General features: G+C 32.4%; 3 protein-coding genes across 4 annotated transcripts; 2 read left to right on the top strand and 1 right to left on the bottom strand.

Moving 5' to 3' along the window:
* Positions 1-6724: 6724 nt before the first annotated feature.
* LOC134692507 (uncharacterized) lies at positions 6725-9588 on the top strand. The gene is made up of 3 exons (XM_063552964.1): positions 6725-7132; positions 7879-7956; positions 9113-9588. The coding sequence occupies exons 1-3, from the start codon at positions 6748-6750 to the stop codon at positions 9586-9588; spliced, it is 939 nt and encodes a 312-aa protein (XP_063409034.1). The 5' UTR covers positions 6725-6747.
* A 7377-nt stretch (positions 9589-16965) lies between these two features.
* LOC134692693 (uncharacterized) lies at positions 16966-30310 on the top strand. Of its 2 annotated transcripts, none has more exons than XM_063553170.1 (15): positions 16966-17186; positions 19891-20092; positions 20531-20673; positions 21171-21330; positions 22194-22333; positions 23162-23348; positions 23727-23863; positions 24249-24399; positions 25071-25207; positions 25678-25825; positions 26198-26352; positions 26779-26935; positions 27614-27750; positions 28302-28437; positions 29121-30310. In XM_063553170.1, exons 1-15 carry the CDS (start codon positions 17156-17158, stop codon positions 29434-29436), a joined length of 2337 nt encoding a protein of 778 aa, XP_063409240.1. In that variant the 5' UTR covers positions 16966-17155; the 3' UTR covers positions 29437-30310. The 2 variants fall into 2 exon arrangements, with proteins under 2 accessions (XP_063409240.1, XP_063409239.1); XM_063553169.1 differs by having other exon boundaries at positions 16967-17186; positions 21168-21330.
* A 9511-nt stretch (positions 30311-39821) lies between these two features.
* On the bottom strand, positions 39822-49019 carry LOC134693569 (uncharacterized). Its single transcript, XM_063554408.1, has 3 exons — positions 48846-49019; positions 41794-41924; positions 39822-40266 (listed from the first exon to the last, which is right to left on the bottom strand). Exons 1-3 carry the CDS (start codon positions 48945-48947, stop codon positions 40167-40169), a joined length of 333 nt encoding a protein of 110 aa, XP_063410478.1. The 5' UTR covers positions 48948-49019; the 3' UTR covers positions 39822-40166.
* Positions 49020-58305: the final 9286 nt, after the last annotated feature.

Here is a 58305-nt window from a genome sequence, read left to right as displayed (position 1 = left end):
TTTACCGAGAATTATGATATATTCAGATGCAAGTAATGTAGCTTTAGGTGCATATACTGTTGAATCAAATGAAAAGATTTTTCAGTGTATGTTGAATGAAAATGAGAAAAAATTGAGTTCCACTTGGCGTGAACTCAGGGCTATTCAGTTATCGTTGAATTCGTTTGAACACGATCTGAAATGTAAAATAGTTAAATGGCATACAGACAAACAAAATTGTGTAAATATAATCAATAAAGGCAGTACAAAGTTGCATTTACAACATTTAGCTTATGATATTTTTAGAACATGTACAAGGTCGGGTATCACGTTGTGTCCTACTTGGATACCTCGGTGTGAAAATTTCAAAGCTGACTTCATATCTAAAATGGTTGATATTGATGACTGGCAAACCTCGTTTCAGTTTTTTACTTTCATGAATGAAATTTGGGGTCCTTACACAATCGATAGATTTGCCAATTTTCATAATACAAAACTGAAAAGGTTCAACTCAAAATTTTGGAATCCAGGAAGCACTGCTATTGACGCTTTTGCTCAAAATTGGACAATGGAAAATAATTGGATGGTTCCTCCGATAAGTTTAGTGGCTAAAAGTATTAAACATCTCATTCTCTGTAGAGCTGAGGGAACATTGATCGTTCCAAAATGGCCTTCATCGGCATTTTGGTCTTTGACTTTTAATAGAAGATTGGAATTTCAACCTTACGTTATAGAAGTTCTTGATTTTTCATCAGGTCAGAATATATTTGTTCAAGGACAGAATAAAAACTCCATTTTTGGTACCAAGCATTTTAAGTCTGATATACTGGCAATTAAGATGAAAGCGACTTAATGATGTTCGAGTTTATTTGTACATATTGTTAATTGTTTACAATATGTGAAATTTGCATTGTATTGCAAATTTGGTTCTGACACGGCTATGTATGTTGATATAGCAAGAATACATGTAGTAAGATGTATGACACGGCTATATATGTTGATATAGCAAGGTCTAGTGAATAGTACGATGTATATGAGATATATAAAAAAAAAAAAAAAAAAAGTTTTATAATATTATTATTTGTTTATTTTATTTATACGTTTTGCAGATGTTTTTAGTACTGGTCGTTGGTCTAAGGATAAAATACCACAGAATGAAGCTCTTAGCAATCTTGCAAAATGTCTTCCAGATTATTGTTTAAATTCTAGAGCTGATAATACTAGAAAGAAATACAGGTATGCATTTAATAGCTTTTGTAAATGGTGTAATTTATTTAATATAAAGCCTTTACCGGCATCAGATTACAATGTCTCATTATATTTGATTCACTTACGAAAAAATTATAATTCTTCTGCAAAGATAGATGAAGCATATTATGCCATTCAATGGACACACAAATTAGCTGGATATGTAAATCCTTGTGATTCTTTTCGTTGTACTTCCGTAAAAGAAGGTACACAAAGGTCAATCGGTCATCACATTGTAAACAAGAAGGAACCAATAACTCCTCATATTCTTAATCAACTGGTTTTGAAATACGGCAATACAAATAGTACTTTAAATCATAGAAGAATAGCATGTATGTGTCTCGTTAGCTATGCCGGATTTTTAAGATTTTCAGAATTAGTTAATTTAAAAAGGTCAGATGTTTCATTTCATTCATTATATATGTCTTTATTCATCGAAAAAAGCAAAACGGACCAACAAAGAGCAGGAACTCATGTTTTTATTTCCAAAACATATTCGGTTACCTGTCCAGTCCAAATGTTAGAGACATACTTGAACCAAGCGAACATTAATCACGATTCTGTAGAATTCATATTTAGATCAGTTTTATATCGTAAAAAGACTAACACATACGTGCTAAGGGGTCATGCGCCTTTGTCTTATACAAGAGCCAGAGAAGTACTGTTAGAGGCTTTAGAATCTTTGGGATTAGACAAATCAAAATTTGGTTTGCATAGTTTAAGAGCAGGTGGAGCAACAGCTGCGGCTGCTGCTGGTATTCAAGATAGAATATTTAAGAAACACGGTAGATGGTCTTCAGATACAGCAAAAGACGGATATGTGCGTGAAAATATTTCTGAAAAACTACTCGTTACTAAGAATCTTGGCTTGTAATTTTCATACCAGTTTTTTCTTATTTACTTTGTCATTTCGAAAGTGTGCTACTCACAAGGAGAGCTCATTCCTATTGTATACATGTGTTGAGTTTTATTGACTAAATAATTTATGTTCGGTTAAGCTTGGCGAATTAGAACATAAATATATTTATTAATAGTATCGGAAGCACATGACTTGTTTGTGTTTGTTTATGTTCAACACGTGTTGATGAGCACATGGTTGCATACCTGGTTTGTTATTGTATGATTTGATTGGCTATTGTATGTCGCAATGCAGGTATTCTACCTGTTTGTACGAGGGTAGGATCGTGATTCTCGTGCAGAATCTCATTATAAATATAAGATATTTTTATAACCAGTTATTCGAAGTTCTGCTTTTACAGAGTAGCATATCTTCCGTTTCGTTATACACATCCCCCACCCACCCCACCCATTTTGATAGATCAAGATATATTGTAATAATAATGTATTTATTGTGTTTTGTAGATTGTTGTTGATTTTGATTTTTAGTGGGATGGAGTCCCGATACGGTGTTTTGTTATATTGAGAAAATTGTGTGATTTACTAGGAGTAATTTGATGCAGATGGATGTTTGAATGACAATTGAAATATGAATATATATGAAATGGTTTTGTTGTTTGAAGAAAAATAAAGTATAAGTGTGCTACTCACAAGGAGAGCTCATTCCTATTGTATACATGTGTTGAGTTTTATTGACTAAATAATTTATGTTCGGTTAAGCTTGGCGAATTAGAACATAACTATAATCACAACAGGTAACCATGATAATTTGGTAAATATCAAGCTAAAATAAAAAAAAATAATAACGAAACAATATCCCATTTATATTGTTTGTAAAATTATATAGAACAAAGGTTTAAAAAAAAGCTTTGAATAAATGAATAAGAAAAATATAAATAAATAATAAAAGTAATTAATTAAATAAGAGATTTAATAAAAAAAAATCAATTTTCATTAAATGAATAGATAATTATATAAATAGATAGAGCTGTCATAAATTATGGGGATAGATCTGATCTAAGGAAGAACTACGAAACCCAGTTCTAGCGTAGAACTGTCGATCATGAAGAAATAGCTCTTAGCGGATCTGTTCTGTTGTAAAGTATCGAGAACCGTCTCCAATGAAGAACCGTTGAAAACTGCAGACAGCTATTGACGGATCTGTTCTACAGTAGAACTGCGAAAACAAGATCTAGAATAGAACCGTTGAAAAAGTTGAATATGAAAATTTGAGTAAAACCGGTAATCATGAATTTGACAACTAGTATATATAAAACTAATGATATGGTATGATTGCCAATGAGACAACCGTCCACAAGAGACCAAAATGACAAAGACATTAACAACTATAGGTCACCATACGGCCTTCAACTATGAGCAAAACCCATACCACATAGTCAGCTATAAAAGGACCCGATATGACAATGTAAAACAATCACGAAAAAATAACGGCCTAGTGTTCCTTTAATGCAACAATGACAATTCTAAACAACTTTTGGAAAATCATGTAGCATATGGGTGGAGTAAGTCAACGCCATTAGACCAAAAAATGTCGAATAATAAAGGTATAATATCACCAAATCATAGTATGTCATATCCTGTTGCAGATATAAAAGGGTAGAAAAAATTATTCCCTTGAATTTGAGTTTCAAGGAAATTAATCTTACATATCATTGCAGTAAAACATGTCTTGTCATTGTTATATATCTTGGGTCTTTCAAAGCACCATTAATTTTTTACTTAGTGTTTCTATAGAATATTTTTGAAATCTGAGATTACATGGTAATTAAAGCTTGTACACAGGTTCAAAAAGTGAACATTTGTTGAGGTTAGTTCCTGTGATGGTTATTTTTTTTTTTGTATGCTCTGAAATGTTCTATTTTTTCTATAGTACTGGAAAGGATAAAACTTAACTCATGCCAAGTATTCCTATATTCAAAACAAAGATAAAGCCTGCACAGTTTTTTTTAAAGTTCAAATTTAACAAAGATTCACTTACATACTTACTTTCTTAGGCCATTGGCTCCTCGGGGGAGCATAATCCATTCACGAACTCCTTCCATCTAGCTCGTACAACTTATTCTATCAAAAGTGTTCCAGTTGTATCCTCGTTGATTTATATCAAATATATGTTTTCTTTGTCTTTCAACCTAATTAAAATATAGATCTCCGATTTCGTTATATACTACGTTACTACATATGTAATAACGAAATCGGAGATCTATATTTTAATTAGATTGTTTGTCTTTCTTTCTGTTATTTTTCTTTGAAGTTTCCACTTAAGTGCCTGTCTTAAAATTCTGCTTCTTGTGTTTTTTTGTTTTTTTTTGTGTTGCCTATCAAATACCGATTTTCTTATCTTGATTTTGATTTCAATATGTTATAGGTCAGCTATTTTCCATAGGTATTCTTTTTTAACTTAGTCAAACCATCTGATGTTCATGATGCTCATTATGCAATAGTTGGTGACTCTTGGTAGTTTAGACAACATTGTTTTAGTTGTTCTCCATGTCTCTGGACCATACAAGAGTACCGTTTTACATTGGGTTTAAAATTTTCATTGTTTGTGCAATTCCTCTGTTATAAAATTGAGAATGGAAATGGGGAATGCGTCAAAGAGACAACAACCCGACCAAATAAAAAACAACAGCAGAAGGTCACCAACAGGTCTTCAATGTAGCGAGAAATTCCCGCACCCGGAGGCGTCCTTAAGCTGGCCCCTAAACAAATATATACTAGTTCAGTGATAATGAACGCCATACTAATTTCCAAATTGTACACAAGAAACTAATATAAAAATAATACAAGACTAACAAAGGTCAGAGGCTCCTGACTTGGGACAGGCGTAAAAATGCGGCGGGGTTAAACATGTTTGTGAGATCTCAACCCTCCCCCTATACCTCTAACCAATGTAGAAAAATAAACGCATAACAATACGCACATTAAAATTCTGTTAAAGAGAAGTCCGAGTCTGATGTCAGAAGATGTTTGCATTCTTTAATGTTGCTTTATAGTTGGTAGTTAGATTATATGACATTCGTTCTATTCTTGTTGCATTAATTCTTGTTGCCATATATCATTGCTCTTTCACGTCATCATTACAACTCACTCTGTACGTGGACAACCATCCTCTTGGTGTCCAGAATATAGAATAGTCTCACCAGTAGCAAGCGCTTAATCCCTGGATTTCAATTTTGTACTTTTCAATTCATTTGCTATGATCGCTGCTTTGTCACTTTGGTACATTGTTTTTACATTCCAGGTCCCTAGAATGGAGGTTGACTTATATGTCAGAAGATTAATCTGCTTTGTAGCTTCGATTCCGCTTTCCATGAAATGCGTCACATGTGTTATTGTTGAAGAGACCCTCTCTACTGAGTCGGTAAACGTATTCATATTCGTCAATGTTTCTGCAGCTGTGAATATTTTTACAAGGCGAGATAGTTGGTGGCACTCAACCCCAGACCTGTTTTGTTCTCGAGGTATCCTTCCTCTCGATAAGTTGTCTGCCATGACTAACGAGCCTTATCTAACCTGTTTGATTTGGAGGTATTACTTCTAGATAGCTTATTTAAGTATAATGTTCACCATGTTGGATTTTAACCGGAAGTAGGGTTTCTAAAGACATCTAATCTATTCATTTTATCCAGAAGCAGTAAAAACAAAGGTTTGTACCAATTATTAAGATAGTAGCATGATAACAACACATTTTTACACACTAGCCTTCGATATTGGGCTGATTTAAGTATGAGGTCCGCCATTTTGGATTTTACCGAAAGTGAGACGTTTTTTTCAAATGCCTCCCTATCTGAAATAAAAGAGTAATAGTTGAGGAAGGCCTATGCCAAATTTCATGCTTGCAGCAGGATGTGCACAATTTTTCTCAAAGCCTTCGTACTAGGTTGCCTTTCTTGACTAACGACTCGTGTTATTTTTCCATAGCTTGGACAAGGTTAGTGAGTACAAGACCATGTTCACGCTGCGGTGGGCCAACATACTAACTTACTTTGGCCCTTGCAGCTCGGAAATATATTTTACAATTATTCATAGGTTACCGTGTGCTATCGCGAGGGACATTGCAGAAGTCTTGAATAGTGTAAAGGCTATGTACTGGCAAAAAGTCTTACTACTAACTCGTCTTTCTATTCACCTGCAATGCAGGCTAGCCTATGGCCCTACCAACACTAGATGCATGCACAATCCTGTGGCAGAATCCACCAATACCTAACAAAGGGCGGTATTACACCTAAACAGAAAATAGGCGAAAAAAATCTAAGATTGTATAATTAGAAAAGCTATTTTTCTTGTTCATCGAAAGATTATAATATTTAACATGCAGTCACATCACGATTATTTTATTTTATAAGTGTATAAGACATGCGTTCTTCATACTAGAATAACCTAATGACTTAAACCAAAACTTAAATAGTAGTATATAAATTTAAAATTCAGCTCAACAATGTTAGATCTGCATAGATAGAAATATATCTACAGGTACCATTTACACTTGAAGATTCCTACAGAATAGGTAAACCACATGCTTATAAGCTTCTCTTATCTCATTATACAATATGTGTACGTTAACTTCGTCGTACTTTGAATACGTCGTAAAAGGCACTCCAGATGAAAATCATGTTTGTTTTGACTGTAGTTTGGACCTTTAGTCTTCAGGGAATTATTTCTACAGAAATGTCGGATGGATCTGCACTGGATGTTGGAGAGGTAAAACGTCTACTGCTTCCTAACCCGGATGTTGTAGGAGCAAGGTTAGCTGAACTGGACCGAGCCAGCCAGGAAATGAAGAAACAGATGGCAGAATTGAAAGAGAATATGATATTAACGACAAATACAATGGCCCAAGTAAAAACGCAGCTCTCACAGGAGAAGACAATGAACGACAACTTGATGTCTTCTTTCACCCAACTGCAATCCTCTTTCGATCAAGAAAAGGCAAAGCGTGTCAATTTAGAAGCTGTCACATCCCAGATTTCAGCATCTATACAAAAAGGTAACTATGGTAGCGACTTAAATTTTCTATCTACACGAGAAGTATAAACAATTTATATTTCAACATTTCTTTTCTTTGAAGCTTAACTTATCCAATAAAATTGAGAATGGAAATGGAGAATGTGTCAAAGAGACCCAACCATAGAGCAGACAACAGCCGAACCCCACCAATGGGTCTTTAATGCAGCGAAAACTCCTGCACCCGGAGGAGTCCTTCAGCTGGCTCCTAAACAAATATGTTACTAGTTCAGTGATAATGGACGTCATACATACACGAAAAAAAATAAAAATCATACAAGTCATACAAAGTCCGACTCTAATGTCAGAATAGGTAACAAAAGAAATTTAACAAAATGACAGTAAGACATAAATAACTTTCTCAAAAGATAAATGCAATGAAAGATATACAATTAATTTATATTGGTGTTTTACGTACAGTGGCAAGTATAACAACACGTTAATTTAATATGACCATGCCTTTCGTTACACAAGCTGAACCCTTCCTAGCCAAATTAGTTTACATCATTGCCTACCAGTCTTTGCTTCTATCCTTTGTAATGGTGCTTTCTTTTCGAAAATAAAACAGGAAATTTTTAAGTCTATATTTTATCCCATGGAGTGATTGTACCCACTGCACCCAACACTCGATGCAAGCACGCAACATAAAAGACTATGGATACATGCACAAAGTTTATACAAATACGGTTCAAATACATAAATTGAGTGTTTCTATTTTTCCGATTCTAGTTTCCGATTATGGTTCCACATACACACGTTGGGGACGGAAACAGTGCTCTGGAATAGATACTGATCTTGTATACACAGGTATAGTGTACATATAGTTTTATTTCAAACTCTTCAAAGTATTTTAACAATGTTTGATGTACAAAACGTGTATACCGGTATCTGTAGGAAGTCTTTTTTCTTTTTCTTCTTAGTACACTTACAATATGATCATATACGCAGATGAGTTACAGCGCCAACAAGCTATATAAACCACTTTTGACCTGAAAACAAAATGGTGTTTATTCTTTGTCTTGTAGGAATCTACGTGTTGTATCTTCAGTTTTTATGTATTACTTTTTAGTTCGTAATTTGTAGACAATGAATATAACAAACATTGGCACGAGAATAAAAAAATACCTAGTTATGTCAATACTTTCAAATACTAGTATCGAAAACATTTCCTTTCTGTTTTAATTGAGCCTTCCTTATGCAGATATTCCACTTCTTTATCATATAATTATGAAAATAAATTCTACTCCGTTCGCCTAAAGATCGACCATAGATATTTGCATTCCTGAAATTATATTTTAGAAGATGTTCATATACATGTAAGCTTGGTAATAATGTAGTTGTTTACTCCCGGGTTTGGAATTTTCTCGCTGTGTTGAAGAATAATTTGTGGTCATCGGCCATTGTCTGCTCTTTGGCCGGATAGTTGTCTCTTTGACATATCCCCAATTTTTATTATCAATCTTATTAATGTTTTATGGCTTATAAGTACACATAGTAGCATGCTGGCTGTAATACTCGACTGTCGTGCATTTCATGTCTATCAGAAGTAAGTTTACCGTGACATATAGTAAATATAAGTGACAAAAACATAAACATAAATACAATTTTACATGCACACAAGATATCTTCCTGGAAATAAAACTATTAGCATGTACGCTCTTGACCAAAACAAATATTACCGAAATTGCCGAATCATTCCATGTGCAAGGTCTGTATTTTAATAATCGAACGTTCAGTGTTAAGATCAACTAATAATTATACATGTTTGTCTTTATCTAAAAATAGAACACGTGTTCATAAGATATCATATTCACTCGAGCAATTACATTTGTCCCTGATTTTCCATATATTCTAAGAAGTATAAGCATAAGTTTATGATTTCATAGTTAACTACCTTTAACCTACCAAATAAATGAATCGCTTCCGATTGTTGGCTGCACATAAATCTATGTTGCAATTTTAGGTTTTACTGCGGGACAGAGTCATTTCGATAGCGATTTCGGCACTCGTTTTGGTGGTGCATCAAATTTGCTATGCCTTCCAAATAATCCAGAAATGAGTAACAAATCTGCACCTGGATATAGCTATTTGTATGGTACCGAATATCAGCAAACATTCTTTGGATCGGGAGCTGTTGATGAAGATGTTCCTTGCGCTCTTTGCAGGAGTAAACATACATACTCGTCTGTCATGATCCCTGGTAGGAAGTCGTGCTATTCTGGATGGAAGTTAGAATATTATGGATATATAGCATCTGACTCGTATACTCAGAAAGCGTCATCGTTTATCTGTGTTGATGCGAGCCCAGAATTCGTACAAGGTGGCAAAGCGAATAAAGATGGGAGTCTTTTGTACGGTACTGGTACAAAATGTGGTTCTTTACCGTGTCCACCGTATGATAACAACTTTGCTGTATTATGCGTGGTTTGTTCAAAATAAATTGATTTGAAAGTATTTTTCTGTATTCTGCGTAAGTGATTGTTTGAAAAAAGATTAACAAAAATACCAAACAATTAAAACCATAAAAACTGATAAAATCAAACATTAGACTTTATTAACTGACGGAGAACGAATGGAAACAACTGTCATATTCATGAATGTGTGCCTCCTGTGTATAGAGGCTTGAAACAAAAAGTCTATGAAACTGACATTATCAAGAAACTCAATTTTCGGCTCTCCCTTGACACCATCTGCAAGTATGGTCTTGAGGAAACGATGATAGTCCGTCGGAAGGGGACGATAAATGGCTGACCCGTGTTAAGAGAGAGCCATATCTCTTGCACGTTAAAGACACCCTTGTAGATTTCGAAAAAGAGCAGGCTAATGCCGCTACAAGACAGCACTCGTACCCGCAAAGTGGAAAGGGATTAATATAAGTTGCAAAACTTGTTTCCTAATCCACTAAAAATAAATATGTTTAAACTAAACTAAGACGCTTGATATCTTGATAAACAAAATATTTGTACCGTTTGGAGGACATGTTTTTTTCAACAAACTATCGGCATTCCTATGGGAACCAATTGTGCCCCTATTCTTGCCGACTTGTCCCTTTATTTTTATGAGGCTGACTTCATACAGGACCGTGTTAGGAAGAAACAAATGAAGTAAGCAATATCCTTTATCTTTAATTTCCGCTATATAGTTGATGTTCTCTCGCTAAAAAATCTATCCCATCGAACTAGAGATTAAGGATACAACAGATACAGTTAAGTCTGCATCTTATCTTGACAAACTGCATCTAGAAATTGACAAGAAAGTCGGTTGAAAACAAAACTTAACGACAAAAGAGATGAGTTCAGCTTCTCAATTGTGAACTTTTAATTTTATGTAGCAACGTTCAAACAGCGCCTGTATACGGAGTATATATCTCCCAATTGAAACGATATTACCGGGCTTGTATTTCCAATCATGTTTTCCTTGATACATGGTTGCAAATCACTAGGAAGCTGTTAAACAAAGAGTTCCAAAGGGTGAAGATGCAATCATGCCTTCGTAAATTTTACGGACGCGATCACGAGTTGATTGGTCGTTCTGGAATATCCGTTTCATATACAATATCGGATTGTTCCTTATGTCGTAACTTCAATCCCGTTCTCTTTTAATGAATGTGACCTACCAAATTATACTATTTTGTGTGTTTGTCTTTTTTATTTTAGACATGGCGTTGTCAGTTTATTTTCGATCTATTAGTATGAATGTCCCTCTGGTATCTTTCGACCCTCTTTTCCCCCAAACAATTTTGTATATCTTGTTTCCACTGTATGTATAGATTTTCTTCACTCACAACGAATTAAGATTGTTTTGAGCCTTCATGTCAATCTCGTGTCTATTATTTTTAATAAAAAATAAGACAATTATATAACAATGGTCCATCATATGTTGATTATACCTCTAAATTGTTGAATATTCCTTATGGGCGCCCAGTAAAATCAATAGTATTGTGTGAACTCACTTCAAAGATTACTATAGAGACCAATTGACGCCAACGCTTTCCGAATCGACACCAGCTAAGCATGTCGTAATTTGTGTTATATAGTGATTAACTAAAACTAAACATGCATTCATCCCTCCGTTGATTAAGTACCGAGTCCTATGGCAAAGTTTTTAATAATATTGCATCATAAACGAAAATAAATAGAACAGTTGAGAGTAGTTTTGCCGGATGTTTTACTAGCTTGATTGAAGGTCGATATTTATACAGTCTTGTACAACTTGGAAATAAGTATGGCGTTCATTATCACTGAACTAGTATATATTTGTTTAGGGGGAATTTTGGGGGAATAAGTTGAACTTCGAGCTATTGCTCACTGATGACACCTCGACGCAACTGGATAAGAATAGTGTAAAAATATGTAAGTGTTCGGTAAAAGAAGTTGTTGAGTGTTGAATCTGAAAACTTTCCCCTCTTTTTTTTAAGTGGGGTATAAAAAAAATAGGACAGACCTGAAACAACGACAACCACTGAACTTCAGGCTTCTGATTTTGGGACAGGCACATACAGTTATCCAATACCCATGTCTTTCAATAGGGGTGGATCGGGATGATGGGTTGATAATTGGAATTCCTGGAAAATAAATGTATGTTGGATAGGAGCACAAATGTTTCTTAGGGACAAACCACCTACTGACCTATCAGAGATTGAATGCAAGGGCTCTTAACGCAAAAAAAGCTTGGAATTCATCAATACAAGAGTCATCGCATTTAACAATCACTTTATAACAGAACTTAGCTGTGTATTTACACATTCCACACAGACAGACAGACGTCCTACTTTGTCAACAGTATAACTGTCGGTTGGAAGAAGACCAGGTGATGACCATATGTATTTACCACAGCCAATCCTTGTGGTATTTCGTCACAACTCGGCCGATTCCGTACCGTCAACTAAAGGAGCGGACTCACCCGAGGATTGCCGATTGTCCTTGTTGTAATATTCCGACTCGTGCCTGCATTGTAAAAATGTTCTGTAGACATTCCGTTATTAGGAAGGGAAGTAAAAAGTGTCAATCAAATAGCTATCATTTAACAACAATTAAAATTAATGTTGAACATGACACAATGAAGGGGTTCCTAATTTATCATTTAATTATCTGAAAATCTACAACTTTCACACTTTTTACATTCTGCCTTGGGGCAATTTGATATAATACGATAGTAAACAACAACAAAATATGTATTAAAGTTTTTTTCAAGGTAGACTGAAATCACTCCCTGCTTTTGGTGCGGTCGTGTTGCTTAGTCTTTAATTTTCTGTGCTGTGTCTTGTGTGCTATAGTTTGTCTTTTTTAGCCAGGGCATTGTCAGTTTATTTTCGATCTGTGAGTTTGAATGTCCCTCTTGTATCTTTCGCCCCTCTCCGACTAAAGAATGTTTTAATTTTTAACGAACAGGGAAAAACGTTTACGACACATTTTTTTCACTCAATTAAATGATATTTTTAAGACAACGAACAGACAACGAAAATAAATGTTGTTTACTCTAGGGGATTACATAGGTTATCATACAGTATATGTGGTAGGGATTTTGTTATGGCAAAGGCCGTATGGTGATCTATAATACTTGCTTGTATTAGTAAAATAAAACTGACACGATGCCTGTGCAACATAAAAACTAATCACACAATCGTAAGACAAACCAAAAGTATACACAACACAGTGGTTGTCGTTTGTTTATGTGTTACATATTTGTTTTTCGTTCATTTTTTTACATAAATAAAGCCGTTAGTTTTCTCGCTTGAATTGTTTTACATTGTCTTATCGGGGCCTTTTATAGCTGACTATATGCGGTATGGGCTTTGCTCATTGTTGAAGGCCGTACGGTGACCTATAATTGTTAATGTTTGTGTCATTTTGGTCTTTTGTGGATAGTTGTCTCATTGGCAATCATACCACATCTTCTTTTTTACAACAAAGAAAACCAAAGACAACGCTACACGAACCTAAACAAATAAACCATCAAATTTAATTCACATTTTTGTTAGCGTCTTTGTTAGATAAGTTTATATGTTTGTTTGAATTTTTAGTCAGTTATGTTGTTTGTCTGTAATGTATTTTTATATTGATTTGGCTGCTGGATAAAAATTGTTGTCACATATACAGTCCGCCAAAAGTTAAGCACCACCGAAATATAACTGGAAATATTTCTATAACTACTGCGAAAAAGATATTTATGTTTGGTGTTATGAATTACCTTCAACATACCCTAAGAAAATCCGTTACGACCAAAAAGATTGAACTCCGATAAAGCAGTCAAGCAACCTCTTATCAAAGGTCATCTGCGCGTTTACAAATACACTGTTTCTCCAGGTGGTCGTGTTAGTGTTCGTACATTGGTCAGTCGACTTCTCAGAGGCAACCGAAGAGCACGTCTTGGTGTATAGAGACCTACATGCATAGAACCTTCATAAGTGACTAAAATTACATTTCTGGTTTGTTTATGGTATACATTAGCAAAATTGCTATATGATTGTTTTCTTTTTTTCGTGGAATAATTGAGTTTTTAAATTTGAAAAAAAATCTATGCAATAAAAATAGGTGGTGCTTAACTTTTGGCGGACTGTATATATAATATTTTACATCTGTTTGGGTTGCTAACCCAATGTTGTCAAAACAACGGACCTTTAAACAACTATCATACAAGTGGGAGGTTGACACTAGCTATAAAATCAGGTTTAGCCCACCATTTTCTTCGGAAAATGTCTGTTTCAAGTCAAGAATATGACAGGTAATTGTCACTTGTTCTGTTTGTTGATAGCGATTTAATTTTTCGGTTTTGAGGACACCCCAATTTTTTAATTTTCTTTTTGAGCTTGATTATTTTGTTATGATTTTTAACACGCCATCGTTATTATTGTCAATAACACTACATATCTTCTTATTTCTTAAAAAGCCTTGATGTAGTGCATAAGTTTGATTTTATCTAAAGTTAGTTTTCTGTAATGTTTTTCCTTAACACAAATATTAAGAATATTACATCTAATGTTCAGTAGTTGTCGTATGTTGATGCGGTACATAAGTGCTTCTCGTTTCTTGTTTTTAATATAGATTAAATCGTTGGTTTTCACGTTAGGGCCCTTTATTGCTTGTTGTTTTGTGTGAGACTAAGCTCCGCGTTGAAGACCGTACTTTGACCTATAATGGTATACCTTTTACTAATTGTGAGAGTTGTTTCATTAGCACTCATACCACATCTTCCTTATGTATTTGAATAAAAATAACTGTTTTCAAATTTTACGTATGCCGTGTTTCTCGTTATGTTATTTATAAGGACCAATTGGTTGCCTTTACATTTATCAAGTAGCACTAAATGGTATATTTTAATTCCCAACATTACAACTAACAGTTCTTAAAAGGGGGTTATGATTCAAACTAAGAATAAAAATATATCATAAAGTACGGATCGTTTTAAGAAAATTCATTAGACACATAAAATCATGTCCTTTACTGAATACAAAATTTTAGATTATCATAATACGCAACTTGTTTGATAAGCCCACTTAAAACAAAGATGTATATACAAAGATGGTCTTAGGACACGTCCTACTTTGCTTTGATAAACAGGGCACTTTCCGTGCATATAGGTTAGGTAGTATCAAGAATAGAAATAGTATTGCTTATAAGCGTCACTACCACAATACCACCATGGAATAGATAGATATGAACGCATAAAAAAGGAGGAAAACAATAAAAAAAAAAAAACTGTGTAATATAATATAAAGCACATAACATTCGGAAACAAATTAGAAAGTTTTACCTGCTTTCGTTTTGTTAATTCGTGAACTTTGTTTTTTGTATGGGGATTTTTTTTCTAGAATTTTCCTGGTGCTTTGGTGCGAAATTAATAACGCAGTCAAAAATAAGGATGACCATTTGTTTGAATGAAATTGTCAAAACAGTATCACACAGAATGAGCTTCTAAACATAATGATAGTATAGTTTACATTATAACCCTAGCTTATTGTATTGAATACTTAAGGTCGTCTTGAACCTGCATGACATATTTGCCACTGGACATTGAGAAACCAACAAACAAGCTATTAAGTACCATAAATGACTAGTGTTAAACAATTCAAAAATGAAAATAAGCGGTCTAACCTATATAAAATACCAAAAACCACACCAACAAACAATAACCACTGAAAAAAGGTTCTTGACGAGTGCATACAAATGCAGCGAGTTTATGCATTATGACAGTCGCCAACTTTCACCCTTCATAGAAGGTTTTGTATGTTTATTGACAATGGTTTTTTTTCGAAAAGCGAACGGTCTTTTAACGTTATCTATTGTAGATAGTGCCTATAATCCTTATATGATAATCCATATTTTGTGTATATAGATATAGGAAGATGTGGTGTGAGTGCCAATGAGACAACTCTCCATCCAAGTAACAATTAAAAAAGTAAACCATTATAGGTTAAAGTACGGCCTTCAACACGGAGCCTTGGCTCACACCGTACAACAAGCTATAAAGGGCCCCAAAATGCATATTACATCAAGGTGAAGGGAAGTAAAAAGTGTCAATCAAATAACTACAATCTAAAAACATTAAAACAATGTAAAAACATGACACTATCATAAGTTATCACTTATAATAATCTGAAAGTCTACAATATTCACACTTCTTTATCTATATGCCCTCAAGCAGATTCGAAATGTTATATGAGAATTTTACGAAACCTGTACAAGTTTTTAACTGCAAAGTTGTTTTATCAATTAGGGGAACGACCATTTAACTTTAAAGGAGATGAGGTAATGATTTTTTATCCAAACAAATATTCTAGTGAGGCAGAAAACAAAAAATCTGAATCCAGATTCCCCCGTACCTTATAGTGTTAAATATTGAAACAAAAAAAATATTGATATCGTTGTAAAAACTTTCTGACTCCGACAAAATAAACCTACCACCAAGTTGATGATTTGCAACCAAGAATAAAATACAAACTGTCCAAATAAAGAAGCATACTCGAGTTCATTAAATAGTTTACCAAAATAAGTTTTAATCTGGGACTTATGATATACTGATACTATTCCCAGTTTTATTGTAAGAGAAAGTCTTTCATTTTTAAAATCTTTTTGTCATAAATGCATATTTTAAAAACAATGATTTTAATGTGATAAAAGCACCCATTTTAAAACTGTGTATTATAAATTTGATAAAGAACCACACTACTATAGGAAAATGGCAAGAGAGAAGGGGAAAAAAAAAAAAAAGGTTACTAAAGCAAAACAAAAGGAAAAAGAAAAGAATATGAATAAGTGAAAAAAGGGATAGTATAGGAATCCCGACAAGTAAAATCTAAACTAAAATCTTCAAATTTGATTGATACCCAAAATTGCTAAAAAGGCTAAAGGTGTATAAAATCTAAACAGAAACAGTTTCTACACAATACATTTTAATTTCTAAAATTATATCATATTCGGCACCTAAAAAAGAAAACAAATTTCAAAACGAAATACCAACTGCATCATATATACGGTATCTTTAAAGAAAACAAATTTCGTAACAGAATTCCAACGGTACTTTTATATATACTAGTATATGTTTTTTAAAGGACCGCTATATTCTCAGTAGAAAAATAAGTTATAAGATTATACAGTAAACGGTATCTTTAAAGAAAACAAATTTCGTAACAGAATTCCAACGGTACTTTTGCATATATGTTTTATAACGGACCGCTCTATACTTAGTAGAAAACTTAGTTATAACATTACACAATAAACGGTGTATATACATAGATATACATACGTACACATTTGATGGATTGTTCTGACGACCAATTTCGGTTTGTTGACGAGAATTGGCCATGGGCACTTACTATTAGTAAGTTCCGTGGGCAAAAATTGTCACTTCCGTAAATTCCCCTAATAAGACTAGTACAAATTCAAGTCTCGGTCACTCTGAAGAACATCGCAACAAGAAACAACACACAACTTTCGAACAAGAACTTTTAAAAAGAACAATCAGAAAGGACTATTTATATATACAAGTGCATGAAATAACATAAAAAATGTGGAAAGCGTCTATAGTAACCGTTCTTGGTAAGTTATATGGTTGTTTTATTTTATCTTTATCATATAGTTCATACTTAACCGGCGTGTTCTTTTACTTTCGAATTTCTAGATAACTAAAACTGTATTTAGACCCGAAACAAATTAGGAACAAAAGAAGAAACAACTTAGTTTTACTTTAGAGTATTCGAATCAATTCACTTGCCTTTTGTATTTTTTTCTTAATAGTTAGCCGGTAGTTTTATTCTATATTGTTTATACGGTAGAGAAACAAATGATATCTTATTTTCAAATATCGAGAATATTAAAACATAATCTTGGCTCAAATTAAATCTTTAAAGAAGATTTCATATACATTTTTAGGGGATCTTTAGCGAAGTTGTCTGTTTGCTGCATTTTTTCTCTTCTTATAAATTACCGCTCGATTAAAAGTATAATTATGATATTTTTTAAACGTGTTTCTCAAATAAACTGGCTGCATTGGGTATGCTGAGATCAAAAGCCATCATATAATGTTATACAGTGTAAGAAAAGCTTATCAAATTTTGGTATATATTTATTAAATGAATTATACTTCTATTCATAGCAATACATATATTTATTGTAACAAGGAAAATAAACCATAACAATAAAATCGTTACTTCTCTGCAATTTATATAAAAAAAAAACTTTTAATATATAACTTTACATACTTTTGACTTGAATGTTGCTTAACTTGTTCCACTCAGTGTATGTTCTAACACTAGCTTCTTCAAATTATATTCTTGTTATTCTATGCGGCATGTAAAGTTCTATCCATTTAGTATTTAATATTTTTTTACCGTAAAGTATACTTCGCGTCTTTTCTATGACTTTAATAACTAAGAATTTAATTAAAATTTTAAGCAAAGTGAAAGATATGAAAAATGCAGATTTTGATATTAATGTATCACTAAAATCATAAACAAAATGACAGATATAAGAAAATGCCGACATACAAACATGTCTGTATGTTGTTAAATTTGACACTGTTTTAGAAAAATTCTACATACTTTATAAAAGACTGACAAAACATGTATTTTCCTTAATCAAAGAGACATGCTGTAAAACTGTGTTAAAATGAGAGAAAAAACGGACGATCTTTAGATTTGAAATTATGAGTTACTTATTTACTATAAACTCAAAAGAGTATCTTAATGTTATATACATGTTGGTTTCCTATTAAAAAAACAATTACATGTCTGATATTTTAATGTGGAATTTATAAATATTTAACAACACATCTTTATATTCTGCTGTCTCTTACGCTGTTAGGAATTTCATTTAATGTTGGGCCAGTTGGACCAACAGTCTGTCTTCTGCTAGCCTACAAAGACTATACATAATTTACAGTTTCTGGAAGTGCTACCACTGGCACTGTTGATATTCACAAATTTCTGTAACTTATTTTTCTGTTAACTCATTAAATATAAAATGTTTCGCTATCAGGGAAAAAAATTGCTTGATCGCGGTTTTTTTTTTGTGTAGAAACATCATAATTCAATGAATTTTTTTTGTTAGATATATAATATAACATTTTTTTCGAATCTGCCATAATAATATCCGGATAATTGTATAGCACAACATATTCATTCTAGCTAAACATGTAGGCTTTCTGCTGCCATGTTGACACGCCATTTTATTTAGCTTTCATTCCATAGCATAAAGGAGACGAGCATTTTCCGATTTTTCGCGATTTTTTTTTTATTATGTACCATTTCTGATTATACGTTTCATAACGTATTTAGTTTAAGGAAGACTTAATATACTTGTTTTTTGTTAAGATTTTTAATTAAAAAAAAAAGCAAACAAATGTTATAAGTGTACGATGAGTGTTCGATGAGTGTTTTTGTGTAGCATTTATTGACAATATCAATGCAAATGACGCTTATTGAATCTTTGACACATATATATATATATATCTCAGTGTATTTTTAAGGAACATAATGTTCCAGTATTTTAAAAGAAAAAGTCAGAAAGACAACTCCCCCACTTCAAAAAAAAGTTTACTCTAGTACAAAGAAATAATTGCCGGCAAAATTAAATTTGAATGAATTAAAATCATATTTATTTTCACATTTTTGTATAAATCTTTTTCATTTTTTATAAGCTTGATCAATCTTTGATTTAACAGATTCAACACGCCAGGTAAAGTTTTACAATCGGTACAAGTTTACGTAAAACTAGTCGCGACATCACGAGGCGCGTGCTCGCCACTTCCTAAAACAGTGACTTCCGGGTAGTCATAGAATAGAGACATCAAGTTGTCACTATACTTTTACAATTTTACCTGAAAATCGATACATCATCATAACACGTGATATTCACTTACAATTCAATAAAAATGTCAAATTAAGTAGCACTGTGACTGATTTGATTCTAAATCAATTCTCTCTTTCTCAGTTGGCCTTGAATGACTGAAAAGCAATACATATTTTTATTACATCTTTTAGTGCAGTCAAAACTGTGACACATATATCTACATTAACTATGCAAAACTGTATTATTTTTTTTAATTTTTTTTCCAAAAACATTAATGAAGAAATACAAGAAATTTCCAAATACGATGTTTTGCTTATAAACACTGTGAGTGTTTTTTTAATCACTCTCTGTGTGTAGTCCAGTTAATAAAATAACTCTTTAAATTCTTTTTAGAAAATTGATTCGGCTTTTTCAAAACAAAGACCAAAAAATAATATATTATTGTATTTTGCAGGATTTTTTTTTGTTTTTGCCTCCGCCCAGCAGCAACAATTCAATTCAGCATGTTTAGCTGGTTTTGACAAAGCATTTCGAAACTGCTTCGAAACAAATGGAGGCTTCACCTTGGATCTTGTTTTCTCTATCATAACGAATGGAACAAGTGGCCCTTTACCACAGAATACAAACAAGGAACAACTCGTAACAAAAGTTTGCAGGTACGAATGAAGTTATATAAAAAATGGTTTCAAAATAACAATTAAGAGGGACTAGTAGAGGGAAACAAAATTTGATTGTCCAATTGATAATATGAGTTCACCATCGAAAATATGCAAATAGTTTTGAAAGTGATTCAAGTGGTTTTAACTTCAAATTAACCGAGGATTCTGGGGTTTCACAAAGACCGACTTGAGGGGTTCCACAACTTTTTATTTAGTTCAATTCTGATATATCGATAACAGGGGGCGGATCCAGCCTTTTCAAAAAGGGGGGACCATATGTCCCCATTCACATGCATTGTTGTAAAAAAAATGAGGATACAAACCTCTGGAACCCCATAGTCCTCTCCTGGGTCCACCACTCGATAAAATTTAGTTTATAATTTAGTTTTTTGAGATGGACAAATATCTTATTATTTCTTCTGCTTACTTTTGCAGTTCTCGTGAATCTATCGGGAAATGTGTTGGGCCGATTCCAGGATCCTTGACCAGTCTGAAATGTACTGACCAAGAGAATCAGATGATGCAGAATACACTACAGAGTACTGGTCGAGCTCTAGGTGGACTATGCGATGGCGATGGTAAGAATTTCAATACTGTTTTTATTTTTTCACTCTGACTATTCTTTCCTTCTTTTTTAATTAGTTAATCCAGACTTTTTACATAAATTGTCATCGTGCCAGTGTTGATTTTTGACGAAAATAAAAAAAAAAACCTAGAAGATACCATCAGACATATTCATATTCAACGAAAAGCCCTCGCAACGTATGAATATGACAAGCTCATACTATTTTGCTGTATTATTGATCTAGTCAGACAGCTTAAGGAGTTAGACCTTGGTTCAGGGAGATAACTCTTTAAATCAGTTATGTGTGTTGTAAAAGTCAAGTTTCATCAACATATTTAAAGCATTTACTTGAAACAGATTGAAAATAATCTATGTAACATAGTAGCTTAGAATATATTTATGAAAATGGTTGACACAAACGTACTGATGATTTTAAGAGTTATTTCCCTTAACCTAAGTCTACCACCTTAACTTCAAATGTATTTACTATTTATATCTATGTTACAGCAGGTGAAGGTCAGATGCCACCATGTTTGGCTAAATTTGATAAGAAATTCCGGGCCTGTATGACAGAGAAGAAAATAGTTGCTGAAAACTTTTTCAAGTTGTTGTCCAATACATCAGACGGCACTGGCATGACAATGCAACAACTTAAGAACACCACTTGCAGGTTAGAAAAACACTATTTAGGCATTGTAACTAAGTTCTAAGATCTCGCGAGGATTTCCTTGTAGCCGCAAGAATATTTTAAAAAAAGTTAGTTTTGCGACGCTTTCAATCAAATTATTCTTTTTCAAAATTTAACATTCGAATTTTGATTTAAAATGTATTTGTAGTCTAATGCTACAGTACTATTTTTCATCAAACTGGAGATCAGAATATTGTGTTTGGAAGAAAAAAAATTATACACCCTCCCCCCTTTTTTTAAAAGTTAAATGGTCGTTCCCTTATGAGATCTGTACTGAACATCAGTATACCATTTAATTTGATTGAACTTTTTAGTACTTCAGTCTTAATGTATTTACTTCCTTGAAATCAACTTACATCAATTATATAGACATCCCTTAATTAAATGTAAACTGTTTCCGATAATAGTTACCAGTTTAATGTGATTACTTGAAAAGTCAGTCAGTCTTGAAATTATTTCTGAAATATTTTCAATTATTTCCTGATATTTTGTTTTTTACTTTCATCAGGATTTATTTCAACTTTTCACGATTTTCTCATCTCAATTTTTTTACTCGTTTATTATCAGTTTATATTCAAAATTATGTAATTGTGCATGCACTATATTGCCCTATCTTTTGAATTTTCTCCCAATTTACAGGCATAATCCCTAGGTGTAATTTGCTTGGTGAAAAATATCTTTCTTTTCGAATATTTAATATTATATGATGTATTATTCTGAATCAAATATGGCGCTTTGAAAGGATTTATTCAATTCACATTCTTTCGAAGTTTTCGTTAATACATACATACATATACTTTCATATATAAAATTTGTTCTAATTTCCCCTTTCCTTACTATTACAGTTCAGGTATGCAACAGGTGATCGTACAGTGTGCCTCTGGAACTCTCCAGTCACTTACCACAAACAAAGAGTGTACACAACAAGAGTCCTTCATGGTCGGACAGACGCTTCAAAACATGATGGCAACTTATCAAAGCATTTGTAAGTTTTAGCACCTATAATAAATCTATTTGAATATCACTCATTCCCAATAATAGCATAACTTGTAAAACAAGCTTTCGAAGGAAGTGTTTGATCAGCGATACACATAGTTAGTTGAATGAAGCTGTATAATTAACATCCTAAATTTACGTGATGTTGTGTATAAGGCCCGTAACTTTAGATGCGATCCATGTAAACTCATTTTTCCTTTAATGAAGATATTTTTAAAGGCTATCAGTTTAACATTGTAGAGAAATCTTAAATATAGTGTTTTTGCGCCTGTCCCAAGTCAGGAGCATCTGGCCTTTGTTAGTCTTGTATTATTTAAATTTTAGTTTCTTGTGTACAATTTGGAAATTAGTATGGCGTTCATTATCACTGAACTAGTATATATTTGTTTAGGGGCCAGCTGAAGGACGCCTCCGGGTGCGGGAATTTCTCGCTACATTGGAGATCTGTTGGTGACCTTCTGTTGCTGTTTTTTTTCATTTGGTCGGGTTGTTGTCTCTTTGACACATTCCCCATTTCCATTCTCAATTTTATTATCAGTTTTAATAATACGCATAGGTTTTGCTCATTGTTGAAAACCAGATAATAATCTATAGTTGCTTACATCCAGGTCATTTAAACTCGGATGGATAGTTGTCTCATTGGCAATCATACCATATTTCCTTATTTTCATATCTATATAACTATACATGTATTATGTAGAATTCGCATTCTGAGTCCTTGATCTTTTCATGAGGGAATGCTTAAAATTTAACCTACAATTAAAACGAATATATTTTGATATTGTGTGCATCACTCATTTATCCCTCTAATATGTAGGCACAGGAAAACCTATCATTGGACCAGGAGGGGCACCATCTGAATGTATCATTAAATTTGAAACCGATTTAAACCAATGTTCTATGGATGAAATGAAGATTCCAGTACCAGATTTAATGATGCTGTTGACAAAAGGACAGGTTCCTCAAGGACAAGATATGTCACAACTTAATCAAACCATTTGCAAGTAAGTTTAATTACTGTGAATAGCCTGTTAATTTCTCTCTCAACAAAGGTATATAATAAGCCTGACTTTTAGATCTGTCACGCCGCAAGGAAAAGTTTTAATTATCAATATCAATTTTCATATTTATCAATGTATCTCGTTAGAGTACAATCTCTGCTTGAAGTATTTCTGTTACCAAATAGAACAATACCATTTAAATTAATTGGTTATATATTTGTAAATTTTACGCAAATTTCATAAATTCTTTTGCTTGAGGCTTTATTATTGCCAATAGATGAAGAAAAAGAATAAAACGTATAAAAATCTTTATAGGCAAACCACATACAATTGTAAATTAAAATCTATAAAAACTAAAATCTTCATTTTTATTTATTTCAGAAATTTCCAAAAGTTTGAATTATGCGGTAAAAGTGCTGTAGCCGACAGTGGGTGTACACAAAGAGATTTACTTATCACTGAAGGAACTTTTGCTAACATGGTCATAACTGTCGGTTCTTACTGTCATGATACCTCTGGTAAGTCCTGAATGAAGAAGGGAAAAAAATAGCAAGAAACAAATCGAATCATTTAAAAAGGAAATTAAAGTAAAAGTGTTTAAATAAGAAAAAGAAATATTACACGAAGACACTTGAAAAAATAACAAGACAAATACAAGTATTAATAACTATGTTATAAAACGCCGATCTTCAACGTATGCTAAATCTATGGCCATCACATGTGTGTTTTAACAATCGACAGCAGTATTATGATTATTTGTGTAACATTAATTTAAAAGAATAATAAAGTCCTTATCATATTAAGCAGAAAATTAAACCAATATATTTAATTTGTAGTGACAATTCTATTAGATACCCTACACGAATTCACTTTTTGACACAAATTTTTCTGTTTTGTTTACAGTACCAGGCGCATGTATGCTCACACTCCAGCAGCAGTTCAAGAAGTGTTTTGCAGAGAATGGTGTCGATGCCAAAAAGTACTTCCAGAGCGTATCCCAACACAAAGGTGCTCTTCTCGGAACATCAAAGGCCGAGGCAGAGGAATACTGCAGGTAACATTTACAATCCTGGTTCGATTCCCGGTTGTGATGAAAATTTCAGGAACTGAGTTTTCGGCTCCTCTATGACACAATTTGCGAGTATAGTCTCGAGGAAATGATGAAAGCACATTTGAAGGGGACGATAAATGGCTGACCCGTGTTGAGAGAGAGCCCTATCTCTTGCACGTAAAATACACCCTTGTAGATTTCGAAAAAGAGCAGGTCAGTGCGGCTACAAGGCAGCACTCGCACCCACAAAAGTGGAAAGGGATTAATAAGTTGCAAAACGTGTATCCCAATCCACTAAAGATAAATATGTTTAAACTATCTGTTATAGTGTTTTTAAATCTTTTATAATTTCTAAACACCTGCAATCTTTAATAAATCCAAAACGGGCCGTTTTCATCAAGAAAACTTCAACTATGGAAGAGCTTTTCATATGGTGAAAACGTTATAACATTTGGAGGTTTTTACTAGTAATATATTTCAATTTTTTCAAGCTAGATATGATTATATTTTAACAGAAATATTCTTTTAAGTCATACATCTCAATATCGTATTGATATCGAATTTAAAAAGAAATATTCTTATTTTTAAGAAAATGTTAATTTTATCCTTAAATGTTTCTTTGCTACTGAAATGTTTAAATTTTCTTTTAAATTTACGAATTATTTTTTTTACAGCAAACGCCATTCACTGTACATTTGCATGACCAAAGTTATCCACCAATGCCCCGGAGCTGAACAGACTATGTCTATGACAGGATTTGATCTAGCCGCCATGGAACGTGCTGTAGGAATGTTGTGTGCAGATATTCCAGGTAGTTATTACAAGAAAAATCACTGTAGGCAACGTGTGAATTAATAAAATGATTGACTAGTGTTTAATCGTTTTACAAGATTGCACTGTAAATGGAGTTCAAATATGAAACGATTCAATAGAGCATTATGCTGCAAACCATTCTACTGGTGCTTTTACCTTCTTTTTTCTCTATAAGCACATTCCACAAACTGAATGTAGGCAGACAGTTAAAAAGATACAACTTCATTGTATGATGTGACATTTTATTAGATTTACTTATCTTTGAAGGTGGTGACGTTCAATTAGTTTGTTCATAATATATTCCAGTTCTATTTTGATGCTTTTTCGATTTTCGAAGACTTGAATTCAGCAATCGATAATCGTTTATTCTAATTAATCTAGAATATGGCCTTATATTTTTTATGAATACAATTAAATTTATATTTAAAAATTGTTTATTAATAATTAACCATTTTTTTCTCTCATTAGAATACCTGTTAGGTCTGAAGTGTTTTGAAAAACCAACAGCAAAAGCCAGTACATGTACATCCGACATGGCTAAAGGTATTACCAGCATATCCGCCAAACAAATGAAGAACGGTCTATCTATGGAAGGATTCTTTAACGATTTTTGCGAGTAAGTTTTTTCATTTGATTGTTATATTAAAAAATTCTCCATTTTGTACGTGTGAATAATATTTATGCAATGATTTGTTTATTTAAGATGAGGTAAAAAAAAATTTGTATATGTTTTTGTATTTTTTCTAAATATTAACTGTAAACTTTTATAAATTAATATTTCAAATGATCATGTTTAAATATGCTAAATGCAGTCGATTAACTGATGTAATAATTTCTGCTTTAATTATCATCACTAATATTATCATTATCCTTATCATTATCATTATCATTATCATTATCATTATCATTATCATTATCCTTATCCTTATCCTTATCCTTATCCTTATCATTATCATTATCATTATCATTATCATTATCATAATTCCAGTGTCCGTGTAAAGCAAGTACAGTGTGATGCTAGTGCATGGCCAACATGTGATCCTAAAGCTGTGTTATTGAAAAGAAAATTCGAGTGTCACATGCTTCCCACCAGATGTCACGAGGTCAATGAAGATGAAATCCGTCAAATCTGCCCAGAAGAAGGTAAATTTCAATCACTTTTTAAAAATATGAAAATAATGTGATGAAAATTAAATATTTTATTGACAGTCTATTACGATTTAATGTTAGTTTATAACAAATACAAATGGGTATAGATTTTACTCATTGTTGAGGGCCGTACTGTGACCCATATAGTTGTTAATTACTCATTCCTTTGGTTCCTTCAGGCGAGTTGTCTTTTTTGCTTTTCAAGTATTTAAAATATATTTTAAAAAAAATAGAACAATGGTATCAACAATACATTCTAAATGTCCATGCATTTCATTGGTTGATTTTTCGATTTATTAGTACTGCAGTTAAATTAACTTTTCTTATGGTAATATACTTATTTTTTCCATTAACATACCATTCAAAAAGAAGAAGAATTAAATATTTTCAAATATGTTTATATCTCTTTATTTATTGCAGCCATTTTGCAAGCAGAAAAGTGTGTAGTCGACGTTAAACAGAACATTAAGATGTGTCTTGACAACTATAACATTGATCCTGATATATTCCTTGTTAATATAACTCATGACAGAACTAAAATCCTTGGAACCAGAAACATAGCTCAGAAATTCTGCCAGTAAGTATTCCATCTTGTTAATTATCTTTTCGTTAGAGCTAATTTCCTAATGCATGTAGGGTTAGACTTTAGTAAACTTACTTGCTTTGTTTGTAAAACTTTCTGCAGAAGCTTGTACTTAAGATTGACACCTGCAAACAATTAAGACATAGTTTTTAACATGAATATTTTAAAAATCTAGATTTGTATGAATGTTATCACAATTGCAATTGTACAATCATTATGCAAACAAAGCAAGCAAGCTAACCAAAGTCTTGCTCTAAATGCATTAGGAAATCAGTTCTGATTATGCAATTATTCATATACCCTATTAGTTTACGTAATACTTAAGGTTAGGATATTTATTCTATATCCAAATTTGTGCAAAATTGTTATTGCTTCCAAAAATGTATATCTTTTGAACTGCTTTCAAAACATTACATCTTTCGAAATGCTTTCAAGACTTCATCATAACTATACCCTGCGACACGAAATGAAATTATAAACAGGTTTGCTTTCTAATGCTATTCAACTTCGTACTTGATTTGGATTTTTATTCACTTTCTTTTGAGCGTCACTGGGGAGTCTTTTGTAGATAATACGCGCACTTGCCGGACACTCTTTATTTCCATCTATGATGAGTTTCTTTTTCAATTAGATAGATAAACATTTACCATTCTCTTGAATTGCTTTTATTAGAAACAGAAAGCAGGTGTACAAATGTATTAGAGACACCATCAGCAACTGTCCAGGTGCTAAAGAGAAACTTAGCAGATGGGGTCATCAACAGAATCTTCTAGAAGATGCACTCAACATCGTCTGTTCTGATCTTAATGGTAAATACGTTAAACGTTAAGAGTGATACAGCAGCGACTATTTTAGTACTTTGCAAGCATCATGAATTTCCGTAGACTTTATTTTATTGTTGACACTTTTTTTCACTTCCGGTTTTTTAATGGAGTTCGTGTTGTTTCTTATTTATTATTTATAACTGTTGATGTAAATGTCTTTTGGTTTTATGAGTCTATGTTTACTCCTTGGTTTTGATTGTTATTGTCTTTTAAATAAAATTTGATATGATTGACCGATAATGTTCTTTGAAAAGTGAGGTCAAGTTTTCATTCAGAAAACGACATTTGTATAAGGTTAAATGCAATTGAAGAAATTTTTAAAAACACGATATGGCTGTAAAGTGTTCGATGCAGGATTATATTTAGTCATACAAAGGAGAAATCTGATCTACGCAGTTTAGATTTTATAAATTTATTTTCGGCTTCCATAATGAAGACAGACAATATTTAAGTTTCCAATAAAGTGTGGTTGTATTGTTGTGCTTAGTACAATATACTTAATTTCACGTGGTATATATTATTGTATTTTTTTTCAGTGTATGCACAAGGAGTTACATGTATGCCTGACAGTGCTATTCAGACATGCGTAAAACAGTCCGAAAACCGATTAGGAACATTCTACAATCAAGCCGACAAAATGTCTAATGGAGAATATTTCAGAAACTTTTGCGAGTAAGTAGCTTACCTCTACATATTTTAAGGTAGTACCTAACACTACAGGGAGATAACTCTGTAAAATCAGCTAAACGTTTTAATTACGTTGCATTGTGAAGGCAATGTATAGCTTCTCAATGATCACATTAGTGTTTGTCAAAGTGCTATATAACCAGTGTAATTTTTCTGATAACACGCTTGGTTCAAATTTTTTTATTTTTTTTTATTTTTGTAAAAGGGTCAAAGTAAATACATTTATTAAATACACAGATTAATATAAGCAATTGCTGCTTGTTTCTGGATCCTTATTGTGTATGTGTTTATAATTGTATTTACCATAATAAAAATATTGTTTACACTAAAGTAAATACATTGTCAAAATTTAATGAAAATTAAACGAGCCAAATAAATTTTAGGGAAAGTGTTGGGTACCACCTTAAAATGGAGTTCAATACATATCAAAGAACTTTTTGAACAGTTACTATTGTTGGTTTTGTTTCAAAAGAAATTATCTGGGACAAATATTTAGTTTCAATCAGTCTATTATGAAGATTTAGATATTTAGATGTTGATTGAATTAACCAAGATATTATCTTTATAACCCGTAAAATATAAGCAAACTTTAATTTGGGAAAGGCTTGTTTCGTATATTCTTTTGCATTAAATAGACACATTTCTAAAATCATTATTTCTATTTGCAGAGTAAAACTTGACCATATGCAATGCGATATCGACGCCATGAGAAAACAACAGTGCAGTGATGCAACAATTGGTTTGAAAACAGAATTTGAATGCAAACTGATTCAAGATAGATGTATTGGATTAAAGCGAAAAGCAATCGATAATATATGTAATGAAAATAGCTACAACAGAGCCAGCAGACAATCTGCATCAACTAATAATATTGGACAAGCAGGCGGAAATGTTGCAGATAACGGTGCAGCTTCAATGACCATCACATCTGCAATAAGTGCATTCGGAGCATCTTTATTTGCAACAGTATTCTTGTTTTTGTAAAAAAAAAAGCGTCAAATTAGCAAAGTTCATATCCGCTCCATGCCATACTACGTAATACTGAGGCCCCTCTTTAGAGTAACGAAGTAATCACATTATCACAAAATGTTTGCCTATATATATTCACATAATCATTTAACTATTTTTTTATAAAGAGATACTCAAATAATCAAAAACACATTCCTAGATTATCAAATAATCACGAGATATTTGGTCTGGTATTCAAATAATCATGGAATAATTAGTCAGGTAGTCAAATGATCACTATCAAAACGGCCAAGTAATCACTTACTCAGAACCCCACGAGTAGGCTCCATTGCAGAGCATGGATATGAACTCTGCGCTAGAAAATCGAAGAACCCATGTGATCTTTGTCTTTTTGAAACACGAACTTGTCTACAAATTTAAAGTAAAACAGGGCAGTGCTAATATTCTCTCTGTTTCTGCTGATATTGTTATGGATTTCTACAAAGAATATGTGTGTGATTTATTTTTTGTTAGAGTGTGTGAAATCAATGAAAAAAACTAAGTAAACGAGAATTAAGCGAGAGTGTGTGTGTATGTGTGTGTGTATGAAACTGTGTGTGAATTATGTTTTTGCTTTGAGAAATGCATAAGAAAAATCAAGTAGATAAAAGATTTCCGAATGCCATGACTTGTCTATTTCTTACTGAACCCAGATCTCCTTTGCAGTGGTCGAATGAAGACTTATATGATTGAAATATGGTCTGAATGACATACTCGTAGATCGATTTTGAAAATGTATAATTTATTTAATTTAACTGAACTTTATTTATTTATTTATTATTGTTTGATATCGCACTTGTTTTACACAAAATATGTCTTGTTGAGCTCAATAAAACAAAAATAGAATACACTTGCTTTTTTTCTTTGACGTGTTGACTTTTTTAATTTTAGTCATTATTTATAAGTTGCATTTTGATATTGACAAATATTATGCAAAAATGCGTGGTACTAGAACTATTATTAATTTACTTTGTTTTCGGTGTTATGAATAGAAATATTTGCTTTTTGTCGTCATTAAAATAAAACGAAACTGATGTGGTATGTAAACCATTGAGACAACTATTCACACGAACAAGTCCGTCTACACGTCACCGTACGGACTTCAACAATGGGCAAGCTTTCAAAGGCCCAGAGATGAAAAAATATGAAACAATTCAGGAAACACACAGAGGGAATCGAATGAACTCCAATTGGCATTAGAAACCGGAAGTGTCTCTTCCTGCAATAATGCAATTCTTCACATGCAAATGCGAAAACACAATCATTTTAAAAAATAGGCGAAAGATATCAAAGCGACATTCAAACTCATAACTCGAAATAAACTTACAACGCCATTACTAAAAAAGAAAAAAAAAAGACCAACAGCCAAACAATTGTACACAAAACACTCAGACAATTAAAAAATTGTTCACCCAACAAAACAGAGAAGACTAAGGAATGAGCAAAACGTCTGTCACCCCAAAATGATCTAAGATGCTCCAGAAATGACAAGCAGGCCCTGCGCCACGTGTGCACCAGCCATATTGTGACAAATATGACAATCAGTAAAATTATATACTATTATGGGACGAAACTAGAGAAAACTAAAGAATAAGCAACATGACTCTCATACTTAATAGTTATCAGAATACCATGTCTCTGTGACAGTCATACAGCTATCAATTACTAGGGCTTCCGTTGAGTGACTACCTATCTTTGTGTTCTTTTATTTTATGTTCAGTGAATATTTTCTGTTGTTTAATCGATTCCTACCAGACAACACCTTTAAATCGTGTTTTATTTTCTATAATTTGAGAGGATTACTTTGTGATATCTCCGATTTCAAAATTAGAATTCCCCTGTTTACCACTATTTAGGAAATTAAAAAAAAAAATAGTATTTCACGAGTTTAGATTGGAAATGTCTTCATTGCATTTTTAAATCTTGATATACAACTAATAGAATATTAGAACAGAAAATATTACTACTAAAATTGATTAAACACATCTCTTTCGAATTGGTTGTCCCGGCATTCTTGCTTCCTGCTTCAGAGTATGTTTTTTAATGCTCTTTTTCAATTGTATTGGTGGTGTAACATCTTCCCCAAAATATAACTATATAACTTTAAAGATTGTAAAATGAATATTTAATCTATTGTATATTTTGCAGGGTCTTTGCTGTCTACGCTGATATTTGCACTTGATCGTAGAAATCGGTATAATGTGCTAAAAATTATCCAATCAGAGTTGTTCAAATTGATAATTTTTTATAACATGCAATCTCTCCACAGATGAACATTCCATTTTGAAATAAACTGCTTTGTTTCATATTTTTGGTGGTTAGGGAAAACACCTTGAAGGATAGACTGTACAAATCGTTAAGAAAGTGCATGTCTTTTTAGTTGCAGATGTGTACGCAAGCTTTATAAAAAAAGAAGATGTGGTATGAATGCCAATGAGATATCCGTCCACAAGGGACTAAAATGACACAGAAATTAACTATAGGTCAACGTTCGGCCTTCAACAATGAGCAAAGCCCATACATAATGCATTTTTCATTGTGTAAGCACCATTTTTTGCAACCCCATTTTTATTAATGCAAACCACTTACAAAAAATGGGTTCATAATACCATGGACTATTATACTAAGTTAGTATATTGTGTCCAAGATATAAATCACATTATCCCCATGCTCATTCCTCTTGACTAAAATTAAAGGATACAGTTTGTCATTTTCTTTAGAGTATTTTCTTTTGTGAAGATTCTTCAATTTTCATTAGAAACACAAAGTGGGTAATTGAAAAATAAAATATTTGTAGCACGATATTTCTGTATATAGATGTAAGGTAAAAACTCACCAAAGATGCCAGGCTTATAATGTGCTAGAGAACGACCATTCAAATTCAAATGGGGGTGTGGGGTGAGGGGGAGAGAGTTTTTTTTGTCTTTTAAAAAAAAACCAATATTCTGCTTAAAAAAATTCTCAATTTGAATAAAGAAAATATTCTGAATCCAGATTTCCCCATACCTTCAAGTGTTAAATATTGAAATAGACACTGAAAATTTAAATTAGTCCCTATGACTATTCAGTTAGTCAAATATTAGCCGAAAGGTAGTCAACAGCATATTTGACTACCCATCTGGTCATTGTGACTACCTGCATGGTCAATTGACTATAATAGTGGTCACAGCACCACGTGGTGTAGAGTATCGGGTTTCACGCGCTCTCTTTCGCATTTTCTTTGTTTCCTAGATCGTGTAGATGTAAACAAACCAGGAGGCACGAAACTGTTATATTTTGTCCATTAAACCGATGGTTTAAAGTAAGTATCGTGTATATGTGTTTTAATTCTAACTTTCAAAAATTATATATAAGAAAACGAAATGTAATGAATGTAATATCGGCACATGTTGACGTAATGACAATAAAAAGGGGGAGATATGTATACGGGATATCAATTTTGATACACATGCAACGTATTTTCGTTTGAAAAGAGTATTTAGCGACATCTTTGTTTCACCTGACCAAAAACTGTTAAAAATAAACACTGCAATCGATATTCACATCAATAAATTAAAAAAAAATCAGGGTGGCTGTCAAGATCCTGGTGCTTACATTATAATGTTGTGGTATAAGATGGGTGGCTGTCAAGATCCTGGTGCTTACATTATAATGTTGTGGTATAAGATGGGTGGCTGTCAAGATCCTGGTGCTTACATCACAATATTGTGGTATAAGATGGGTGGCTGTCAAGATCCTGGTGCTTACATCACAATGCTGTGGTATAAGATGGGTGGCTGTCAAGATCCTGTGCTTAAATTACAATGTTGGGGTATAAGATGGGTGGCTGTCAAGAACCTTGTTCTAACATTACAATGTTGCAATATAGGATGGGTGGCTGTCAAGATACCGGTGCTTACACTAAATTTATTTTCTTTTAACTCTTAACATGAATGGTATACTTGTTTATTGTTTTATTTTAGTTTCTAAAATGATATATTTATATTTTTCAGCAAAAGAAGACATTGCTATTTGTATGAACACAGCTGAGATATTTTTTTACCAGAGATAATATTACACTGACACATGCAGAGCTGATGCTGTAAAAATGTATAAAATACATATCATATCGATTTAACAATGAATTTATAATAAACATATTTCTTTTATTTGATTTTTAGACTTTAATATATGGTTACTGAGTAATGGTAACACATGGAAACTTAGGATATAGGAAGGTTTTGAACATTGATCAGTTTGTGGCCCTATACTGTTATCATTGTTAGTATTGCTGTTGTGGTATTTTTAATGATATTATATTCTAGATCTATGTATTTGTCAATCCGATGGAAGAACAACAACGTAAAGTAGAATGACAGAAGAAATGAAACAAAGAAGTAGAAACAGATAGAAACATACACAAAGTAAAATGGTAGAACAAAAATACAACACAAGTTAAAATAACAGTCGTGACTATTCACAGTAATCATGTTGACTAATCAACATGGTCACTTTCGACCTTTTCAATAAGTCATATGGACTGCATTCAATTGTCAAACTGACGAATCTGCATAGTCAATTGAACAATCCAATTCGTCATAACGAGTATAAGATATATATATATAGTCATTTTGACTTCCTAACATCGCAATAATGACCACCCTACTTAGTCAAATGTGACTGACCATCTAGTCAAACGACTGAGAGCATAGTCAAACTGACTGAAGTGCATTGTCATCTAGAGGACAGTCAAAATGACAAATTAAGTTGGTCAAATTGACTAATTTAGATTTTCAGTGGATATCTTTATGCGACGTTCATACAAGTGAAAGGTTAGACTACCTATAAACTTCAGGTTTAATCTCAGGAATATGACAGTTGTTTCCAATTCGTTTGATTTGTTTGAGCTTTTGATTTTGCCATTTGTTAAGGAACTTTCTGTTTTTAATTATTCGTTGAGTTTGGTACCGTTTTCGGGGTATTTTTTGTTATTTTACTTCATGAAAAGCTTCAAAAGCCAGAAATTCCGAAAAGTTGCCAAAAACTGTAAGGTGAAACGAGGGTTCAACAATAAACCAGGAAGTCTGAGTTTTTGACCGCATTGTTTCTAAGAGTATATTTGACCTATAATAAACTAGGTTAATGGGTTTGAAATGATATTATCTACATAGGCTAGTGTATCGATAAACCGGATTCTTAATTGATATAATAGGAAACGAATTTCCTGTTTCATCTGCATTTCATCTCCATAGCATAATAAAGAAGCAGATCTAGATATATGCATTAAAGTTCATGTGCATGTTAATGCACATGTATGGAAAGTAGGGTATCCCAGTAAAATATTCACACTAATATATAATCCATTAGATGTCAATGGAAAATGTGCACATACAAATCTAAAAAGACACTATAATAATTGATAGAATTTGCGAGAGAAAAAAAAGTCAAAACATTGCAGCATCCTTGTTTTGCAAATCACGATGACCCACGTCGACATTTTGATGATAGCTTACAAAAAATGTGAATCTTTGTGTTAAATTTACCGTACTTCATTAATTTCATTTAAATGGTAATGGTTAAACGTATGCTTATACAATTCCCGCGTGAATAAAATTGAGAAAGAAAATGGGGAATGTGTCAAAGTGACAACAACCCGACCATAGAGCAGACAACAGCCGAAGGCCACCAATGGGTCTTCAATGTAGCGAGAATTCCCGCACCCGTAGGTGTCCTTCAGCTGGCCCCTAAACAATATGTATGCTAGTACAGTGATAATGGACGTCATACTAAACTCCGAATTATACACAAGAAACTAAAATTAAAAATCATACAAGACTAACAAAGGCCAGAGGCTCCTGACTTGGGACAGGCGCAAAATTGCGGCGGGGTTTAACATGTTTATGAGATCTCAATCCTCCCCCTATACCTCTAGCCAATGTAGAAAAGTAAACGCATAACAATACGCACATTAAAATTCAGTTCAAGAGAAGTCCGAGTCCGATGTCAAAAGATGTAACAAAAGAAAATAAATAAAATGACAATAAAACATAAATAACAACAGACTACTAGGAGTTAACTGACATGCCAGCTCTAGACCTCAGTTAAACTGATTGAAAGATTATGTCTTCATCATATGAATATCAGGCACAATCCCTCCCGTTAGGGGTTTAGTATCATACTATCATAAAATATATGAGAAGAACATAACCCGTGTCATGCCAACAACTGTTTTTTTTTTAAATAAATGTGTTTAGTTCCGATGCAAAGACCCTATAAGTGAATCAATATTTAAGCCAAAATATGCAATCTTTAATGACCTGACAACAGTATCGTAACTATATCCCTTCTGAATAAGTCTGTTTAAAGATTTTGTAAGCTTTTGAGGTAAATACTGACATTTTTGAGCTTTGTAAAGAATATTACCATAAAAATTGGATGTGAAATACCTGAACGTATAAGATGTCTGCATGTTGAGTTATATTTACGAATTATTTCCTTATACCGGTGATAAAATTTAGTAAATGTTTTGAGCAGTTTGTGATATCGGAAACCCTGGTGTAATAATTTTTCAGTAATACATAAATTTCTCTCGCTAAAATCTAATACGATGTTACATACACGAACGAATCGTACAAGTTGAAATATGTAAACACCATAAGATGGTGACAAGGGAACGTCACCATCTAAAAATGGATAATTAACGATAGGAAATGAAAAATCATCTCTTTTATCATAAATTTTGTATTAAGCTTCCCGTTAATGATATAGATATCAAGATCGAGGAAAGGGCAGTGGTCATTGTTAGTATTAGCTTTATTTAAAGTAAGTTCAACGGATAAATTTCTTTACTATGCATACTGAAGTCGTCATTATTGAGAGCCAATATGTCATCCAAATATATATAAGTAATAAATTTTTTGTATCAAATGTTGTTTCGATGGGTCTTTGCTAATTTTAGTCATAAATTGTAACTCATTACAATACAAAAACAGGTCCGCAATAAGTGGTACACAGTTAGTCCCCATTGGAATTCCAATAACCTGACGATATACGGGAAAGCGAACAAAAATGTTATGAAGTAAAAATTCAAGCGCATATATAGTATCAAAGCATGTCCAATTGACATAGTTCTTTTGTTTATTGCTACTAAAAATGACTTAAAATAGTTTGAACATATGTACTCGCATTCTTTTTAAATGTATGTAATCGTGGTGACATATAAGTAACGTTATTCGCGATATACTAGTATACTAGTATGCTTAAATTTTTAAAGATACGTTGGGTTTTTTTTTAAAAAAAGAATGCTGTTATCGAGGAAATGTGATACATGCTCATAGCCTCATAAATATAAACGCCGGCTAGCTTCACACTAGTCAGTTCGTACAATGTTTATATTGTCTAAATGTTAGAAAGCTCTAATAGAAGAAAGTGGACGGAGTTGTATCCTTTATTTGGTATTTGCAAGTATTCTTGTCGATTACAAACACAACATGGCGATTATTTAATTATAATTGTGTTTCCCATTTATGTTCATTCTATTACAATTGCTGAAAAAAAACAGCATTTCATTATGAAAACTGTATGTGGCACGGTTTTTTGAACCATTTAGGACCCTAATTCGACTGAGTGAGAAGTAAAGGTTTTTTTTAATCCTCAATCGGGAAATAATCCCTTTTTTGAATAGCACCATGAGATGAAGATATCTTCCATCATGTTTCTACCTGAAATTTAGATAGTTCAGGAATATATTTGACAAATGTTATGTATCTGTATTGTATGGTCGTATGTGTTTTGTAGTTAAGTTGTGAGAGTTGTGTCCCTTTGTTTGATGATGATGCATATTTGTCATTTGATGTTATCTGTCTCTTTGAGATATTAATACGTGCTATGGAAATAGATGTGCTTTTGTTGCTCTTCAGCAAATATAAAAATCTAACGGTAACAATTTTCTTGCACCAGATGCGCATTTCGACAATACATGTCTCTTCAGTGATGCTCGTGGCCAAAATCTTTGAAATCCAAAGCTTATATATATAAAAGATGAGGATATCTTTAGCGGCATGGGGAGGCAAGTATATCTCCCCCATGTACGTAATACAAACTGGAAAGTAGATCAACAGATCATTAATCAAATTTAAGAGTCGATCTCTTTCCTTTGGGCTGTTATATGAACGCAATCATTATAGATACAACAGAGAAAAATCGCAACGAAACCATCTCACAATTGACCTTTCGAGATTATCAATAAAAATATAAATTAGATAATTAATTGTTCGTTACAAAGGTTTTAGTTTTATTATCAACTGATGTCCGCCACTTGGCTAGCGGAAATGATAGGAAAAGGATTAATAGCCTGATTTTACATGATTGTGATGATACACTATTCTATTTTATTAATAATATAGGAAATCATTATCTCGGAGATAATTTGATATATGCATAAATTTTATTTGTGACTTGGTCTGTTGGCATCTTTGAAAACATTCCTAAATTCTTTCTACAAAAGAGTAGTGAGAGTTTGTCTTCATTTGCAGTGATTATTAAAAATCATTGACATACAAATGTAAGCATGTTATTTTCTTTGGCGACATTTTGTCCAAGGTTATAGTTGTTTTTCTTATATTGTTTTACATCTTAGCCCCTTGCTTTAATTTTGTATCATCTTTTGTCATAGATAAAATTTATCCGTTCATTGCTTGATTCAGTTAGGCCATTTCAATTGATATTTTATAGTGTGTTTTTCTATGAAGTGATGTTACAATTGTTTCAGGTTGAGAGAAGGTTGGCGTCTATTCAAATATTTAAACGGTCTAATCTATATAAAAAAAAAAGAGAAACGAGAAACCCTTATATGAACCACATCAACAAACGACAACTACTGTACATCAGATTCCTGAACTAGGACAGGTGCAAACAATTGCAGTGGGTTTAAATATTTTAATGGTACCATGCATCACCCTTATCTTCAGTGATTCTGTTGTTTCGTTGTTTTCCTCTATATAGTTGATGTGTTTACCTCAGTTGTAGTTTGTATCCCGGATTTTTTTTCTCTCAATCGATTTATGAATGGAGGCCAGCGGTATACTACATTCGGCAATCCTCGGTAGAATCCGGAATCGGCCGAGTTGAGACGAATGCGGTATACTACTGTTATTTATTTATGTATTTTGTATTTTAAGTATTTGAAATAATTTATTTGTTTGTTTTCATTTTGGTAGAAGTGAGTAAAATTGAACAAGTGTCCATCTATCCCTTTTTGTTGAGACAGTATTTGTTAACGCTTATTGATTCACATACTTCGTGTAGGAGCTTTTCATAGCTGACTATACGGTATCTTTGGTCATAGAAGAAAGTCATACGGTGACCTATAATTGGTTATTTGTTAGTCATTTAACTCTGGTTAATGGGTGTCTTCTTCTTCTTAAGACAGCAACTATTTGATTTTCTGGGGGGGGGGGGGGGGGGGGGGTGTTTTCTGGACAAACTTTTTGTTTCGACTTCGGCGACAAATAATCTATTTTGTTTACGACAAGTCGACAACATTGTTTTCTTTCAATTTTGACATAGGTGAGGGTAAAACAAACACATTTTTTTTTCTCAGGGACAAAAACAAATTATTATTTCTCCAAAAACTGGAAAAAAACTTTTTTTCAAACCCCCCCCCCCCCCCCCCCCCCCCCCCCGAAATCAAATGGTTGCTGCCTCAGTCTGTATAATCCTTCACTATATTGGTGCACCCCAAAGTGGGTAAATGTTCATTAATGAAATGTATAGTCACAAAAGGGGATAATCTTATCAATAAGTATTTACATAGAAAAATTCAATGTTAACATTTGAATTCAGGGCATAAAAAATTGTGTACACTCTTGATGTCTCTGAGTTTATAATAAATGTTCGGAGTTTATGATCAATGTTCTGATCTTCCACAATGAGGGAGACGAACATTTTTTTTAGCAATCCTCTATTTCAATGAGAGTCTTTTCACTACATGATAAATCATTTGCAGTCATACCACACCTCATTTCTTGTATATAATATCCTAACTTTTTGGTAGGTTTTTGATGTAAAAAGCCTGCATATGAAAATACACACCAACATAAAAAAGGCTTAAATGTGAGAAAAGAAAAATATTGGTGTTTGTTTAAATTTAAAAAAAAAAGAGTATCCAAAGAAACCATCGATGAAAACGGATAATTCATAATCACTAATAAAATTGAGAATGGAAATGGGGAATGTGTCAAAGAGACAACAACCCGACCAAATAAAAAAAACAACAGCAGAAGGTCACCAACAGGTCTTCAATGTAGCGAGAAATTCCCTGAATAAATACTTTTATATTTACAAATAGAAGTTTATTTTAATATAATTTTATTCCAATAAAAGCATACAATCAAATATCTCGCTTTCTTACCAACTTTCAACATGACAAACATCCTTCCTGAATTGATACATAATTATATAGGGAAATGCCTAAAGGAATTCAGAACCTAATTCATATCGATATGTAGTAAATTATACATAATTTTATCATATTATCAAAAATATTTCAGTTCATTTGGTAAAGTTATTGAAGAAGACGTTACTAAGTTGAAAATCTTATGTCTAATCCATTTGTCATTTTTTAACAATAAAATATATTTAAACTAAAGTCATTGAAACAAAACATCTTTGTGGTCATTAGTGATACCATAAGTTGTCTGACTGATGGAATAACCAATTGTGAATGCTTATAAAGGTAGACATCTGTAAGCATACGTCACAAAACTGGCTTCAACTTCTTTGTCATTAGTGTTTTGGCATTCATAATTTTCTGGACATCTATTACACCTGGAAAAAAAAGATTGATAATAGTTTAATGGCGATTTTCTTCAATAATTCATGAAATATTCGGCACTGGACGTTTAATCAATCTTTGGACATGCTGTATTTTGTTAAATTAGTTCGCTTTGTTTTCTTTCTCTTTAGTGTTTAGCCCATATTTTATGTCTTTTCCCAATTTTATCTTTATCTTTTATATAACAATATTATTATTTTTCGATTAAAAATGTAAACTTCTTCGGGTATTAACGGGACGCTAGCTATGAGATATGAAAGAAATGGAATTCGTTAATAAAAGTGAAATAATGAAATAACAATGCGTTTTAAGCAGCTAATTTGGTACCATGTTGTAAAAATAAGCAAAGAATTATCGCTGATGAATTATTCACAAGTAAGTGAATAATTCGACCTCGTTGAATCCGTATTCATGTGACCTTCAATGTAATCATAAGCGAGAAATTGTTTACGCATGTATAACTCATGTTAAGTCATTAAAAGGAAATAGTGTCAACAATGTATGACAGTGAAACAAAAGTGAACCGTTTCGTTCACTGATTCGATACACACACAAAAACCATTCTTATACAGATAAAAACGTTAATTAACTTATCATATTAACCTGTAACATGAAATGAAACGAACCTAGAAAAATCCAATTACAAGAGTTCGCTACATATTTATATCTATGTTAAACTTTATGAATATATTGGGTTATGTGCTCAAGCGCCAAGGATATATATAAATACGTGGTAAAGGTGGAAAAAAGGGACATAAATCGAATAGCCAAATCCCTTTAAGGTCAAATTTTACTTCAGGGAGTATGAACATTTTCAAAGTACACACAAAAAAATGTATAAACATAAACGAGTTTTGTTTATATACCTGCGTCATTTTGATAACTTTAGAGTAAAAGAAATCAGACAACGTATTTTAAATATTAACACTTTAATTTGGTGAATAATCTCTTAAAAGAATTAGACCAAGTTAGTTAACAAGGTATGCATCCCAAGCCTTGCGCATGAATCTCTTATCATCTGCCATGCAAATGAATCTCCTGTCATATGCCATGCGCATAGATCTTCCATAGTCAGACATGCGCATGGATCTTCTGTCATGCGCTTTACTGAATGAAAATAAAAATAAAAGCTCCGAAGATCACGACTTTGATGACATTGGAATAAGTCAAATATATGTCAAATCAAATCGAGGACGCTAATCTATCTAAATAGTCGTGCGAGTTTGAATACAATAAACCATTTGATATGTTATTATATAAAAGAATGAATTTCGGAATACGAAACTAAATAAATAATTAAATATCCTCAGATTTTTTTTAATGTCAGTCCTTTTTATCTTTATATTCATAAACACTATTCAAGGTTTCAACCTGATATATTTGTATGTTCCTTTTAAAAGCAATGTCTTATAATGATATTGTATTACTGGTCAAAGCAATTAATTTAGCCCATTCAGCCCATTCAAAACTGATGCTGTGCATTTAATTGAAGATAAATAGTATACCGGTTCTATACTTACTGATGGTTATTGTAAAAGTAACAGTTTGAATTTGATAAGATCAAATCTGGGTCCCTGTTCCATTCACAAACTGCCCATTTACATATACTGTTGGGTTCACAAACAGGAAAGTCAAATGTCAGTGGTATTATCTACAAATATAGAAAAACAAAAACGTCAGCATTTTTTTTTCTTTTACGAACATAAAGCAATTATTGGGTGTATGTTCAACTTTCCGAAGGTCTATAGAATGGAGAAAAAGCTCCGAAGATCACGACTTTTGAAGAAATTGCTATTTTAAACAATAGTTACACATTGTTACATGTACATGTAAATTAATGTTTGTAAGAACCAATAAATGTAACACATTTATTAAACATTTACCAAACTCAAAGTTCTATTGACATTTTTTTTAAATCGACTGTCAGTTTTTGTAGTGCTTCTTTTTAACCTGTTTTCCTTTTATTGTAAAACAGCAATCTATCATGGACAAGCGATAGTAAAACTGCAGTATTGATATACACTTTTTGTGCTGACATGAATTGTCATTGATATGGTTATATTTATAAATTTACTGTTTACAAATGTTTGAATTTTTTGAAAAACTAAAGATTTTCTACCGCAGACATAGATTACTATAGCTGTATTTGGCATAAATTTTCGGAATTTTGGTCCTCAATGCTTTTCAACTTCGTACTTTTTTTGGCCTTTTGAACTTTTTTGGTTTCGAGCGTCACTGATGAGTCTTAAATGTAGACGGAATGCGCGTCTGGCGTATATACTAAAGAAGTAAGTTCGGTAAGGGCAATATTTGGCCCCAATTATAAAGTTCATATTTTCAAGCCAATAAATGTTTTAAAAAAAAGTCCCGGTATTTATGATGAGTTTATTCATTGCTTGTGTACTAGAGTTGATTCAATTGAGCCTTGTAAGAAAATGTTAATAAAAAAACACACATTTGTCAACATGGTCATATATTTCTTAAAAATAATGTTATAATGCCGTCTCTTTAGTTAGGGAATACAGCAGCAAGGTGAAAAATATAATGTAAGAATCTTAGACGATTTATGGAAATTTATAATTGATTTTCGTATCAACAAATACAAAGAATATAAAGAACAGATCATCATTGTGTTACGTCCGAAGCACTTTATTGATTTATCTTCATCAATAAAATTGAGAAAGGAAATGGTGAATGTGTCAAAACGACAACCATAGAGCAGACAACAGCCAAAGGTCACCAACAGGTATTCAATGTAGCGAGAAATTCCCGCACCCGGAGGCGTCCTTTAGCTGGCCCCTAAACAAATATTTACTAGTTCAGTGATATCCACCACCATACTAATTTCCAAATTGTACACGATTTTACCTGAAAAATTGAAAGCCAATGATATATATCTATCAAACTTGACACAGGTTTATGACCAGCGTGGCTTATATTTTAAAAGAATAACCAAATCCTTTCTATATAAATGGTCAACTTTACCTGATGGTGTTGACACCTTAGGTTTTACTAGTTTTCAAATTTATCATAGCTGAACCGATACCTGTTTCTATAACCTTTCGTCTTTAGTCAAATGTGTTTAGGCGAGCCGCGAACATTTTTGTTGTGAAAGAAAAGCCAACGAATAACAAAAATAAAACTCGTTCAATCTCAGCTTATTATACAGAAATAGAAATCGTTCATTCCAAACATAATAATAACAAATTCGTTCAATTACACCAAATTATAGATTATTATAAGGACCAAAAGTACAAACATAATCATCTGTAACTTGGTAATTACATTTCGGTATAATAATTTTGAAATGGATGTCAAGTAGTCTAAACAATAGAAGATGCGTTAATAAATTCCGGAAATAAAAAAAACCGCGTTCAATCTGAATAGGCTATTCCATTTGATTTAAAAAAAAAAAAAAAGGGCAGGACAGGGGATTGGATTCAAAATAGCACTGAGTATATCTTGTGGTTGTTTGTACCTTATCGAGTACCAGGATGTCCTACCACAGAGTAGACAAACCGTCGAAATATTCCGGAAACAAAAAATCGGTAATATGAAATTAAAATAGTCTATTTGCCTCATTGGCAATCATATTACATTTCTGTAATTTATTTCGATATTGATAAACACGAATTATGTACTTAAAGGCCATGTTAGGTCATCCTCGTTATAATGAGTCACGAATTATAGATCAAATCGCAATCCTGTGGTCACTGCATCATTATAATATTAATAATATAATAACATCTGCTCCCTTGATGGTCAGTTATGAGGTTCTGGAGGGGGCGTCTTTAATTTCTATATTCTATAATGTGTTAGGTATTTTTTGCTCCTGTTTTTCTATTCTTTATTGTCTTGTTTTTTTTTCACTATTCTTTATTGTTTTGCCCAATTTTCACTAGTTTTTATTGTTTTGTCGTATTTTTCACTATTCTCTAAAAAAAATTAGAGATTAAGTCTATTATGCTCAATCCCATCCACCCCCAGTAACTAATATAAACAATAGTGTTAATGATATTTGTGATGACGTATACTCAATGCTATAAAATAAAACCAAAGATGACGTACTCTGCTAGAAATGACCTATATACCCTATCTTATTCACATTATCAGAATGAATCAGATTTCCCCTACAAAACCAAAACACAAAATTTTAATGGATGCGAATTGCCCCTTCCAATTTCTTTTCTTTGCTGATTTCAACAAAGACAATTAAATATAACATACAAACAGTTATAATGCGAATTATATACATGTAATCAGGTGTCAAGAAGAGGTTACACTTTAAAAAATGAGATTAAAACACAGTGTTGACTGCTGCACCCCTATTGTTAACGTGTTTTCCTATTATGTCTGTTTGTTTTGTTCACACATCGTTGTCAATATGATGTAATTTGATGCTATTGTAATCCAAGTGAAAGGTTTAGCTAGCTTTAATCCACCATTTCTACATAAGAAAATGTCTGTACCAAGTCAGGAATATGACATTTGTCATCCATTCGTTTGATGTATTTGAGCTTTTGATTTTGTCATTTGATTGGTGACTTTTTGAATATTACTTTGAGTTCAGTATATTTGGTAATTTTACTGTTATATACAATTTTCAAGTAGAATTTCTGGAGTATTCCTTTAATTGTTTTTTCTATTCTACTACCAACTTGTGTAAGAGTAAACAGTTTTCTCAATTTCACTCTACAGAAATGGTTGTTTTTTTACCACATTTTCTTATATCTTTTTGATTATATGTCAAATTAGGATTTTGACATAGATTAAGAAGTTAAGTGAACGTGGAAAAACTAAATAGTAGAGTTCGCTGTGCTTTATGTTATACAGACACATATTCTTGGTGTTTTTTTTCAAGTTTATCACACATATACAATACTCCTTAAATATTAGGATTTTATTTTAGCTTTTAGGTTATCACTGTTTATCACTTTTATACACTAGTCTCAATTGGTTATAACGAATTTACATTTTAAGTGGGATTGAAAGTTTCCAGAAACGACATTTAAAAAGATGAATCACTGTCTATTTTTCATCGTTAAAACTATGCAAACCTCAATCAATTAAAAAAAACTTCATAATTTTCACCGCGGGCTTTGTATGAAAGCACAAGTGAATTTATTTTGAAATCTTTTTTTTTTTAGAGCTTAAGAATATTTTATATAAGATGTTGACCTTTAAATCTGCAAGAGATGCAAAAAATATCCGGAATCAGTGTAATTGCTAAAGCGTTAGTAATAATCTTTCAATTTATGACCTGGGGTACCGTCAATTAACATGGAATTGAGAGTTTGTTGTGATGTAATTTAAATTAAATCAGGTAATGGAATATTCAATTATTATTGAAAATAGTTTCTTGAATTGATGTCGTACGATCTTTGCATGATGTAAAAAATGGAAAATAAAATCACAAAAATACTAAACTCCGAGGAAAATTAAAAAAAGAAAGTTCCTAATCAAATGGAAAACCCAAAGGCTCAATACACACACCAAAAGAATGGAAACAAGATGTATATGCATTGGATTTAAATTCATCAGAAATGCGTATATTCCAAAATTATATAGGTTAAAGAGCGTATATGTACTTTAAATGCTCTGTTCTAGAGTGAGTTAAACATTGAGAGTAATTTAAATGCATGCACTATAATGGTTTACTTTTTTAAACTGTTATTTGGATGGAGAGTTGTCTCATTGGCACTCACACCACATCTTCCTATATCTATTGTTTAATTGCAAAGGGGATATATACCTATATGTATTATTTAGTAGATTCTCAGCTGATACATTTTCTACATCATTCGAAAAATCAAAGAGGAAAGCTGAACTTAATTCAAGTCCTTTTTTCTATTTCTAGCCGACTTGCGATTGGCTCTCAGCGTTTCCTAGCGGAAACGTTGATGCCGAAAAGCAAATTTGATTAGAAAAAACAGGAGAATTTCACATAATTATCCTTTACCGACTTTCACTACCGTACGGCACACAATCTTGAAAACGTTGTTTTCTGCTACCGTGTTCAGCGGCATTCGGATTTAATCGCAATATAATGGAGTTTGAAATCGTTTGCAGCAGATTTTAAAAATAGTTATCTTTATGTAGACGAAACGCACGTCTGGCGTATAAAATTATAATCCTGGTACTTTTGATAACTATTTACACCACTGGGTCGATGCCACTGCTGGTGGACGTTTCGTCCCCGAGGGTATCACCAGCCCAGTAGTCAGCACTTCGGTGTTGACATGAATATCAATTATATGGTCATTTTTATAAATTTTCTGTTTACAAAACTTTGAATTTTTTCGAAAAACTAAGGATTTTCTTACCCCAGGAGTAGATTACCTTAGACATATTTGGCACAACTTTTTGGAATTTTGGATCCTCAATGCTCTTCAACTTTGTATTTTTTTTGGCTTTTTAACTATTTTGATCTGAGCGTCACTGATGAGTCTTATGTAGACAAAACGCGCGTCTGGCGTATAAAATTATAATCCTGGTACTTTTGATAACTAATTGCATCTGCAGTTCTGATATTATGCAATAGGGTGTGGTGTGTTTATCAAACTCATAGATATTTTTTGCATAGACTAGTTGTTTTCCATAAATTATAATTAAGTACTAAAGAACTCAAGAATGATGTTCGAGTAGCTGTTCATTGAAAAAGATTAATATTGTCCGGATTGTCAAGACTAACTATTGTCCGGATTGTCAAGACTAACTATTGTCCGGATTGTCAAGACTAACTATTGTCCGGATTGTCAAGACTAACTATTGACCACATAATTACAAATACAAACCCATCCCAAGAGGGATTAAGGTGATTTAGACAGATTCAGATTCAATAGTTCATTAGACACAAGACACTACAAAATTTGAGGTCATGATTCAGATTCAATAGGCCACATGTATTGGATACAAACATTGACATAAACAAACCCTGAAGTCAATACACTCAGTGGGGATGCATCGATTTCAACTTGTTTAAGTTCGAACATGATGTTAAGAATTCTAAATAAAAGTGTATTTTATAATCTTAAATTGTGAAGGATAAAGACCTCAAGACCGTCGAATAAACTGATACATTTTTTATTTTTATTTTAACTATTTGATAATAACATCAAACTAAATGTCGCATTACCATATTACTGAAGACATTAAATTAATATTTTTTACAGGCGAAAAGAAATATATTTTTATAACTTATGCTACTTTGTAAAACGAACTTCAACGATTTTTTAAAAAGTTTATTGCAAATAATGAAATGTTTGTGAAAGTTTTCAAACATCGAAGCCATACTTTCGTGCTCGATCGATTGCCCATATCACTAATAGAGGTAATATTTGTAATAACTGGTTCGATACCCCGCATTAATCACGTTTCGTTCCTGCATGTGATTTACTGGGTCGATACAGTTTTTATTACTATCTATTGTCGATATCCCTACTGAACACTTAATGTTACTGAAGATGTTGTTTATATACTAGCAATCGGTTTGTACCCATGCTGTTTTGCTGAACGTTGCTGAATGTGATATTTTTCTAGCACGGATTGAATAATCCCTTGGGCCTCAAGTTTTGAAGGTTCTGTCATAATTCTAGCAGTTGTACGTATACGATACGTATGCTTGGGAATTGTTTGTTACCGACTGTACCCAGCCACCGTACGTTATTTTTCACTTTTCGATTAATTTTAATACACCCTTACGACTATTTAACTAATTTGTTACAATAAAAAAAAAGTTTCATAAAAAATCAGATGTTTTTAAAAATAAGTTTGAAGATATACTTCCTGGTTTTTTTTTAATTGAAAATTGTCTTGTTTCACAAAAATCCAAATTACATGTGAACGAAAACTGTTTATCCAAATGGAATTCCTTCTGAAAAAACTAAGTTTCCAGTTTTACTTGAAACATTCAGATTAAAACACAATTATTCATATACTTTATGCAACATGAATTATTCAATTTCACGTATGTACAAGATAAGAAAAATCTGAATTCTTTGGAAAAAGTAAATACCGTTATATTAGGGGCATAAAAAAAAGTTACTGCAGTTTTTAATTTCCAACATCTCTTTTTACAACGAACAAACACATTGTAGTTTGAAGTATGGAATGCATTTCCATTCAATGGAGAGAAAAAAAAATTTTGCATGTTATTTTTCTAAGTTGAGTTTCAAGAATTAGTGTGTTTTAAATGAATATATCGACTTTAAGATTTTTTTATTTTGATGTATTGCAATGTTTTGCATCTATTCAAACTTTCTTTGAATTCTTGAGAGTCACTTTAAATTTGTTAAATGGAAAAAAGAGCTATAAGGTATCTAACATAGACACAAAATTAGTATATGTATATGCAAATACTATTTAAAGATGCTAAAAATATATTTCTGATTTTTGTGTTAAAAATTGTAAATACAGAAAAATAACCAACAACTTCGTTTTTTAGATATAATAATTTGTAACAAATACAAGTCGAAAAAAAAGAAAGGAAAAATTTCCATTCCTGAAGATTTATCAACTACTTTCAAAATCAAAATAAATAAATAAGCTAAAAATTATGATGTCATAAACTTACCTTACGAAAGAAACCACTTCGAAGAGGTCGAAGTGAACTATCACAGTTTACGAAACCTAAAATCACACACGTAATTAGAATTGTACTAGGAATGTGATGCATGATGATTACTGTGAGTTAAATGGGACAATAGTTATGTATGAACAATATTTATATATTATTGGTTAAGCCGTAGGAGTGTTGGGTTTGTCATTACAATTCTCCTTTTCAATTATCTATTTCTATAACCACTCTTCATGGAAATTAACTAATTGTTCTTATTATCTCATAATTTTGTTCCGTTGCGGGACTTTAATGATTGAACGGACGTACGATAGAAAAGATGATGATTCAAATAAAGCATGGCAGGTGAATTGTTTAGGAAAAATTGATCGAGATAAATATTTCACTGTTGAATTTCCTGATTCTTGTAGTTTTCATTCAAAAACTCGTGGGAATATCTACAAAATACACAAAACTACTTAGAAATAAAGCAACATGATTATTATGTTCTGCAGAAAATTGTTTCAAAATAGACATTAGCACACATGTTTGAGTGAAACAGGTGTAAATTCAAATCTAGCAGTTAAAATTATCTTCAGTGTAAACAATCACCCGTAATTCATTTGTCCATGTAACGATCGTCCTACGCATGTATCATGATATCGTCCCGAGCATGTGCAATATTTCGTCTTGAATATTTTTAAATTATAAATTCCGAGCATATGACAACAAAATTCTCGCCCAAAGCATGCTGAAAGATATCACCCCGAGCATTTACAAAAATATGCCACCGAGCATGTTCATATATATATATATATATATCTCACCAAACATCTACAAACAACTCGCTCTTAACATGTTCAAAGAAAGCACCAGAGCATGAACATAATAAAGGCAACAGTAGTATACCGCTGTTTAAAAGTCATAAATCGATTGAGAGAAAACAAATCCGGGTTACAAGTTAAACACACCAACTATAAGAGGAAAACAACAAAACAACAGAAACACGGAATACTTCTCGATCATGCACAACATCTCGCCCCGAGCATGAACTAGAATTCTCTCTCAGAGCATGCACAAAATTCGCCCCAAACATGTACAAACATATCATCTTAAATCATGTACAAAAGATTGTCCTGCACATGTCACGACAAAGATTTTGTGGCATGTACAAGGATCTTGTCCAAATTATATCACGACACGATCACGTCCTGGGCTTGTACAAACATTTAGTTTGGGCATGTACAAATTCTCACCAAAACAAGTGAAAAGATCTCGCCCTTAGCAAGTCCAAAATATCTATTAAGTCTTTAGTGATATGACATTTGCAACTGGCGAATCGTTACAAAAGACTGTCCTGTATATTTTTCGAGTAGAGAGTATAATAATCTTTAATATCATAAAATTATTTCGTTTAATGTAATTGCTCGTTGCAACATGAACCTCGTTTAAATCATATGGGTAGTGTTTAATATTACCTTGATCAGATGCTTGCATATTGCATACAGCCAATAAATAGTATAGATATTAGTCAACGGTTATTCTTTCGAAAAATCATAATGCATTATGTATGAAAATTACGAAACCCTAATATGAAGAAACGTTCGGATATAAGAAAAAAATTGTATCTACCAGTGCGGTTTATAGTGGTATTGTATGTTAACGTTTAAATGACCACATATGCTCAGCATTTGAAGCGAAAGCGGGAAAAATCAACAATAATGACGTCTGTACTGAATAAATTAGATTGCTTGCTAAATGCCAGCATATTGATATCAATGAGTAAAAGGAAAAAGGGGGGAAAACTGTACCAGCAATTCGATAAAAAATCCAAACATCAAAATAAAGCCGGTGTCGAATATTATTTTTATTTCATTTCTTTGAAAACATATACATTGTACTAAAGAACAAGTTATGGTCATCTCACATTTAACATATACTATTTGCTCGACATACGCTAAAACGCACATGCTAACCTTTGGTCTGTGTGTTCGTTCGTTCATTCTAACGTTCGTTCGTTTGTCCATTCTTTTGTCAGTCAGCTCGTCCATGCCTACTGTATAAGCTTTAAATTTAACGTTATTAATGAATGAATAAATGAATGAATGCATGAAGTCGAAGATGCAGGCTGTAGTGAGGTCAGCTTTAAACTTAGCATTATTATTCATTATAATATCATCTTCCTAAATTGAACAAGTCTTACGGTTCATTGCATACGGAAAATGATTTCGTGAGCAGTCATCATGGACACATATATTCTATTTTATTTTTAATTCAATATGTTTACTTTATTCATATTTCTTATCAGCCATGTGCTACTATATAACCGTTAAATGCATAGGAGATAGACAAATGCAATGTATCTGTTTGCAATAATTAAACCAAGTTTACAATGTGTAAGGTTTAGAGTTTTAGAGTTTAGAAGAAGTCGTCAACATATGGTTTTTTTTTCAACATGTCTTTTTCCCGATTGTGTAAAATCCAGACAGGGGCGTGCTTTCATTTATATAAATACAGGTATGATAATATTAAGTATGTGTTTAAATGCAGTGGGATAAAATTAGTTCGTTAACAAAGACTCACTGTAATTATAGTAGACATACTAAGAACTTCATAAAACATCATATATCTATCATATGCTTGATTAATAAAAGAGGGACAAAAGATACCAGAGGGACCGTCAAACTCATGAATCGAAAATAAACTGACAACGCCTGGCTAAAAATGAAAGAAGACAAACAGACAAACAACAGAATACATTTCACAACATAGAAAACTAAAGAATAAGCAAGACGATCCCCACCAAAAACTAGGGATGATCTAAGGTGCTCCGGACGGAAAATAGTAGACATACTAAGAACTTCATCAAAAATCATAAATCTAACACAGGCTTTATTAATAAGATGTTTGGACCTCTTTTCGAATTGTTTGGACGGGTTTTTTTTTTAAAAAGAAACTATATATTTCAAGCTAGTGCAGTCAGATGGGGTCTCATTGAGGGTGGAGGTCTGATCCCGGATCCAGCTTACTGTTTTGTCAGATTCCCATATCCCGCTTACACTATTTACGTAAGCAATTCTATTTTGTTTTTGGTAATTTCCCGTGTCCCGCTAGAATTCATTTCCTGTTAAACAGAAAATCGGCAATCCTGCGTCACGCTGAGACCCAAATGAGACCCACTTCAGATATAAACGTCATTGTTGTTTCCAGCTTTCTCTTTGTTGGCTGGATATCTCTGGTCATTTATGCATTGAAACACAATATATACCGTACTACAAACTAGATTTCTTTTTATTTTAACAGAACGTTTTTTTCTCTTTGAAGATGGGAGTTGTGGTTTCCACTCATTGCTTACTTTGATAGAAAGGGTCGTTAGATTGATCGGTCACTTGTATACTATTGGAAACTAGCTTAAGTCTGGTAAAATAAATGATATAAACGCCCGAAATAGCGAATACACATCACCAATTGAAAAAAAATGAAACAATAAATGTGATAATAGATTACATTTATTGCTACCTGTTTTAATATTGATGTTGTAAAAACATACATTTATTGTTTCTTTTTTCGATATGGGCTTTGTACACTTTTGCAGCCGCATATATAAATGATAACTTGCTTTCTATTGCATGTGAAATTGGCAATTTTATAGCCTATAAACAGGAATCACACACTTGGTGATTTACATGCTTAGTAAATTATAACTTTAACTAACACCCGCATTTGTTAACCCAATGAATATTTAGTAAACACCCACATTCATTAACACCGTTTATAGGCTTAATAAACTTAATACTATAGTTTACAAAACAGTTAAAGAAACGTCAAGTAATTCTAAAGAATGCGATATAGCCAACTCATCAATTCTTCAAACGCGTATCAAATTATATGCTTGGCACATTTGATAACTATATGCACCACCAGGTCGATGCTTGTGCTGATGAAATTTCGTTGCCGAGGGTACCACCAGCCCAGTAGTCGGCACTTCGGTGTTGACATGAATACCAATCATATGGTCAACTCGTAACAAAAGTATGAATTATTCGAAATACTAAGGATTTTCTTTTACCATATGACCATAGATTACCGTAGCCGTATATGGCACAAATTTTGGGAATTTTAGGTCCTCAATATTCTTTTACTTTATACTTGTTTGACCTCTAACTATTTTGAACTAAGCGTTAATGATAAATCTTATGTAGACGAAACGCGCGTGTGGCGTATCAAATTAAAAACCTGGTACGTTTGATAACTATACAGAAGGGGTCCGTTTGGATGTTCGGGATGTATAAATACGCAGCCAAGAAAGGTCGAACTCGGTATCCTAAATGTTTTGCCAAATACATCTCAAGTAATCTATTCCTGAGGTATTAGTATTCCAAAATGTAAAGTTTTGTAAACAGTTAATTTATAACTACGACCATATCAATGATAATTCATATAACCACAGAAGTGTTGACTGCAGGGCTGGTGATACCCTTGGGGAATAAGAAACCGATCAGCAGTAGAATCGACCAATTTGATGAAAAAAGGGAAACCCTCGCATAATTTGAAACACTACAAAACAATTGCAATAATCTGTAAATAAGTATCAGTAATTTCAAACTGTTTAACTGGAATACTGAATTCATTTGACCCCTCATTCTTCCCACTATTAACTTATCCACTATCCAGATTCATCGGAAACAGTCATTAACCTTGAAGGCGGGGGTGTCTCAGTGCTAGGAAAATGTATTTTAAATGATCAAAACTATTATCAGGTTGCACTGGAAAAAGTCTATTTCGAGTGACTTTAAAAGACACTTGTCTAGAATAATTCCGGTTCTTAAGTTTTCTTTTTAGATTTTGGTTCCTTTTGTTTTTGATTTTTTTCCAGATATTTGGAATCCTTTGGTTGTTTCCATTTAGTGTCATTAAAAGATGTTCATCGTTAACACCACCTTTAATATTTTATTTTTTCCCATTGCATTCAGTTTAAAAATCCTATGAAATACTTATTATTTTAAGATATTTTTTAACGACAAAAAGGGTTCCAATATTAAATGTATGAAAATTTAGAGAGAACTATTTCCCGCCAACTTTTCAACGGCTTATATTTAAACATCTCAAGAACAGGCACACGGACCTCTCATTTTTATTTTTTTAATTTTTAGGTCCTTTTTTTATATACTTTCAATTTATAACAGTATATAACAAAGCTTGTTATTTTGAATCAGATTATAGCACACATCCTTTATTACTTAACGTAATTTTTGTGTTTAAAAATGATAACAACAATCATAAAACCGGCAATACAACAACAAAAAATTGACACCGATGCCAATAGCTGATGAAAATGAGAATTTTAACGTTGAGTCGTTTCTGTTTTCTCTTAATTTTGGGATAAGACGTGGCACGGTACTTGTCTATCCCATATTTATGTATTTGGTTTTGATGTTATATTTGTTATTCTCGTGGTGTATTGTCTGTTGCTTGGTCCGTTTCTGTGTGCTGTTGCGTTTCGGTGTTGTGTCGTTGTTCTCCTCTTATATTTAATGCGTTTCCCTCGGTTTTGGTTTGTTGCCCCGATTTTGTTTTTTGTCCATGGATTTATGAGTTTTGAACAGCGGTATACTACTGTTGCCTTTATTTAAGACCATAATGTAATATTTATTTTTATAATTATTTATTTGTTTATTTACATGATTTTGAAATGAAATCTCTGACTTGAATAATAAATTCGTTAATTGTTTTATATTGATTGTTGTTTGCAACCATGAATACATGCGTTCTTCAATGCGTTTCTTGAAATTATGGGTTACTGTAAATTAAAGAGAACAGCCTAGAAAGGGAAGATATGTTAGATAAAAACAGTTGTGTTACAATACCCTAGGTAACTTATGGACCAATCATAGAGCACCCCATCTGAGGAAAAAGTGTCGAATTTCAGTCAACTGTTCAGCTCGAATGTGGCTGCTTCCGTAGAAGCAAACGGGTGCCCTACTTTGGCAAAGATTTGTACTGCCGGAACAAAAATAACAAAGGAGTTGTCATATCTTAACAATCTTGTCTATCCTTGGTTAGCAAAAGCTTATGTAGATTGTTATCAAAATAGAACATCCATATTTAATTTTAGTAATGCTGATAATATTTGTCATAAATAGCTTGGTTGAGAATACTATAATCAATTCATAGACTATGCAAATGAACATTCACTAATCAATGTGCAAGAACTTCAAATCAAAGTACATGTAAACTGTGAAGATCTATAATATGCCAAAATGTATTTATGTGGCAATTAAGTGGAGTTTGTTTTATGGATTTAAATACGTAATTATTCAGTATTCTGAAATGAAAACTTGACAAGTGTTCAATATCGTCTAATATAATTATGTCTACCATAAAGCGATAGTCTTGGCTAGCCTTTAAACCAGGTTCAACCCATGCTTTTTCTAAAACTGTTTTGAACCAAGTCGGGAATGTGGCAGTTGTTCGGTTTCTATGTATGTTGCAATTCAGTGTTCTTGTTGTTCCTGTTGTTTTCCTTTATAGTTGATGTGTTTCCCTTGGTTTTAGTTTGTAGCCTAGATTTGTTTTTTCTCAATCCATTAATGACTTTTGAACACCTGTATACTACTGTTGTCTTTATTTAACTGTCTTATAAATTAGATTCAATGATGTACGATAGTGCAGTGATGTTAATAATGTGATATTAGTTTATGCACTTTTGCTATTAGTGGAGCGTCGAATGTTGAAAAAGACCTATAGTAAAGCGTTATCTGTCATAAAAACCTCCAATCTAAACAAAAACTTTTAAATAGGTAAAATACTTTGTAAAAATTTCAATATTTTCTGATTGGGTTCAATTATTATAAATCACAGAACAAGATTTACAGTACAAACTAGTACATGGTCATGTCAGTACCAGAATTTTTGAAGAAAGAGACGATTTTAATTTAGAAATTACAAATCTCCCCCTTCTTAGTATCAATATACCAACTTCACCTGCATATGGGATATATATTTCCAAACTTATTTGGTATGACGAGCTTGCACGCAGCTGCTACTTAGACGGTTTAAACTTCACCAGTGTCAGAACAAAAAGTTGATGAACCAGGGTACGTATTTTTTTCTGAAAAAGTTCATCGGAAGATACCAAATAAATATTTCATTTCATTTCATTTTCAAAAATTTTTAAATAAATATTTCATTTCATTTTCAAAAGTAATACATGATGACCTTGACGTATAGATTCTGGATACTAACATTGTTTATTATCTTAATAACGTCTTAACGTATTCTTTTATTTATCTTTTCAATTATTACTTTAACTGTTTAGTGTATTTTTCCACTGGGTTGGTATCTCTGCTGGTGGACAATTTGTCCCCGAGGATACTGATCGCCCAGTAGTTTGTTACTAAACATGAAATTTAAACAAAAAAGGAATCCTACTCCTTGGTTTTGGTTCTTATTGTATTCTTCGTGATATCCATTTAACGTGACTTGGTACCTGTACATCCCGTCATTGTGTTATTGTGGTATTGGAAATGTTTGTATTTTTTGTCTAACATTTTCGCTTCTGTGCTTTGTTCCCTTTTGTATTTCTTTGTTACATATTTGTTACAGCGATTAAGATTATAACAACATGTTGACCATGGCACCCTTTTTTGACATGTTTACCTGTTTTGTCTGTTTTGTTCAAACAGCATTGTCAATATAATGGAATTTGAAGCGACTGTCATACAGTTGAGAAGTTATGCTAACTATAAGACCAGGTTTAATCCACCCAATTTCTACAGAAGAAAATGCATGTAACAAGTCAGGAATATGACAGTTGTTATCCATTCGTTTGATGTACTGTGAAAGTACTTTTATTCGTGGGGTACCAATTTTCGTGGTTTTCGTGGATGACTTTATCCACGAATTTAAGTGTCCAACGAAATAAAACAACCATTGTCCAAATCAAGACATATAGATCCCCATGAAGGTTTGACTACTGATACGACTGATCTAGAAAATATATTAAATAACCTCGAATCTGAGAATACTTTAATAGCAGTCACAGCACTGCAACTGCACACAGGATTTATATACCAATTCAATATTAAATAACCTAAACTGTACAACTTTTGACTTTTAATTCTCATAAAAAAAAAATCGTTGAAAGTCAAGATTTCCGGTATTGATTAGCATATATGCTAGTATGATAAAGTGTTCATTTCATATCCTCATATTTCTCGTACATATGGAAAATATTTATTTCATGCTAGGCTTGATTTTGATAAGAATTGTTTGACAATTCAAGATGCGTTTATATATAGCATTTGTTTATGATACTAATTTCTTTAGGTGACATGTTTATTGCCTAATTAACACCTTTGATGGTCCTTAATATGTTGATCACTTTATCTTGGGTTAATCAGTGTAGTCATTACGATATACTCGAGTCAATGTTTACTTTGCAATTTCCTTCAATCCAGACTATTTATAACTTTCGGTTCTAAAGACTTTAATTTTTCAATTTTTTTTTAGAAAACTAAAATCCACGAATTTAAAAACCCACGAACATGTAAATATTGCTCAAACCACGAAAATTGATACCCACGAATTAAAGTTCTTTCACAGTATTTTAGTTTTTGATTTTGCCATTTGATTAGGAACTTTCCGTTTTGAATTTTCCTCAGAATTCAGTACTTTGGTGATTTTACTTCTTACAATTTTAGTTTAAAAAATGTAACAAAATATCAGTAGTTTATGATGTAAAGGATAACCATTATTCCTATATAAATGTATCAAACTGTTAATGAGTACACAAGCACGATGCAAATTAGAACTGATATTTTAACATTTTAAAAAGAAGGCATTTTAAAGAAAAATACATTAAGCTAATTAAGAAAAAATATTATTCTCATGTTGCAGTTATGGGATATACATTATAATAAAGTGAAATAAAACCAGACCAGTAGATGTCGTATATGTACTAAAATTACTTTCTCAGTTCATCATCATCTCTGCAAATGCAATCCATTTGGTAAAAATAAAGTTCAGACATAAGTCCCACGCCTGGTAAACCATATAATCTCAACCAAAATGTTGAGACGGAAAAAAGTATTCTGGCACTTCCTGTTGAGTCTTTCTGGTTCAAAATATCCAAAATAAACATAGGGTAGGTCGACTTTTCGTCAAAATACTAACAATCGATGAGTTTTTTGTAAAATAGGAGAATGTCAAGCCATAGATAATTGAATTAGGATTTGTTTCGTGTATAACACGGACCAATATGATTTAAAATGACATCGGAATTACTTTTCTCCTGCAGGTAAATGTGGCCAGTGCACTCAGCTTTTGACAAAATGACAGTAAAATCATTGATAAAACTAACGTATATATCAGTAAATTAGTATTTTTCTAAAACCTTATAAACATAAAATTACAGTTTGCTCTTTTCTTTACTAATATAATTTTATTAAGCTTAAAATGTTATAAAGTAGATCATGTT

This window comes from Mytilus trossulus, chromosome 12 (genome assembly GCF_036588685.1).
Source record: "Mytilus trossulus isolate FHL-02 chromosome 12, PNRI_Mtr1.1.1.hap1, whole genome shotgun sequence".
NCBI classification, from domain to species: Eukaryota; Metazoa; Mollusca; class Bivalvia; order Mytilida; family Mytilidae; genus Mytilus; species Mytilus trossulus.
This window is presented reverse-complemented; position numbering and strand designations above follow the sequence as displayed.

What these genes read in the sequence shown, in the direction of transcription:
- LOC134692507 (XM_063552964.1), top strand. Translation starts at nt 6,748, where the DNA reads ATGAAAATCATGTTTGTTTTGACTGTAGTTTGGACCTTTAGTCTTCAG. An exon ending in TTCAGCATCTATACAAAAAG is followed by an intron (nt 7,133 to 7,878) that starts GTAACTATGGTA and finishes TTCCGATTCTAG; the next exon opens with TTTCCGATTATGGTTCCACA. An exon ending in TACTGATCTTGTATACACAG is followed by an intron (nt 7,957 to 9,112) that starts GTATAGTGTACA and finishes TTGCAATTTTAG; the next exon opens with GTTTTACTGCGGGACAGAGT.
- LOC134692693 (XM_063553169.1), top strand. Translation starts at nt 17,156, where the DNA reads ATGTGGAAAGCGTCTATAGTAACCGTTCTTG. An exon ending in TGGACTATGCGATGGCGATG is followed by an intron (nt 20,674 to 21,167) that starts GTAAGAATTTCA and finishes TCTATGTTACAG; the next exon opens with CAGGTGAAGGTCAGATGCCA. An exon ending in GTTGTGTGCAGATATTCCAG is followed by an intron (nt 25,208 to 25,677) that starts GTAGTTATTACA and finishes TTCTCTCATTAG; the next exon opens with AATACCTGTTAGGTCTGAAG.
- LOC134693569 (XM_063554408.1), bottom strand. Translation starts at nt 48,947, where the DNA reads ATGCATCACATTCCTAGTACAATTCTAATTACGTGTGTGATTTTAGGT. An exon ending in GAAGTGGTTTCTTTCGTAAG is followed by an intron (nt 41,925 to 48,845) that starts GTAAGTTTATGA and finishes CTATATTTGTAG; the next exon opens with ATAATACCACTGACATTTGA. An exon ending in TACTTTTACAATAACCATCA is followed by an intron (nt 40,267 to 41,793) that starts GTAAGTATAGAA and finishes TTTTTTTTCCAG; the next exon opens with GTGTAATAGATGTCCAGAAA.